The sequence below is a fragment of the Spermophilus citellus genome, assembly GCF_964194105.1.
Source record: "Spermophilus citellus genome assembly, contig: SCAFFOLD_513, whole genome shotgun sequence".
In the NCBI taxonomy this organism is placed as follows: Eukaryota; Metazoa; Chordata; class Mammalia; order Rodentia; family Sciuridae; genus Spermophilus; species Spermophilus citellus.
Window position 1 is genome coordinate 1,330 of NW_027672859.1, and position 72,089 is coordinate 73,418.

The 72,089-nt window shown below is 38.6% G+C and overlaps 1 protein-coding gene and 1 long non-coding RNA gene across 3 annotated transcripts; both read right to left on the reverse strand.

Moving 5' to 3' along the window:
- Positions 1-32,184: 32,184 nt before the first annotated feature.
- On the reverse strand, positions 32,185-45,165 carry LOC308640524. The gene is made up of 4 exons (XR_014020297.1): positions 44,890-45,165; positions 38,937-39,209; positions 38,061-38,231; positions 32,185-33,740 (listed from the first exon to the last, which is right to left on the reverse strand). It is a non-coding gene; the product is annotated as an uncharacterized lncRNA (long non-coding RNA).
- Positions 45,166-45,614: 449 nt separating this feature from the next.
- On the reverse strand, positions 45,615-57,587 carry LOC308640523 (arf-GAP with SH3 domain, ANK repeat and PH domain-containing protein 1-like; the record flags this gene model as incomplete). Of its 2 annotated transcripts, XM_081312398.1 has the most annotated exons (2): positions 45,615-45,822; positions 54,370-57,587. In XM_081312398.1, 2 exons carry the CDS (start codon positions 57,585-57,587, stop codon positions 45,750-45,752), a joined length of 3,291 nt encoding a protein of 1,096 aa, XP_081168524.1. In that variant the 3' UTR covers positions 45,615-45,749. The 2 variants fall into 2 exon arrangements, with proteins under 2 accessions (XP_081168524.1, XP_081168525.1); XM_081312399.1 differs by lacking the exon at positions 45,615-45,822 and having other exon boundaries at positions 51,649-57,587.
- Between the last annotated feature and the right edge of the window lie 14,502 nt (positions 57,588-72,089).

Here is a 72,089-nt window from a genome sequence, read left to right on the forward strand (position 1 = left end):
ATTTAGCTGAAGAGGCCAACAACACACCTTCACCACCCTGCTTTAGGAATATCAACTCTCTAGCTCCGGGTCACAATTTAGTTTGCAGGGATCTTGATTGCATTCCTTCCCATATGACATCGAAGGGGCCCACTACATTGATGACCTTATGCTGGTGGGTGATGACTCTGGACTCATTGGCAGGACAATTTCATGTCAGAGAATGGGAAATAAATCTGACAGAAATTCAGGGGCCCTGAACTAGGGTGTAGCTCATGGGTAGAGCACATGCCTAGGGTGCACAAGGCCTTGGGTTCTATCCCCAGCACCCAAAAGAAGTTCAGGGACCTTCTACCCAGTTCATTTTTTAAGGGTCCAATGATTGAGACCTTCCTTCTAAGGAGAAGCTTAAGTTGCTGTGTCTGGCCTCTCCTGCATCCAGAAAACCAGCCCAACACCTCTGGGCCTCTGGATTCTGGAGATAATATGTGCCTCATCTGCATGTGCTACTCCAACACATTTACCAATGTCACACAGAGTTGTTAATTTAGAGAGGCTCACAAAATAAGAAACAGATCTGTAACAGCCCCAGGCTGCTAGGCAAGCTGCTGTCACTTGGGTCACATGGTCTAGCAGACTCAAGGGTGCTGAAGCTTCCCATGCAGGTACGGCTGAGTTCCGAGCTTTCTGTAGGCTCCTGTGAGTGAACTGCCACGCGGGCCCTTAAGAGCCTTGAGAGGCTTCATGCCAGCAAAGGCTTCAGCTAACTGTTCTCCCTCTGAGAAACAGCTCTGGGTTTGCTCCTGGGCCTCAGTAGAATCTGAATGCTTCATCATGAGCCACATTGTTACCTTGCCACCTGAGCTGCCCGTCATGAACTGGGCGCTCTCTGACTCACCAAGTCATAAAATCGGGCTTACACAGCAGCGCTTCGTTATCCAATGGAAGTGAAATACATGAGATCAGTCCTCACAGGCCCCCGAGGCAGGGTAAGTGACAGGAGGAAGTGACCTAATGCCCACGGTTCCCATTCCTGCTGGGTGAGACTTTCTCTCATCTGCAGCTATGGTCTCGTGGGCAGTTCTCCATCATCAGTTGAATGAGAACAAGAAAATCTGGGCCTGATCTTAGAGGGTTCTGCTTAGCATGCCAGTGCCGCCTATAAGTGAGCCGCAGCCACCCAGCCCTCTCCAGGATGTCTTTGAAGGGTATCCTCCCTGTAGGGACTTCTTAAATGAGATCGCTTATTCATTTCACTTAGAAGGAAAAATGGTGGCCAGGCACAATGGCACACGCCTGTCATCCCAGCATCTCAAGAGACTGAGGGAGGAGGATTGCAAGTTCAAAGCCAGCCTCAGCAACTTAGAGAGGCCCTGAGCAACTCAGCAGGACCCTGTCTCAAAATAAAAAATACAAAAGGCTGGGGATGCGGTTCAGTGGTTAAGGGCCTCTGGGTTCAATTCCTGGTACCAAAAAAACCACAAGAAGGAAAGATGGTGAAGCATGTGCTAGTGTACCCATGCACGGGCGGAGGCTGGATGGTGAGAGACTCAGAAGGGACATGGTTGTAAAACTAGTGACAGAGAGGTCTGGAGAAGAGGTATGCGGACAGACTCTCTGAATGAGCAAAAAAAAAAAAAAATGTGAGTCATGTGGCAAGGAGAAGGTTATGCATGAGCTCAGAAAGGTGGACTTTGAGTCACCAAGTCAGCCCTAGCTGCTGTCATTGCTGACACCCAGTCTGCCAGCAGCCGAGACCAGCCCGGAGTGCCCACCCAGTACGGGTGATTCCCTGGAGTGATTTGTCACCTCGCTAGTGGCAGCCCAATAATACTGGGCTACTTCAGTCCTGAATAAACACCTAATCTGGAACAGACACCTGCTCTGGACACGGACTCGCCTTCCCCGCGTGCACGACTTCTCAGGCAATACTTTCTACACCACCATGTTCCACAGGGCCTTCTGATCACTTAGCATCAGGTGAAGGTAGCTTTGGGCCTATGTTTGTGAAATTCAGTTCTTACCACCCTGCAGCATCTGGCTCAACCAAAGAGTGGAACAGCTTTAGCCAACTCAGTTAGAGCACCTCCTGGGCAGGGCTGAGGCCAGCCTCCTGAGAAGGCTGTACTGCTGTGAGTCAGCACTAGTGCATGACACTGTTTCTCCCCTGGCCAGGACTCAAGGGTGGGCATGGGAGCACTGTTGGGTGCAGAGCAGGCTGAACTGTGTTGTCTGCAGGGCAGGCTGAACAGATGTTGGCTGCAAGATAGCCCACGCACTCAAACCCCCCTCTATCTGGTCCTTTATCACCTGTTTGTGTCAAGTCCTGCTCAAAGCTGAGCACTCAACCCCCCTTGGGCCAACAAGGCAGCTTGCAGACCCAGAGGCCCCATTAGATTTGGGCTATAAAAACTCCCTCCTGCCAGGCCCCCCTCTCTCTTGCTCATTCTCTCTTGCTCTCTCTCTCTTGCTCTTTATCTTTCTTGCGCGCGCTCTCCGTCTCTGTCTTGCTCTTGCTCTCTCCCTGTTCATCTCTTCTCTTCTTTCTCTCTCTCTCTCTCTTTCCTTCCTTCTTTTCTCTTTGTTGCACTGCTGCAATAAAGATCTTTTGGTCGCTCTGAGTGTTGTGGTCACTTTCCTTTCATTGGTGCCGAAACCCGGGAGAGGGTTAAAACCCACTTTTGGGTCCCTCTTCCTTCGGAAGTGCCACTCACCGGATGGCCTGAACCCAGGCCTGAACCCATTTTCTCGACTGCCAGAACTCCATCCACCACCGACCTTCGATTGGTGAGTTTCCTCTTCCTGGAGTCCTAAACCCAAAGGTGATGTCAGGAGGATTTGACCGTTGATTGTCCGGCAAACCTCTTTGCCCACCTGCGGGGAGGAAAACACCCCACCACAGCCTTCAAGGCCACGGTGGCCCTCAGGGACTCCTTCCTAGGGCAGATTAGACTCCTGGGTTCAAAATTATTCCCTTCCCTTCCCAGCTGGTAATTTCCCAGCATAGGCTTTGTAGGTCTCCCTCGAAGGACTGTGTAACCTCCAGGAACACATAACAGAGAACTGAACATCACACCCCACCCAGACCTTCACCATCTTGGTGGCTCTCCTAAAGTCCTAGTCCTCACACCTTCAAGACTCAGCCGCCAGAGAGACGCTTACCCTCCCCCTCCTCCCTCTTCCCCTGTCTCTTTCTTTCCCCTCTTTCCGGCCCTGTGGCCCTGCGAGTCTCCGGCCTCTCCAGGAGGGGTCCTGAAAAGAAAAGCCTTGGCCAAGGTCTCCCACTGCTCCGGCTCCGTCCAGGACGAGAGCTTCGACTAGGATTCGGTGACAACCAATCTCTGCAGCTCGAACCTGCCACTAAGGCACTCCTGATTTTTGGCTCTAGTGGGGACGCCCCTTTTGCCAATAAATCAGTTTCCTCCTTCTCTCTTATACTACAGTTGCGTCTCCTTCCTTCTCCTCTATACCAAGTTTGCGTCCCCTTCCCTCCTCCTTATACTACTTTGCAACATGGGTAATGTGTCCTCTCTGCCGGGCGACTCTCCCCTACAATGCCTCTTGGATAACCTCAAAGCTCTCTCCTTGACACCAGACATCAAACCCCCAAAATTGATCAAATATAGCACCCAGGCCTGGCCCACTTATCCCTTAGACAACCAAAGCAGATGGCCTCCCTTTTGGGTGCCTCGATCCCTCCATTCTAAGGGATCTCTACAATTACTGTGAGCATTTGAAAAAATGGGTAAAAGGCTGCTACATCAAAGCTTTCTTCTTGCTTGTGCTCTCTGCACCTCTTGCAGACCTCTGCAAATTTTTCTAGCTTGCAAACCAACACCCACAACCACTGATCCCCAATCTTCTCCTCCTCCAGACTCATCCACTACTTTTGACCCTACTGATGAATTTCCACCCTATGGCCTGGCTCAAATAGGTCCTCACCCTCAACCTTCTGCCCCAGCCCCTCCACTGTCTCCCTCACCTGAACAACCTGACTTCTCCTCTCCACTCACTAGATCAAAAACTAAACAACCGCCTTTCCTCAAACCATTGCCTCTTTTTTGAGGTAGCAGGTACTGAAGAAATCCCTTCACCCACTCACTCCTCTCTTCTTCTGTCAGCGCCCACACCAGGTCCCACCAGGTCCTCTTACCAGCTAACCCAAAGCTCAAACAAGCTGAGAGCCCTTGGACCCCTATCAGAGATCTGGTGAAAATGGCCTTTAAAGTTGCTTTGTCATCACCGAAAACAGGTTACTAAGAATTGTCCCTTACAGGCTTTTGGGATATTCACTCCCATCCTCCCCTCTGCTCTACCTGTTCTGCTGCTCAAGTTTTGCTTGCTAGGGAAAATCCTATTTTTTTACATCACTCCTTCCTCATTCTCAGATCCATAGCTGCTCTCAGCCCCGCCTTCCCGTCTTCCCCCTCCCTACCCAGGCCCACAGAAAAGGCTTAACTGATCTTCTCCAGAAATCTTCACCATGGCTGATTTTAGGACTTTCAGCAAAAGAATCTCTACAAAAAAAGTTGAATGTATGCTAGGAGCCACAAGCAAATAATATGATGCATGGCACTTTTGGTTGTTAGGTAACGCCAGCTAGCCACTGAGATGATTTGATTATGTTAAGATTTACATTCATATGGAAATTGGACTCCTGCTGTTCACGTGGGCCTGCTACCGGACTCATGTTACGGGACTCCTGGAGAGTTCTCATTGGTTGGGGAAGGATAGTAGGAGGAAATTCCGGGGGAGGTCCGCGCCCTCCGGTTCCGGTGAACAGACGCGTGGGAAAACCGCTTGCGGCTTGCCAGCGCCTACAGACGATTGGCGGCTTTTTCAAAAATAAAGTTTTGTTCCTGCTTGAGTGGCTCGTGATTCTGTGCCCAGCCAAGACTGCGGCAAATGTAGATAAACTTCCTATTTTCCTGTTGCCCTGTTTTACTTGGTCACTGGCTGGAAAAGTCAGCACTCGAAAAGCTGGACACCCCCTTACTAGTTTTTCACAAAATATGTAAAACAAGGCCTCTGGCCTTGAGCTGGGGCTTCACAGAGAAGGCTACATGTCTAAGATAAGGAAGCCCAACTGGGCTCCATGATAACAGCTGGCAGGGGTGGGGAGGGTGGGGGGAAGAGGAGAGAAAGGGAAGACAAAGCTCTCCCCCTCCCAAGTGTCCTTGAAGGGTTAACTTGCCCAGAACAGAGAGAGGAAAAAAAAAACTGCTTTTTGTGAACTTCTGCAGACTGTGGACTTCTGAGCCCCTTCCCTTACATGTTGGGTACAAAATTCTGAAACAACCTAAACTTGGGGTTCAGGGGATTAATTGATTACAACAGAAGCAGTGCCCTCTGAATCTGGCTGCAACCAAATAAGACTGTTTCCCTATCTTGGGTGCTATCTTAGGTGCCTCGCCTTGTCTGTCCCTCCAATTCTATATACCTAAACATTGTTCATGTTTTCACGAAATGGTCAACAGATGTGATTAATTGTGTGTTGCAAATAACAAGATATCTCTTGTTAAAATGGAATAATTTGCCTAAATTCAGAAATTTACAAGGATTGTTTCAAAGTGTGAATAAAAAAAGAGTTTACAGATAGGAAAGAGAAATGAGAAGGTTCTAGCTATGGATTTAATAGAAGGAAAATGTGTTTCTGGATAAGAGAGTCTATTAACTAAATAAGAGAGTTTAAGTGCTAAAGAAGGTCTGTATATACAACTATGGCTAAACAACAACTGTTATTTTGCAATATTGTAATATGTTATTTCTTTAAAAGCTAAACTTGATTAATATAAAAACATCAATAGTAATTGTGGTACTATTACTCTTCTTTGTATATTAAATGTGTTCATATTTTCCAGGTATATAAGTCATTAAGATAGAAGCTTTAGGGCTGGGGATGTGGCTCAAGCGGTAGCACGCTCGCCTGGCATGCGTGCGGCCCGGGTTCGATCCTCAGCACCACATACCAACAAAGATGTTGTGTCCGCCGAGAACTAAAAAATAAATATTAAAAATTCTCTCTCTCTCTCTCCTCTCTCACTCTCTCTTAAAAAAAAAAAAAGATAGAAGCTTTAAAAAACTATATCAAGCTGGTGTTCTCCAAAAGGTTGCATGGTTATTTTAGGCTTATAAAAATAACTTATTGAAGATTTATTCATATCATTTAATGTTCTATAACTGGACCTGTTATCAATAAGATTAATATAAAGTTCTATACACTGGGTACAATTTAAATGTAATATACTGTATTACCTAGTATTCATGTGACATCAAGCAACAACATATATGTAAACTTTATAAAATAATATTTTTTTAAAAAAAAGATCAGCTTCAATACTAGAACATCTTACCTAAGATTTATAAATCTTAGCCTTACCTGAGATAAGGCTGTTCTTCCCATCTTACTACATGTCAGAATGACTACAAAGTAGGCCAGACTTCAGCTAAAGCCCAGTACTCTTAATTTAGGGTGAAATTGGCTTTGCTGGGTGTTTATGATCAAGACTTAAAGTTAAATTAAAATGGCCAAGAAAACCAATATTTGGCTCTGGCCCTCTGAGTCAGTCTGAATCCAGGGAACAGGGAACTTCTCTAAAGAGCTTTGCAACTCTGGGCCACATAACCTCCTGATCAGGGAGATTATTGAGACCACTGGAGAATGAAAAGCCAATCAGTGCACTTGCTGTGAATAGGAGGGTCATTGGAGACAGGAGACATCCCTGATGCTTCCAAGGGAAGCCACATGGTCAAGCAAGACCTGGACCCATCCTAGCGCAAATGGCACTAGTAGAACTGAGAAGCTGCTCTCAAGTTTCCCCACGAGTGACCCCTATGGGAACTCGGCTGACTCTTAACAATAGATAGAAATAAAGTCAATTTTGACCAACTTGATCTTAAATACCTACCCAAAACAGTTAAGCCAAAACACAGTCATTCCTGGGAGTAATGAAGGACAAGAACAGTTAGAAAAGAGGAGACAGCAACTAAGCCAACAGGCTCCATGGGGAATGTTCAGTCAAGTATGGCCTTGGCTCCCCCCCTCACAGGACCCCTATTAGTCCTCTCTCTGTTTCTCCTAATAGGACCATGTCTATTAAATTGCCTACAGAAGTTCCTGCAAGATCAGATACACAAATTCACCAACAAGCTGGTCAATCAACTACTTCTTTAAGACTACCAGCCCTGGTGCCCAAGATGGAGACCTGCAACTCATGACCAACTCCTCTGGCTCCAGAGACTCTGTGCCCTTCTAAAACCCTTTCTAACCCCTTTTTCCAGTTTTCACAACCCCTCTTTCACTTCATAGGAATGAGAACTACTCTCCAGCAGGTCCACTCTGCTTATTCTGTCTGCTCTACAGTATCCCCACAAGGAAGCATCGTACCTAAACTCCCCCTGGTACCACCATGTCTTAAAAAGGCACTTGTTCCAAATGTCCAGTCCTGGACTTCCACCATGCCCACCAAACTCAAAATTTCTCGCCAACCCTCTTCTTCTTTTACTAATCATTACTCTCTCTCAAGTTTTTATCTCAAACCACAGATACTGCTTCTACATCCAAGTGACATGACACCAGGATGACACCACCCACTCCCAGTTTATGGGTCAAGGCGATTGCCCTTCCACTGGCTGCAATCAGTCTGTCACCCTTAACATTACTGGATTCAACCAAGCCACCTCCAATACTTCCTAGAGTCCCTGCTACAGGACCAGTGGCTGATACCAAGAATCTCCTCCATCCAGGACTGGTTTGATGCCATCGAGGACTTGTGGTTTCAAGGAACTTTTATGGACTTTACCCCTACCACAGTAGTTGTCTGTAGCCACTGAGTGTTATTTCTGGCTGCCCAGGTGTTCTCAGACCTGTCCCCTGAACATTCCTCCGCTTCCCCTTCTAGGTCTAACGCCGCCCACCATTAAGCACGAAGTAGCCAGAGGACTTTACGCTGTCCCCCATGTCACTTAGAAAAACAAAAAGGGAGCACTGTTGGGTGCAGAGCAGGCTGAACTGTGTTGTCTGCAGGGCAGGCTGAACAGATGCTGGCTGCAAGATAGCCCACGCACTCAAACCCCCCTCTATCTGGTCCTTTATCACCTGTTTGTGTCAAGTCCTGCTCAAAGCTGAGCACTCAACCCCCCTTGGGCCAACAAGGCAGCTTGCAGACCCAGAGGCCCCATTATGTTTGGGCTATAAAAACTCCCTCCTGCCAGGCCCCCCTCTCTCTTGCTCTCTCTCTCTTGCTCTTTATCTTTCTTGCGCGCACTCTCCGTCTCTGTCTTGCTCTTGCTCTCTCCCTGTTCATCTCTTCTCTTCTTTCTCTCTCTCTCTCTCTTTCCTTCCTTCTTTTCTCTTTGTTGCACTGCTGCAATAAAGATCTTTTGGTCGCTCCGAGTGTTGTGGTCACTTTCCTTTCAAGCACCATTAACAAAGTTTCTGCTTTTGCCCCTGCCACCTCACGTTCTGCTCCTCTCCAGGTCTCAACAGGAGCAAGTTAAACAGCCACATGGCCAACGCGGGTTCCTCAGACCTCCCAACCAACAAAAGTGGTGTGTTACTGTGCTGGTGGGTTGGGCACCACTGAGCCTAGTTATCAGGAGAGAACCAGACCTCTGCTCCACAGTGGCGGTAAGGAAGAAGGTGCCTGGAATACAGGAGGTCCTTTAGGGGTACCTCAGTATGACCACGCCCTGGGATTAAAGTCAATAGAAAAATACATCAATTTAGGCAGGATTACTAATGGTCAGACCCTTGAGGAATGAAAGTTTGAGTCACCCTCTCGAGCAAAGATCCACAGCAGCTGAGGTGCTTGCTGCAGGCAAAGAAAATACCAAATGGGTAGTAGAAGAAGGTAGTTATAGATAGCAGTATGACCCTGTGACGGCTAAAGAAACAAAGACTAATTGTTATGGGAGGTTCTTCAACATTTTGTGATGAACATGCTTGTGTGTGTGTGTGTCTTCTCCTCCCTCTCTCATCCTTTATTATGTAACGTAAGATGGATTCACTTTACATAATAGTATTTAAGTTCCAGGATCGCAAGGAGGAGGGTGAATGTCGCCAAGAATTTGGCATCCTTTTCTGGGAAAGAGGTTTGTGGCTTTCAGGTGTATGAAGGGGACTCTATCGTGGGAGGCAGAGCGTGCCCCTGCTATTCTCTCTATTTGGAGGATGAATGGGATTTAATGGAGGGCAAGTCAGCAAAGGGTGGATATTCTATGTGTCAGCTGAGTCAGGCAACGGAGCCTTGTGGTTGGGGAGACTCCAGGCTAGAGGTTGCTGTGGAGGCTTTTTTTTTTTAAAGATGCAATTAACATTTAAATCAGCATGATCCAGTTCCTTAAAATGAATCTCTCTACATATCTATGACTAAACCCTACCCCTCTCTCAGTAATTGATATAACTAGACAAAAAAAAAAAAGTCTACAAGGAAATCAGACTTAAAAATTAAACCCTCAGGCAACTTGATCGAAGCATTATTTGCAAATGCATGTAAAAGATTTACAAAGATAGGTGACCTTCTAGGCCATGAGAAATCTCAACAAATTTCTAAATTATTAGTGTTTATTTTCTGCTCGCAATGAAATTGATTTAAAATTCTATCATCCTGTGTTATTGGCTGCTAGGTTTCGGGTGTCAAATGCATTTTTATGTGGTCTTTCATGGAACATTCTCTGGGAAGTTTCTTTCTTTCTTTTTTTTTTGTCCTTTTCTTTTGGTGTATTTTAATTTTGCAGAAAGAATTTCATTGCAGCAAATTTGTACATGCAAATAACATACTTCTGTCATATCTACCCCATATGTTCCCTTCCCTCTACCCTGGTCCCCTTCCTTTTCTCTTAGAATGTCCCTGTTACTCTCATATCATCTGTGATATGAAAATGTGATACTCATCTTGCTGAGTCTGAACTGTTTCACTTTAACATGATGCCCTCAGTGTTAGTTATTTTCCTACAAATGACATGGTTCTAGTCTTCTTTATGGCTGAATAATACTCCACTGGGTACACATACCAGAATTTCTTTCTCCATTTATCTGTTGATGGACACCTACGCTGATTCTATAGCTTGGATATTGTGGATTGTGCTGGGACACACAGGGCTATGCAGATGTCTCTATAGTTTGCTGACTTTAATTCCTTTGGATAAATACCTGGTGGTGGTACAGCTGGGTCATATATTGTTTCCAGTTTTAGTTTTTTGAGGAACCTCCATGCTGATTTCCATAGCAGCTGTACTAATTTATATTCCCACCAACATCGTATAAGGGTTAATTTTCCCCACATCATCTCCGCGGGCAGTTTCTTGATGGAGGAGCTCATCCTGGGAAAGAGGAACCACTCTACAGAATCTCCAAGGTGGTCGACCACCTGGCAGTGAGCACAGGCCTGTCCCAAGAACAAAAGCACCCTTGCATCTCTTTGAAAGTAAAAAAGTAAAAAGTCTATATCCAGAAGCCTCATCACCAGTGGCCAAGTTGTGACCCAGATCATAACTACTATGGGAGGCTCAGAGAAGATGACTATGTATGTGAGCCTCAACTCCAAGGACAACCCCGATTCCTTCTCCACGTCTATTTCCAGGTAAGAGAGGCTTTACGGAGGTCCAGCTACAACATCTGCCTCCTGTCCTTCTTGGAGGACCATGGGAAAGCCAAAATATTCCTGCTTGAAGACCCTTCAGGGTCCTGGGGACATGATTTCCTAAAGGAGCTGGTATTTTAGAGTATGCCACACTCTTGCTTATAAAGCCAGAGAGATCTGCTGCTCTGTTCCAAAGGAGAATAGTGGATGGGACCAGAAATCAAACTATGCACTCCTGGAATAAAATAAATTGAGACGTCTGGGTTGAGCTACAGAGATAGGAAATCTGCCGGTGGGTTCCCGTGATTATGTGAAGCAAAACACAGGTTCTTAGAGAGAAGGGTCTGGGGTGTCTGGATTAGGAGGGGAGGGTAGTGACAGGGGAGAAGGTGGTAGAAGCCTGCTTGGATTGAAAAGGCATCCGGACAATATTACAACGTCATTTTGTACTTGACAAAGAAAGAAAGAAAATCGGCATGAACCTGAACTTAGAAATCTGCACATAGAACGTCTCTCATAGACCTATAAGAGGAGTGCCCTGTTGTATGTCCCTTACCCTAAAGAGTCGAGTGAATATACTAGAATATTCAGTAAATCTTAACAATGCAGGAGACAGCAAAACAGAAATGCACAGAAACCAGAGGAAAGAGGAAAAAGTCCATTTCCAAGCAAGAGGGGTCTCTGGGTCCACGGGCGGGATTTCTTGGAACCTCTATTCAAGTTCTGTTCCTCTTAGCATCACCCCTGGAGACTCATGTCCTCCTCCCAGACAAGGGACCCCAGGGATCTGCATCCAGAGAGAGAGAGAGAGAGAGAGAGAGAGAGAGAGAGAGAGAGATGTCCTGGAGAGACAGCTGCACTCAGCTGTCTAAGGATTTCAGCTTCCTGTCCTGGCCTTCTGCTCCCCGGGGAGAAGGACTATCTACTGGCTTTAGGGACCACAGTGCGGGAACCAGGCCTCCCACAACAGCCGTATTAAACACAGAGGAGAAGTCCTCACCAACCAATACGCACCCAGGTCTCCACCCTTGGCTCTGCCCCGGTTACGGTGTCTGGGCCCATCTGAGGCCCTCACTGTAAGAATGCACCGATGTCACCTAAGGGCCAGGACCAAGCATCAGAGGGTGTCTTCGTCATTCAGGCTGCTGTAACAAAACGCTTTCGACCATGTCAGTTATAAACCAAAGTCACTTATGTCACAGTTCTGGAGGCAGCAAACCCAAGAGCAAGGTGCAGGCAGGTTCCGTGTCTGGTGAACCGGATCCCATCCCCACGGCTGGTGCCTTTAGTTGCTGTGTCTTTGGATGGCAAGAAGGGACTCTGATTCCATTCACTGGTGATGTCAGAGCCCCCAGGACATGATCACCCCCTGAAAGGCCCACCTCTGGATGACCTTGGGGTTACGTTTCAACATGTGAATTTTGGAGGAACACAAACAAGCAGAACATAGTGGATGGTAATTTTCCATTTTTTAAAAAAATATTCATTTTTTAGTTGTAGTTGGACACGCTACCTTTATTTATTTATTTTTATGTGGTGCTGAGGATCGAACCCACGGCCTCACATGTGCGAGGCAAGCGCTGTGCCACTGAGCCACAACCCCAACCCTAATTTTCCATTTTTTCAAAACCTGCATTTTGCTTATATGTTGTGGCTTTATTTTGGGTTCTGTTTTTATGGGTTTTTTAAAATTAATGGCAGAGCTATGGGCTTAAAATATCACAATGATCTTTCTAAATCTAAACTCTTTCTAAACAGCTACCTAAATCCTAACACTTCCTAAATATCTACCTGCAACACAATTCCGGGTTCATCCCAGTACAAATCTCTCTCTCTTTCCCTTCTTTTCCATTTCTATTGCTTATGCCTGGTCAAGGGCCTCATTACTTCTGCCTGAACTTTTCCAGTTACCTTAAATTCATATACCTTATATTCTTCCTCAGAATTAACTTTCACTTTGATAGTATAACAAACTGCCCCCAAACAAGTTTTCTTTCTTTCTTTCTTTTTTGTACCAGAGATTGAACTCAGGGGCACCCAACCACTGAGCCACATCCCCAGCCTTATTTTACATTTTATTTAGAGACAGGGTCTCACTGAGTTGCTTAGCGTTGATGAGGCTGGCTTTGAACTCGTGATCCTCAGGAGGCCTCAGCCTCCTGAGCCACTGGGATTACAGGTGGGTGCCCCAGCACCTGGCACAAGTTTTATCATTTTAAATCTAATTCATACATTTCTCTTAGAGGTCCTCTTGCATCTGCCTTGTCAAGACCCTTGGTTAGCCAATTTACATTCCCCCTCTGTCCTACACCCTGCCTCCACAGACACCCCTCACAACATATGCACTTGGGGAACTTCACCTTAAATTGGCATCATCTAGCTGGGTACCGTGGCTCATGCGTGCAGTCCCAGCAGCTTGGGAGGCCTAGACAGGAGGATCATGAGTTCAAAGCCAGCCTCAGCAAAAGCGAGGTGCTAAGCAACTCAGGGAGACCCTGTCTCTAAATAAAATACAAAATAGGTCTGGGGATGTGGCTCAGTGGTCAAGTGCCCCTGAGTTCAATCCCTGTTACCCCCACCAAAAAAAAAAAAAATATATATATATATATATATATAGGCATCATCTTTGCCATGTTGCTTGGTATTACACAATTAAACATGTGGACTTTGAAGCTGGGAAGGATGGGTTGAAACCACAATTATGACATGAGCTGTGCTTACAGGAAAATGAGTGAGCCGTGGATTTGTCACACACCATCTGAGGATGATAACTCCTTAAATGATCATCGAGAAATTAAATGAGATGGCAAGTAGCAAGTCACTAGAACAATCCCAGGCATAGAGCAAATGTTCAGTAAAGAGTCAGTCGCTTTCCTGGAGTGGTGCATCTGTAAGCCAAACCACACCAGGAATTACGTGCAAGTACCAGAGGCTGGGAGAGGCAGGAAGGAGTCTCCCCTCCAGCCATTAGAGAGAGCACCTCCGCCCACACCTTGACTTCAGCCAGGCAGCTTCTCTAACAGTGAGACAGTAAATCCTGCCCTTGTAAGCCACGCAGCCTTAGCATTTATTATGTCAGCTCTAGAAAATAATATGGACTCGTGGACACAAATACCATTAACAAATTTCCCAATCCCAAAGACAATTTGTGAGAGGAGGAAATTCCCAAATTCCCAAGATTACATCATCTGAAAGCATTCTTCTTCCTTTTTTTTTTATTATTGGTTGTTCAAAACATTACAAAGCTCTTGACATATCATATTTCGTACATTTGATTCAAGTGGGTTATGAACTCCCATTTTGAAAGCATTCTTCTTAAGTTTGATAAAAATGAAAGCAAAACCCAGGGAAACCTATATGCACTTAGGAAGTATTAAAACTCAACTATATGTAACATTACATTGTATGGCACTATATTATATTAATAGATATTATATTATATATTTTTATATTACTTTTAAAATAGTTTAAAAATTCTACTGAGGAAAAGAAATTTAGATTTTAAAACTATCTCTAACATATACATTGGGTTATTCTTTCCTGGTACTTATGAGATCCCTGAAGGGATATAATTGAAATATTTTTTTAAACAATCTATGAACATCATATAAGTCTAAGTATTTCTCCAAAAGAAGGTACTTTAGAGAAAGGGCTGGGTCCAAGTCCCCAAGATCACCCCCAGGTTCAATGATTCACTAGAGAGCCTCACAACCCCACCCCCACCCCCAGCTGTTCTCGTCAAGGTTAATGTTTACTGCCAGGGGCAAAGGAAAATCAGCCTCAAGAAGGCAAATAAAGGAGTTTCAGAGAAAATGAAATGCAGGTTTCCAGAGTCTTCTCCCAGCATGGGTCCAGGACACGCATCATTCCCTGAGCGCGGCATCCGTGTGGCCATCCGAGGTAGCTCAGGAGGAACTTGGTGGCTGGGGTTGGGACTGCTGGCACAGGCAATCTCTCTGCCTACCAGCTACAAAAATCCCAGCCTATAAAACACATGATTGTAACAAACAGTTTAGGTGCAATAGGTCACCCGTTTCAGTTAGAATTGGTGATAACCGTGCAAAATCTACATTCCCAGGTGCCAGCCAAGGACCATCCTTGCCAGCAACATTTCTTTGTTTCTATCCCCTGGGGGGATACCAGGGATTGAACCCAGGGGCACTTAACCATGGAGCCACATCCTCAGCCCTTTTTATTTTTTATTTAGAGACAGGGTCTCGTTAAGTTGTTTAGGGCCTTTCTCAATTGCTAAGGCCGGCTTTGAACTTGTGATCCTCTTGCCTCAGCCTCCTGAGCTGCTGGGATGACAGGTGTGCACCACCGTGCCCAGCAGAGCAGCTTTCAAAGGAAGACATTTCAGCCTGCTGTGTGAATTCTTTGTCGGCACAGTTTATCTCCTTGCCTCTTGGCCAAATGCTAACCTGCCTTTGTAGAGAAAAACTGTTATTAGTCAGACCTCCCTGCAGCAGAATAAGACCAACCTTCAAGTGATCTCAGATACAGAATTGGAACAAACGCCATGAATTACACAGCTCTGATTTAGAAATCCCAGTAGATTTCTACTTAAGTTCCTCAAAAAAATATTTTGTTCCTCTCTATTGTCCTGGAGACCAAACCCAGGATCTCACATGTGCTAGGTAAGTGTGTACCTCAAACTGGTGAACCTCCTGAGTCGCCTACACCACCACACCCCATTTAAAAGTCTTTACCTGAGGTATCAACTCAGCCACAGAATAACCCTGGCCAGTAAATTGGAGCTGATCTGAACATCTTCCCGGGCCAAGGCCTTGTGGTGGTAGTCAGGGATTCCCAGACAAGCACAACCCCGGTGGGCACCCCCACTGCGTGCCCCAAGCCAGACAGACATTAGGAGTACAGGTTAGCAATGCCCCATGAGGACTTCCAGCTCAATCTGAAAATTTTAACTGAGTCCATGGTCCTCGCAGAGTGCAAGAAGACAGTTTCAAACTAGCTGAGACCAAGTTCACCTGCCCCAGGGAACGTGAACATCCAGAGGGATTCTGTAAGGAATATGCAGGAGCTGGAACCGCTCTGTGCTGTACAATCACCAAGACTCGCCTTGAGGCAGCTCCAGTCTGCTAAACCCTGAGGTGCCAACCCTGAGCTCTGCCCTCGGCCGGGACCGGTTTCCACAAGAATCCTGCTAAGTCAGTTTAGCAGAATCCCTGTGACCTCTGATGTTTCCTCTTGGTAATTTCCCATCCACTGATCCCCTCCCTCTCCCTCAGTCATAAATATCCGCTTGCGCTTGTATTTGGAAAGCAGCCCGCCTGTATTCTGAGGTCTCTTCCCCTCTTGCAACAGTTCCTGAACAAAACTTCCTTCACTGCTCTAACTGGGGCCCGACTCTGCTTTTGTTTGACAGTCGTCAGCTCAGATCAGTGCGATCTAGCTTCAGTCAGTCTGGGTTCAAAACATTCTCCAGGCCTGGGAGAGGCTGCCTGGGCGGCTTCTCTTCAGGAAGAGAGAATTTTTCAGGAACAGTTTTGAAAACAAAGTTCACTATTGCTTTGCCTCTTTCCTGTGCCTTCCAGATACTGGGTTGTTTGATGCTTTTTTTTTTTGCATTTTTTTTTTTGTAGTGAGGATTGAGCCCAGGGGTGCTGAGCCACATCCTCAACCCTTTTTATTTTTATTTTGAGATAAGTTCTCACTGAGTTGCTTAGGGCCTCTCTGAGTTGCTGGGGCTACTCTCAAACTTGTGATCCTCCTGCCTCAGCCTCTTGAGAGGCAGGGATTACAGGTGTGTGCCACCATACCTCCTGGCTCTAAATTTGTATTCTTTTTAATAATTATTATTTTTAATAATTAATATTTCATGCAGATATTTCATCAGGAAGGTTTGTCTGCAGGAGGACTAGAAACACTGTCACAGAAGAGCCTGTTCACACAACTTAACCAAAAAAGACACCTCATGTCCTGGAAATGGTCAGGACAAAAATACTGAATTTTAAAAAATTTCGAAATGTGCTTACACAGCCTCCCAGCCTTTCATCTTCATGATTCATCCAGTGGCTGACTGGAAAAGAGTAATCCTGTGTCAGAGATCGCCGCACATGTTATCAACTTGCTTTACTAAAGTTTGTGCACCAGGAAAAGAGGAGAAAAGCACAAAGTTGAACCGCCTGTTGTTGCCAACTGTAACTAATCCCGAAAGCCAAATAGAGGCCAGGGACAGCAGCTAGACAGACATCCCCAGAAGGAGGTCAAGAGTCCAACCTGCCGGCAATGGGCGGGAGTTCACAGTCCCCGTGACAGGACGAGCCAGCCAGCCTGAACTTGTAGTTTCATGCAGAAATCACAAGGTAGGAACGCAATTAGATTTTATGTCAGGAACACAAGCTAAGTCAGAAGCCTGCGTGCGGCTGATTCCGTTAGAGAACAAGCCCTTGCTTGTGGGCATTTACGTGTGACCCACACAGTCCTGCCAGGATCCAGATGTCTTCTGTGTTTGTCCCCCACGCGGGCATGTCCTAAATCTGCGGCGATTCCAAGTTCTGAGCTTTGAGCTTTGTTTATCGCTGCGTCCGCTTTGGGTTCGGCACAGTTTGTTCTAAATGCTGAATTAGCCGGGCTGTACAGTGTCAGGTTCCAGGACAGACGCACCTCCAGTGTGTGAACCAGGATTCCCCAGCAGAGCCAGCTGCTTTGGTTCTGCTGTGGCAAAGGCCAGTCCTGAGAGCCAGGCAGCTGCTTTCCAAGACCAGGCCACGAGCCAGGCTTCCCCAAGCCCGGTTTGCTTGCTATTCCTAGAGTCCCAATGAACGGCTGAAAACCAGGCCCAGTGGCCAGAAAATGATCAACAGCTAAGGTTCAGGCAATTGATTTACTCATTAATAACCAAAAACCGCTTCCTAAAATCTCCAAAGTGCATCTCCACATGGGGACAGCCTCTCTTTTCATGTCTGGCTCCCTCAGAGGCTCCAATAAACAAAAGTTACACCCCAAACACTCTATGGTGGGAACTTATTTTGTTTTTCATACTCAAAGACTTGAATTTTCAAATCACTCACCAGCAGCTGGAACAAGCCAAGAAGCTGAGCACCATTTGGGTTTTTTGTTTGTTTGTTTGGGGGGATTTTTTGGCAGCTTTCCTGATCAGGATGATCCCTCTGGCATTTATGAAATTGCAAACAGAATATTTTATATTAGCTTTTATCACTTACCCAGATGCAATAGCCACTAAACACAAGACCATTTCTTTAAAATTCCCTTTCCCTGCAAATATTTTAAAATTTCCTGTCTATTGCTGTTTGACTCAAGCCCCATGCCCACCCCCACCCCTGAAGCAAATAGCACTTCCAGGGTTCTCATTATGGCTGCCAAGAGGTGCCTGGAAGCAGGGTGGGTGTGGACCACCGGAAATAGACTTCTCTTTCCTTTTGCTTTTTGTTGTTATTTGTTTGCTGCAGCCCTGGAAACTGGTTTAATTTTCGGTAGACAAGAGCAACACAAACTTTTAACATTTGGGGCCTAAAGTTCATTTTTGGAAGTGTCTGGGTCCTTTCTTTTCTTCCCCAACTTGGAAAGGAAACCAAAAAAAAAAAAAAATCTAGATCTGGGCCTTTCTTCCCCCTACTAAAACTACTAAAAGGTTCAGGGTGTTATGCTCGAATTCGGGACCCCCAAAAGACCACCAGAGACCAAGATCCAAGTAAACAGCAAAGAGGTGTTTATTGCAAGCTAGCTTGGTCCTCCGCGCGCGCACACACAGCAACTGGTGACGCTGAGAGGCCCGAGCCCAGGGTTTGCAGCAGTTTTATACAGTCTTTGGAGAAGGCATGGACCCCCACATACATCATAGCATCTCTTAGCAAATCATCACACACTGCGGGAAAATCAAATAACAACTCTAAAACATGATTAGCACATTCACTGGCGGGAACAAGTTGGGTAGGGGTGATTGGTTACTACAAGAGGGGGATTCATTTGAACTGATTGGTTTAAGCCAAGAGGGGTGTTCCTGCTGAACTGCATGGTTTCCCAACATGTTATCAACCACCATAAACTACTGGGAGGGTCATCTGGCATCCCAGGTATTTTCCTGTCTCATGCTGTTTGGTGGCTGCTAGGGGGTTGCTATGGGTCCCCACCTAGCCTGACTGAGTCAGGGGACACCTGGCCCAGCAGATCTCTCCTGTTATTTGTAGATAAACAACTTAGCAGGGTGGGAATGTGCCTAGGAGTGCTCTGTGGGTCTTTCCAAGAACAAAGGTGATGTCCCTTCCTTGGACAGGCTTTGCTCTGAGGTAGAGGCTGGTTTGTCAAGGGGTGTCTTGTTTTGGTTTTGTTTGTGTGATATAAGGGATCAACCCAGGGCCTAGTGCATATTAGATAAACGCTCTACCTGAGCTACATCCCCAGCCCCCTGTGTTTTTTCTTTGGACTGTAAAATAACATGAAATTTGCCATTGTAACCTTTTTTTTTTTTCTTTCGGTACAGGGGATCGAACCCAGCTGCACTTAACCACAGAGCCACATTCCCAGCCCTTTTTTATTTTTTACTTTGAGACAGGGTCTCAAAAAAGTTTTGCACAGGGCCTCTCTGAGTTGCTGAGGCTGACCTCAAACTTGGGATCCTCCTGCCTCAACCTCCGGAGTCATTGTAACTATTTTGAAGAATGCAACTCAGAAATATGAACTGCAGGTATTTCCACTATGCTGTACAGCCATTGCCACTGTTTCCATTAAACAATAACTTTCCACTTTCCCTCTCTCCCCAGCCCCTAGTAAGCTGTTTTACTCTTCGTGTCCCTGTGAATCTGCCTATGGTACATCCACCACAGGAGTGGAACCATCTCACACTGTGACCTTGTGTGCCCGGCTCATTTCCCTTAGCAGAAACTGAGCATGATATTTTCAGGTCCACCTATGTTGGCACATGTTTCAGAACTTTGTTCCTTTTCATAGCTGAAAATATGCCATTGTGTGGCAAGCTCCTCTTGTTCATTCATCCAGGTGTTGATAGACAGCTGAGTTGTCTCCGCCTTCAGTGAATACGCTGCCCTGCCCTGAACCTCATGAGAAAGTGTCTGAGCGGCTGCTTTCAGTTCTCTTGGAGATATATATATATATATGTGGAATTTCTGGGCTGCCCTTGTGTCTCAGCGGTAGAGCGCATGCGCGGCAAGTGTGAGGCCCTGGGTTCGATCCTCAGCACCACATAAAAATAAATAAAGGTATTGTTTCCAACTACAGCTAAAAAATAAATATTAAAAAAGTGTGGAATTTCTGGGTTCCCAAGACTGTCCTCAGCTTCAATGATTGACTAGAAGGATCCACTGGACCTAGAAATTGTTATATCCACATTTACTGGGGATTTTGTCGTTGATGATGTCATTTGGGGTGGGGGGTTGAACCCAGGGCTTCCTGAAAAGTGAGCAAACATGCAGGCTCCACTGCAGAGGCACCAAGCTGCCCCCACACGCCCCCCGTGGTTACCGTTTATTGCATCAAAAGAATGCAGAGGAAAATCATCCAAGGAAAAGGCCCGTGGGAAGAAGTCCCAGGAATCCAGGCACGAGTGTCCAGCAGTTCCCTTGTTTTGAGAGGAGACAGAGGCAGATCTGGACTTGACCAAATTTCTCGTTGACCACCCTTGAGTGTCTGTTCTCTGTCCCCATTCTGCATGGCTATGTGACCTTGAACAAAGCAGGTGTTACAGCCCCAGTTTTCTCCACTGTGAAATGGTAAGTAAAGACTGTTATTGATCACAGTCCTTTGCAAGGATCTTTCTGAGGCAGTCTATGTCAGCACTGACCACAACACCTGGCGCAGAGTATGTGATCAGAAGGTGACCATGTCACCATCTATTGTATTAGTGCCAATAAATATCAAATTAGTGATCTGTGTTCCTAACAGGACCCAGTTCCTATAGCTCATAATAAAATAAGAGAATACATCAGAGCTACAGAAGGCTCACCTTCAAGGTGATGACTGTGTTGGGAGGTACACAGAACTGATGAGGACATCAACTTTTTTGTTGTTGTTAGTATTATGTTTTTAGCTGTAGATGGACACAACACCTTTATTTTATATATTTAGTTATGTATGGTGCTGAGCATCGAACCAGTGGCCTCACATGGGCTAGGCAAGCACTACAACCCCAGCCCAGGGACATCAACTTTTTAAAAATACTCTTTATCTAATGACACCCATTTCTGAAAACGTGACACCCAACAGCTTATGTGCTGCTGTCAGTTGACACACATGACTCACCCCCAAATACTTTCAAAATCTACCTTCTAGGAAACTGATTTTCTACAGTCCGTGAATGCTCTGCCCCCATAGGGCATCCCTCCCCGCAAGCGTCCAGACGCCAAAAAGATCCCCGAGGATCATCAGCCTTGGGTGCTCTGAGATGGGCCAAGAGAATGGCCACACTCCCGATCTTCAACACTCCAGAGGGAAAACACACTTGTAGACAGTGCTTCTTCTGGCCGGGGCCACGGCCTACCAGGGCCCTCCAGGACAGCTCGGGCTGAGTCACTGTCAAAAGTGGTGAGATGTCACAACGGTGATGCTTATTCTCTGCTGCCCAAAAGTGATGACAACCTTAGTGGCCCCAAACAGCCCCAATTTCTGACCTCACTGTTTTTATGGGCTAGGAGACCACACAGCTGAGCAGGCTGTAGGCTCCTTGGACAGGCTGGGGCCGTGTGAAGGAGGGACAAGGGAAGAATCTGCCCCCAGGCTCAGGGTTGTTGGCAGAGTTTCAGTTCTACAAGGGCAGAGCACCAAACCCGTGAACAGACGACACTGGAGTGGCTTTTTAAAGATCTTCCTGGGTAAGGAAGCACTGACATCTAAAGATGTGGAAATCACTTTCCAAAAAGCAAAATCAGCACAGAGAGGGCCAGTGTGTTATCTCCTGGCACGTAATCCCTCACCGCAATGGCTATTTCTACCTCTCTTTTTAGATTATTCTTCAGCTCCCCAATTGCCAGAAGTGGCCCCCCATCTTTGTAAATGGAAATGGGAAATCCCCTACAGGTGCATCTGCCCCCGCCGTCAAAAACCCCATGCTTCTCATTTTTGTAATATTTTTTTAGTTTTAATATACTTTTAGTATTAGAAAAAGCAGGAGAAAGATGCACTGATTCTAAATGGCTACTTTATTCCTGGAAAAGAAGACCAGTGGAAATAGGTGAGGTGTATAAACTATAGTAATAATGTCCTTGTCAGGATCCCATTGGCTAAGATGCAAATAATCAGCAAGCTGATTATTAACCTCTTATAAGGCTTTGTAAGCGTCAGGAGTTAATCTTCTTAAAGACAAAGAATATAGATCATTCTCCAAACATTGGAACAGAGGAGGTAGAGCCCTTCAAAGAACCTGTTGAAATGTAAGCCAATTTCTGTTTCCTAAAACCTTTTGTAAATCATTTAAAGAGATTTTATGTAAATGTCTAGAGCCTGTACTAAGATCTCTGCAAGAGTTAATAAATGATTCACAAAAAGTGAAAATGGGCTAATTTTTGAAAATTTCCTGGAGCTCTATTTAATTCAATATCTTTAAGTGTTAATTGGACTTGTTGGAAGATAGAGTCTAGGTCTTGTGCAGAGGGGTGGGCTAAAATAATGTCATACATATAATGTATAATCATGAGGTCTGGTACCTTGAAGAAAGGCACCAAGGCCTGGAATATATAATATTGACAAATAATAGAACTGGTTTTCATGCCTTATGTTAAGCCTAATATCGCCATCTCTGACATGGTACAGCTTGATTTAATATATGCAGAAAGAGTCAACTCCTCTATATGGCACTGTTGCAACATCTGTGAAAAAGAAAAATATAAGAGCTTATAGCCAAAGAGGAGACCCCTTGCTCTTTCTACATTCTTTCTCCTGTTCTTTGTCCATTTCTACTTAAATCTCAACATCTCATATCAGATACCCCTTTTCTTCTACATCTGTGTTACCCTACTCTTACTCACTATCTTTTGTTCTTGTTAGCTTTCCCCATTTTCCTTCTGATCTTCTCTAGCGATAGCTGTCTCTCCCAAACAACAGTGGGCCACTGCTGCAATCTCTTCTCCACCCGGAGTGAGCCACTAACAGCCAGCAAAATAACATAAAAGAAGTTTGAGGCTTGTTTATGTGTTTGCTACTCCTGCTGAGGAGCATTTTTCAGAGCCAGTTGGTCTCCAGACGTCAGTATTGAATATTCCTTCCAAAGGAAACCATGGATTTGTAGCTAAAAATTCTTGCCAAAAAGTTTCTAATTGCTCATAGTTTACTTTTATACCCTGGGCATTTAAAAGCTGTTGTGTAATTAGTAGATGAGCATGTTTATGTTAACCACGTAAATTACCCATTGCCCTGACCGCTTATGTTTTGAGCTTTGCGTTTCCTTATGGCCAGGGATCCCTCAAGCAAAATCACCTGATTATCCAATGTTTGAGCACCAGAATGCTGAAGGGCCTGCCCTTCCAACATCTACTGTGGGAGCTTGAGGGCATGGAGAAACCCCTCCAGAGATTGTTTCAGAGAACCACATATGCTTTATTTCACAGCAAAAATAGCTTTAAGAGTGAGTATTTGCCAATTTACATATAACAGTCATGATATGCCAGAGGTGATTCACAACAGACCATCTTATGGATGTCCAGACATCAAGAGTCTAGAAACTGACATGTAGGCTGACCTTGCACCAACAGAGCAACTTGTCAAAGGAACAAGGAAGTTGCACTTGACAGTGTTCTGACAGAAATTTGTTCCCAAACATAATATTCTATGTTAGAATTCCCCTGCTGAACAATGAGCAAGATAAGCATTCCTCCATGTAGTTCCAAGGTCAGGTCCTGCAACAAAAACTGAAACTAAAAATCTATAAAGTCTTACTTAGAACTAAGGCCTGTTTATCTGAACCTTTATGCTAGTGTTTCTTGAGTACCTGGAATTGTTTCTTGTAACAAAATCAGTAATGCATGTATATTGGTCATGGCACACACTACCTTCAAATAGTTAAAAGGAAAATATGATTTGTAAAGGGTTAAAAGTACACTAGTGAATGAAAAAAACTATACTAACCTCCTATCTTGAACATCACTATACACATATTCTGCATAATTTCAGTGCAAAGTCCTTTACTATATGCTGGAATACTTGCTCTCGACCTCTCTTGGCCTTCTACCTCTCTGTAATGATTTTTAAATGAATGTCCTACCGCTCTGTTCTGTCTAGTAAAACCTTATGCATCCCTGCCAGACCTGGAGTAGATTTTCAGACTTAACCCATTAAATTCCCAGGAACTCAATTCTATGACTATTTCAATGAAATTGATACAGGTGCATTAAAATAGGTTTGAACTTATCATTGAGAGCTTATATATTATCATGTTGCTGTTAATCAACATTATATCTATTTTAATGTACTTATAGTCTTATAACCATTACATATCACATAATTATATGTCATATACTGTATTTAGGCTTTCATACGTGTTCCACATCTGGGACGATGGGACACAGTTTCTCTTCCCATGGCTGCATCTCACACAAAGAAAAAGGGCTAACATCAGCCATTTGAGAACCTATGCATAAGACACCTCTTGGGATGCAAATAACATTCAGAAGTAGGTTCTGCACAGATCCACCTTGGCTAGAATAAAGGCATGGAACATGAGATTTCAGAGATGGCAATAGCCAGAGGTTCTGGAACATTGTGCTGGGTGAGAGGCAATGTCTGCTCAGTATCAGTGGCATCAGGAACTTCCCTAAGCAATATGCAGTATAACTTTATGGTTTCTCCCAACCGTATAGTTTCCAGCCCAGATTCTCAGACCCCTTTAGAAAATCTGTAAGCTACCTAATGCCCTTCAATAAATGTTTAAGGCCTGCAACTAAGTATTCTGGCAGATACATAAAGTACAAATTTTGCATCTTATTCCAAGATATTTTAAGACCATTAGTGGATCATGCATAACTTGGTTCTTTTAGAATACACAGGGACTTACACATTACAGTGATAGTTTAAGATATCAAAATGTAATGAAGAGTGGAGTCACAGGGCTTTTTGATGTTTTAACAACTTTAGGCAGAGTGAGCAGTCTGTTTGACCACTTCTTACCTGCCCACTAAGAATTAGGTAGTGTGTTTTCTGTATTGAATATGGGCAGGACCATGACCAATTGCATCAGTGTTAAAGAAGCTTTGTGACTTCCAAGAATAAATCAAATGACACAATAGACACACCTCTGCCTTATATCCTGAGATACCCCAAGCCATCATAAAAAAGTCTGGTTACCCAAATACCACATGCTGAAGGTAGCTGAGACCATATTGATGAGCCATATTAGGTGATCTCACTGACAGACCCAGCTGAGGAATCAGTTGTGAGACACAGTCTGATGTTTTGTGTGTTTTTTTTTTAATTGATACTTGTATTGTCTGGTCTTCCCTTGACTTTCTTGCCAAGATTTGATTATTGGAGGAAAACTAACTCTTGCCTGGTCTTGCCTTATCTGGCCTTGCCTTGCCTCTTCGTGGCATGGCTGCTGAGAAGTTAAGACTTGCTTGGCCTTGCCTAGCATGACCTTGACTTGTCCTTCCAGCCTTGTTATGGCTTGTGCATCAGGGGAAGTCAAAGCTTGCCCTAACTTGAATTGGTGGCTTGCTTCATTGACCGACCATGGTTTAGCTATGAAGGGGAAAACCAATCTTGCCTTGCATTATTATTTCTTTTTCCTTTGATATCCCTTGCTGTGATTGAGCTTCTAAGAAAAGCCAAATCTTCCCTGGTCTGGCCCAAACTTTCATGGCTTGGTCATGAGGGAAGCCAGGCTTTGCCTGGCCTGACCTTGCCTTCTGTATCAGGAAAGCCAACCCTTGTTTGCTTTTCTTCCTCACCTTACCTTTCTTCTCTTGCATTGCTATGGCTTGGCTACTGAGGGGAAAACAAGCCTGGCCTTTCTGCATTTTGCCATGCATTGCCTTGAGATGGCTGTCTTTGGGAAGCTAAATTTGTCTCATTGTTCCTGTCCTTGCCCTTAGCTTTGCTATGAAGAGGAAGCCAAGCCTTTACTTTCCTTGCTGTTTTGTCTTTTAAAGACTTGACTGTAGAGGGGAAGCTGAGTTCCCCTTGCCCCATGCTGCTTTGCTTTCACTTCACTGGGCTGTCAGAAGGAAGCCTCACCTTGCCTTCTTTTCCTTTCCAGGTCTAAGAAACCTCTGTATTCTCAAATATTAGTATTAAGGTTCTTATTCCAGATGCCAAGAAGGGGAATAACATGGATGGTGGAAGGAGACAGACATCATTATACAAAATACATGTGTGAAGATGTGAATTTGGTGTCAACATATCTTATGTATAAACAGAGATATGGCAATTTGTGTTATAAAGATGTATTAAAAATTGTAATGCAAAAAAAGAGAGCTCATGTATAATGGCATAATTTGGCATGAACATACTTTATATACAGAGTTATGAAAAATTGTTCTGTGAATGGATAAGTATGAATGTAATGAATTCCACTATTGTCATGTATGTAAGAAATAAATAAGTAGATAAATATATAAATAAAATAATACCATGTCACATTTATTCTTTTATGTTTTAATACTCAGGGAATACTCAGAAATATTCCTTTGTGTTTTTTTTCTCTCTTTTATTGAGTGATTTCCTGCTTGCTTAAGACACCCCTATATTAACTAGCTCATAAAATATACATTATTTTAGTATCCATTAAAGATAATGTACCCATTTTTATAGTCTCTTCAGCATTGTTTTGGCCATACTTACCTCTACATTATTTGCAATAAATATTTTATATATATTTTATATATATATATTTTATATATAAATGCAATAAATATTTTATATATATATATAATATATTTAGCATCGAAAACATATATATATATATAAATAATATGGCTCATCAATATTTTATATATATATATTTAAAATACTTTATATATAAATTATATATATATATATAAAAAATATTGATGAGTCATATTTGTTTTCACTGCTAAAGATTGACAACAAGGCTTTCTTTCAAATGCATAGCAAAATGTCATAATGGGGACAGATCTCATTTTGTTCTTGTTTGATTGTATGTTTCAATTATAACAGGATGATAGTGTAGTGTATATATAGCATTTTTTTTCTGGGTGCTACTAGGGACTGAACCCAAGATTGCATTACTTCTGAGCTGTACCCCGCAGCCTATTTATTTATTCTTATTTTGAAACAGGGTCTAAGTTTCTGATGTTCTTAATGAGTTGCTGAGGCTGGCTTTGATTTTGTGATCCTCCTGATTTATTTTCCCATTACTAGGTTTTCAGGCCTGCACCATTATAGCCAGTCACTATTTTTTTTTTTTTAAGAGAGAGTGAGAGAGGGGGGAGGAGAGAGAGAGAGAGAGAGAGAGAGAGAGAGAGAGAGAGAGAGAGAGAGAATTTTTAATATTTATTTTTAGTTCTCGGCGGACACAACATCTTTGTTGGTATGTGGTGCTGAGGATCGAACCCGGGCCGCACGCATGCCAGGCGAGCGCGCTACCGCCTGAGCCACATCCCCAGCCCCAAAGTCACTATTTTTTTTAACATTACATGCATGTGGCCCAGAAACCACATTAGACCAAGATAGTTAATAATAAATTAAAAAAGATATAAATTAACTAAAAGACCCCTTGAATATTTCTTTTTTTAAAGAGAGAGTGAGAGAGAGAGAGAAGGAGAGAGAGAAATTTTTTTTTATTTTAAAGAGAGAGAGAGAGAGAGAGAGAGAGAGAGAGAATTTTAATATTTATTTTTTAATTTTCGACGGACACAACATCTTTATTTGTATGTGGTGCTGAGGATCAAACCCGGGCCGAACGCATGCCAGGCGAGCAGGCTACTGCTTGAGCCACATCCCCAGCCCTTGAATATTTCTTAGTAATATATTAGAAAAGCTAATTTTAAAATTTGTTCATATGTGCACATGAAAGCTCCATGAAGAATAAATATTTCAAAGACAATATTTCTTTGTAGACACAAATTAGCTTATTCCAGGATATTCAAATATACAAATTGGTTATATGGATTAATTGAATTCAAAAACAGAAATAAAAGTGGAGAAAATTTTTAAGTAATGTCATTTAGAAATCTGAATTTTTGAAAATTTTACATAGTCACTTGAAAAATGTTGTGTGACACAAGTTGAGATATGCTTACAAAGGAGCAAGAGAGGTACATAAAGTACCTTTAAAGTGATTTGCTACATTAGCAGAAAATTGGATATTGCATGAAGACCATCAAATTAATGCCTGTAGACCAATCCACAGCATGGTCATATGTGTAAATAAAGGCACCTTTTTGACTCTTTTGTTTTATTTTATAGCTGCTAGGCATCAACCTCAGGAACTTTCATGCACACTCATAGTAGGCAATCACCCTGCCACTATTCTAGTAATAAACAGATTTGGAATGAGTCCACTCCCATTCATTTATTGTCTATTACAGATTTCAGACAATAGCAACAGAAATTTATTGCATCCCAATTCCTAACATAAATAAAATTACTATTTTCCAAATTTATCTCTTATTCATATCTCATTGTGATTTTAAGATATTGAGGATTTTTTTTACAATATATCAGGTTTTCTAAGTGAAAAATTATAAGATTAATAATAAAGAACTTTTAATCTTTCTTGTGTATATGTCATTTATCACCTTTCTTTGCTTAAATGTTTCTATTTTCTATTTAAGTATATAAACAGCATTAGCTGGCATGCGTCAGGTTCAAGATTTTAATTGAAAAAATTAAGTGTTTTGCCATCTAAAAATGGTGCTGTCTCCTGATTTGCAGAAGTGGTGCTCATTTATTTTTCACTTTAAGTCCTGTTTTAATTAGAAGTACTCACCAAGATGCACCTTTATCTGTACTCCTCATTAAAGTGTTGAATAGACATGAGAATAATCTCTTTAACTTATGGATTACTATATCTAGAATGTATTTTTTTTGTTTTATAGATTCTCTTTACAGATGTTCTAATTAGATTTTTCCACTTCCATTCATTTGTACAACTTTTATGCCATTGAGTTTATATTCATGTTTTTTGATATTAATAAAATAAAACACCAAGACTTCCATGATAAAATTCTGCAGTCCAGAACATATTGAAGCACCTTAGAATCTAATGATCTGATCCTTAAATTTACCTAGAACTCAGTTATTAACCTATACTGTCTGCTTGCCCACCTAATGGTAGCTTATAGTCCGATTTCTGATATAATTTATCCATTCATATTTGTTACTGAGTTATTTTTATTTCTTTGAAATTTCTCGAGTGAATTGCTATTAATTACCTGCCATGTTCTTTTGTGATTTTGATTAATTTATTCATTGGTATAGGAGATTGAACTCAGTCTTTCACCAAGCTCCATCCCAAACTTTTTCATATACTAATCTGACACAGAGTCTCATTGTTGCTTAGGGCCTTGCTAAATTGTTGCCACTGGCCCTGAATTTGTGCTCTGATTCAGCCTCCCAAGTAAAATCATTTGGAAAAATGTACATGCCAATCTCCTGAACTTTTTGTTTGTTAAATTCTCTTTACTGGACTGTGGTTATTATTCTTTCTCAATACTAGTATTAAAGTTTCACTTGCCTTATTTTTTCCCTTTATTTAAGGTTGAGAAGCTTGACACAGTGCCTCATGCCCTTAATCCCAGCATGGTAGAGGTGGAAGGAAGCAGAGCATCCTTAATTGGAAGCCAGCCTGGGTACTTAGTGTCTCAAAATTAAAAGTGGTCATTTAAAAAGGATGGTGTGTACAGCTCAGTGGTGGAGTACCCCTGGGTTCCATCCCCAGTACTGGGGGTCAGGGAGATTGAGAACCACAAATTTAATGATCATTTGTATTTTCAATTATATATTTGATAGATTTATCCCTAATATTTAATTTATTGTCATTTATTTTTCATTGTTTAGTATTTCTTAATACTTTTAAAACTGTAGTTTTTGACATTCTTGTTTCTTAACAGAAACACTAAGAAACCTTATTTTCTAGGCCCCACAGATTTTACAGGATAGCATGGCTCTGTGTTATGGCTTTTCTTGGGGTGCTCCTTGAACTAGTTTGCCTTTGGTTGAGAATTTTAGTTTCAAACTTCTCTCTCCTGGTGGCTGCACACAATCTTCACCAGCAAGCCCAGTTAAGTATTTAAGGGCTTTGTCACCCTTGCTGTGGATACACTCTCTCCAGACACTTAGCTTTCTAGGAAGAAAGCTGTGGAATTCTACCAAAAGTACATAAACTTTTCTTCCACCTGGTTTCTGCACGGTAGGTTCTTTGATGTTCAATGGTTTTTCCTCTTTCTCAATGTGACTAATTATCAAAATATGCCACCAGTTCTGTGTCACAGTAGACAGAAAACAGTTCCCTAAAAATCCAGAATATTGGAGCTATGTTCTCCTTTCTCTGACACCAAAAGGGGAAAACTGAGAATTGGGCAGTTTCTCCTGATCATACTGGTGTGTCAACTTGGGGGAAAAGCTGATCTGTGAGAAAGGCAGAAGTTTTCCTTTACCATTTAGTGAGGCTGTTCTTGGTTTTGCCCTCTATCTCCAGTTCTTATTAGTTTTACTACAACTATTTGGCTGGGTATTGAGGCTATTTATATACATTTATGTGTGGTTGTGGGAAAGAGAAATCATTTGTACAGCTGTTTTGGTGGAGTCTAAACTCCCTTCATCCACTTGGGAGTTCTTGTTATTAGAAGTGGAAACGTTCCATTGATATTCATCAATTGTAATTGTAAAATTGTAAAATTAAGTGCATGAAATTAAGGGTAGATGTGTTAAAAGTAAAATTCAATGGTAACTTTGGAAAAAGTAATTCTTGGAGTTATGCAAGAAGAGAAAAACACAAGAGTGAGATTCACAAATGAATGGAAGACTTGGGATGTGGCTTAGGATAGAGCATATTCTGGATTCGATTGGAATATCATCAATCAATCAAATAAAAAAATTAAAAACTGATTTTAATTTAGTGTTTGCAGACCCTCCTTTTGAAAGACATTGTATCTAAGTGGAATAATGGAGAATAATCTTTGTTCTTCTTTAACTGTATTTTTCAATCTTTACATAATGATCATATGTAAAACTTGAACATTTTAAAAATTACATATGTAACACCAAAAATGCTAAAAAAGTATTAAGTAATAAATTCATAAAAATTTAATCTACAGTCACCATGAAAATTTCTTCCTGATTTATTAAATAAACTGAGTATTAATTTTCTCATTCTTAATGATAATACAGGGCTGGGGTTGTTTCTCAGTGTAAGAGAATTTTTCTAGCATGGATGAGGCATTGTTTTTGATACTCACCACCACATATAAATAAATAAATAAAATAAAGGTCTATCAACAATTAATAATATTTTTAAAAAGATAACAGAATAAGTTTCAAGGGCATATATGCAAAGTGCTTATTAATATTGAAATGGTGAACTCAATAACAAAACCTGAGGGCAAATTCAGAAAATATTCTTATTTCATAAACTGAATTGTACAGAAAGTCTGTAGAAGAATGATGTGGTGCATATGAAGTGTGTTGTGCATACAAAAGAAAAAACATACATGCAGGTCACCACTCAAGTTTCACAGCATTAGAGGAACATTGGATCAACAAATTAAGACTAAATCCAGAATGTAGCTTGTTTTGGCAAATAAAGTGTTTCTGTTGTTGTTTCCTTTTGCCATGCTGAGATTTGTCCTCAGGCTTCATATGTGCTATACACGTACTCTACCACTGAGCCTCACCCACTTACGCTGAAAATATAGTTTTATTGGAATGCCATCAGGCATTCAATTATTATATTTGCAGATTTTAGGCTATGACCACAGAGAACTTCTGGTCCACAAAGCCTAAAGTCTTCACGATGTGCTCCTCTAAAGAAATATTTGCAAATTCCATTGGTATTAATTTTAATATCACCAAATATATTGACATATTGATGGAACAGGGATCCCTATGTGCAATCTACCAGCAGCATTCAGGTTAACTTGAGAGTCAAATATTTGAGCATTTATCCACTGGTTATGAAAATTAAAATCTAATTATAAACTGAAGAAAAATCTATAGAACTACTACTGAAACACACCATTCAAAAATCAAAATCAAAGATATCATGAATAGCCCAGAAATGCTCAGGAACCATCCCAGATTAAAAAAAAACAACATAAGAAACAAGACCACTGGACACAGTGAATAATTGATATTAAAATTTCCCAAAATTGGATTTATTTTGGTTCAAAGACAATTGTTAAAATAACTGTCAAATTTTGAATAAGATTTGTAGAGTAGATATTCACAACATAGTTTACTTATTTTGATCATTGCACCATAGTTACAGAGATAATTTCTCATTTTTAGAAAATGTGAGATTTTTTTATTTACAAATAAAAAGACATTGTGTGCATCTTGCAAATGTTTCAGAGATAAAAACTGTTATGTACCTAGATTTATCTAGAAATGAAGAATAACATTTAGGGAATGTTTCTTATGAATTCCTTTCACTGCTGTCTTAAATCTTCTATAAATCTGAGATTATCAAAATAGAACATTTCTGAAAGAAAAATACATTTTTAAAATATTAACAATAAAATAAACCATGAATCTGTATAGGTATAATAAATGAACAAATTTAGTGGTGAATGATACACATTTATATTTATATTAATATTTATAGTCTCAAACTATCTTCACACAAATAATAATTACAAAGTAAAATCCTGCAAATACCACATTAATGACCAATATTAACATCAGCAGTAATGAGGATATTATAGGTCACATGATGTGATTCAAAGTGAACATCATAGAATTGATTTCTGTGGTACTCTTGCCAAAAACATGTAATCTAGCTCCAATCCATTTTAAGCACATTCTACAAGCTTTCCCTCTGAAAAATTCAAGGTCATGAAGGTTAAGAAAAGACTAAGGAATATTTAATTCAGAAGGCATCTATAAAATAAAACAATTAAGTTCATTTCATGTCTCTGAAGAAAATATTTTTTTTATAAAGAACAATATTAGGCTACTAGAAAAACATGAAAATAATCTGAGGATTAAGTGGTCCAAGGCATTATGATAGAATGTATAAGTGTTGATTTGAGAAACAGCATTTGCTTAATGTGTGTTTTTTTTTTTTTTTTGCTTTTTTTCTTTATACAATCTTGGAAAATACTAGTGAAGTTGCAGGTTCTAATGCAAAGTACTTTTTCCCACTGAAGCATTTTAAAATGAATTGTTAACATATGCCATCTTTCATGATAGGTTTAGTATTTCCTACAAGTCAGAACATGCTAGATAACAATATAACCTTCATAATGAAACTGATACAATTAACAACTATGCTGTTACCTGTTAATATTTGAAAAATATACTCATAATAAATGAATGTTGAATTGTAGTTATCTAGCATGTTCTGACTTGTACAAAATACTAAAAATATCATAAATGATAGCATATGTAAGCAATTCAATTTAAAATGCTTCAGCAGAAAAAAGTACTTTATATTAGAACCTGTAAATTTACTATTATTTCCCAAGATTGTATAAACAAAGAGAAAAGGAAAAAAAATAAAGATAAAACACTAAGCAAATATTCTTATTAGAAAAATTATTAAGTCAGTGCCTGAAATACAAATTTAAAGATGGCAGTATAATAATTGCAATACATTAATCCATTATTGAATATAGTAACCAGCATGTAAAAATAATGTTGCCTAATTCTCTGGACCCATATTCAGTGATATAATATAAATAATCCATCATTAATGTGATATTTAGATCTACCAAATTAGTGTTGACTTGGTTGCTGAATTGAGCTTAAATGCTAACATTTAGATAGTCTGAAAACACATCTAATAAAAACTGGTTTGCACTTGCACTTCAAATTTTCTTACAGATATAAATAATTTTCATATTTTGATAATTTCATTATATATGTTACACACATCCATTTCAATAAAGTATTTACATCATACATTTCATAAATAATGTAAATATTATATTAACAGTCTGAAAAACACAATATTAGCTTTCATTTTTTTTTCTTAAAATCTCTGTATATCCTTATGAAGTTTCCAGAAGTACATCTTGTCTTGTCTTATTAGTAATTCTTAAGGCAGAAGCTCCCATGGTCAGGATTCAAATTCTGCAGCAAGTGAAGAGAAAAAGAATTATATTTTTTCTCAAACATTTTATAAGTATAAATCAGTGAAGAAGTTTAGAACTTTTCATTGTTTATAAGAAGAAAAAAAGATATGTCCACAATACAAAATCACTATGGAATGCAGTATGCCCATATTTTCATACACAGTTGTCATTATGACTGAGTATCAGAGCTTTGGGTTTTCCACCCCTTATGCATATATTTGACAACCATATGCTAGGGTATTCTGGCAAGAACTGGGATGACAACATGGAGATGATAATGGACACCTCTCAACAGTCATATACAATAGCTTCAAAAGCAGACAATCAGGCAATTTCTATACAGAGTCATTGGCATTAGGACAAGGATAAAACAGGTTACTACTGGAACACTTAGAAGGGACTTCTGTCCCAAATTTGTGTTAGTGTTTGAGGTCCTTCAATGGAAGTGATACATGAGTTAACACCTGAAGTAAAAGGAGAAATTGTGAAACAAAGGGAAGAGGTGCATGCAGACACCGAGATGAGAAAGAACACTTGTGGAATCACAGTGGTCCAGTGTCACTAGAATCTAGAGCAAAGTGCCAATAAAGCAAGTGAGATGAGATAGCCTGAGTAACCTGACAAAAATCCAGTTGTTTGGATATTTTAATTTTTGGCTAAGAAACTTCATATTTTTATTGAGGCAAATGTAAACTAATGACAGAGTCATGACAGGGTATTTTAAACGTGTGACTGTTACTAAGTCAGTCTGGGATTTTGGCCATAAACCACAGAAAATGGGTGATGCCATTTTTTTCCCACAAAAGAATGTCAGTGTATAGGCTGACAGTTTCATAGTGGGGCAGAAGTGGGAAAAAAGCAGTTTCACACTTAAGGTCTTTAATTTGTTGATATTCAGAATTGGAAAAAATACATAGCTCTTTAATTGTAATTGACTTCAGAAGTTATGACCAGCAGTTTTTAACATTTGGCTCATTATAGATGTGCACTTGATGAGTTATGTGGTAAATACTTCCAACTCTTATATAAATATCACCATGTAGAGTGTTCTTTGTATAAAACTCTTCTCTTACTAATTCCCCAAATAGGGTCTAAAATATATTACTGAACATAGTAAGTATGTTGTAGTGATAACAATAAGGTGGTGTCTAATGCCTTTACACATTTGATGTGAAAACAAATGATTTTGACTGACAGAATTCCCATTCCTGTCTTTATGTTCTATTTTTAAAGAAAATTATTTTAAACAAAATTTTTACTGGTGCATTTGACTATATATAATAGAGGAATTGATTATGACATATTCACAGATGCACATAAAATAATTTGATCACTCTTCCTCTCTAGTAGTTTTTTCCTCTCCTTCTCCCTTCACCTTTGAAGGCATTCTGCAGTGATTACGGAGACATATCTTTGAAACGTGATGAAAGAGTTTAAAAAACACTCTTCTATTCAGGCTAGCATGATATGGCAAACTAATGTTCCACAAGGAAATGTAGAACTATTACATTAAGTTTTAAATAAACTAGCTTATGCATAAGTAAAAAAGAAACATCACTTTCTCTCAGAAATACATTGGAAAAAGAGTTGCCTCCCAAATCCCCTTTGCATTGTGTCTACATTCATACACAATTTCTCATTGTTTTGTAAATGGTAAATTATCTCATTTTTTTCTGGTAAGAACCAATAAGAACAACTTCTACTTGCATCCTGCATAACAACTAACTTTCATTCTCTTTTTGTAAATAGTCATCCAATTTCATGACTCTGAAGCACTTCAAACCTGATTCTCTCATTTTTTTCAGAAAGATATTCATGTAAGCTAAGAAACTGAAAAAAACCCATAAATCAGCTATTAAATTAAATTGTAATTTATATGTTAAAATTATTTCTTTCTGTCATAACTATTTAACTTCAGCATTGTTTTATAAAGCTTAGATTTGTTCTCCTGTGATTTTTTAGGTCAAAATGCCAAATAAAAGAATAAGGTTGAGGCCACATTTAACATAGATATGCATGGCTTTACTATGTGTTAAGAAGTTCATCAAAACACCATTGAAGCAGGGTGTGATGGCACATGCCTGTAATCACAGTGGCTTAAGAGGCTGAGACAGGACAGTCTTGAGTTCAAAGCTAGTTTCAGCAACCGTGAGGCCTAAGCAACTCACTGAGACCCTGTCTCTAAATAAAACATGAATAGGTTTGGGGATGTGGCTCAGTGGTCAAGTGTCCCTGAGTACAATCCCTGGTGCAAAGAAACAAACAGCCAAAAAAAAAAAATAAATAAATAAAATAAAATAAAACCATGAAAGCTCTAAACCAAGGTGCAATGAAAGCAAGATGGTATCTTTTATTTGTTCATTTTCAAGCAGATATTTCATTATTGTAATAATACCCCTGATAAAAAAAATTGTCAAATATTATAGAAATATCTTCAAATGGGTTCAAAATAGCTGGACATTGTTTTTCTTATTAGTTCTTAAAAATATAGCTCATCATTTTTGGACTAATATTTGACTCGCTCAAATGAAGTCTTAGTATGAAGGAAATCACCTGGTTGTACTGAAGGGCTCCTGCTATACAACCTAACCCTAACCCTAACCCAACCCAAGCCAGGGAGTTGGGGACAGCACTCAGTGTGGAATAGTGAAATGAATCTGATCAAATTTTTTTGTGAATCCATATGAAAATATCGCAGTGAATTTCACCTTCATGTATATTCATAATGCATAATTCAAAAAGAAACTTAAAAACTACAAATAAGTATAAGATCAGTAGAGCAGAAGAAAGAGAACACAGGGAGGAAGAAGGGGAGATAAAGTGGAAGTACTGGTCACTGAATTAGAGCACATTATATTTCATGCTTGTTTAATTATTTCAAAATTAACCTCAATATTATTTATGTCTAAATACACTTTCAAAATTTTCATCAAATAAAAGAATAATTTAAATTTTCCATAACAGTAAGTGGAAGGATTGTTGCTCAGTGGTAGAGTACTTGCCTACACATGTGAGGCACTGGGTTCAATCCTCAGCACCACATAAAATAAAGAAAATATATAACTAAAAAAAATATTTTAAAAAGAGAGTAGGTAGAAATTCTCCATATGTGGGCACAACACTAAAAGAACCAGAACAGAGACAGTGTATGCAATTATGGGTTTGTAATTTCTCTAAAGAAGTGTACATATTTCTAGGGGGCTTCAAACTTCCAATTAAAGCAATGTTGGTGGAAGAGAGACAGAAATCAGCGATGTATGACTTTGCAAGTAACAATGCTGCCTTCTTGAAAGACGCTCCTTGGAAGATTCTTGAGGATGCCATTAGAAATATGGATATTTTAAAGATAAATATAGCAGATGATGTATACCTTAGTTTATTTGACTACCAAAGCCATTTTACTATGTTGAAGTATATTAAATCATCATGGTTTCCTTAAATACACGCAACTAGAAAATTTTAGTAAAGCTAGAAAGATTCATATTTAGTGAACCAGTTCAAGGACTTAAAGAATGTTCCTTGAAGATATTGTCAAGCATTTATTACCATCATATGTATATTCTACCTATTACCTAGATAAATTAAGCATTTGACAATGAGACAATTCAGAGCAACAGCCACTGGTTCAGAACAAGATAGGTGAGTGGGTGATCAAGATAGATTAAAGCTGCTGCCTAGAAAGTTGGCCCATGAATTTGTTACCAGGGCTTCAGGAGACTGCCCATTCATTCTGTCATTCACAGGCCCCAACACTGATCATCAGAATATTTTTAACCACTTTGCAGGTTATACTTCCCATCATCACAAGTATGACAATGTAGAGAGGAAAAACTATATAGAACATTTTGTCTCTAGATACCATGTAAGGATAATATTTAAAAATTAAAATAAAAATCAGTTAATCTGTCAGGTGTCAGAATGTGCCCAGAGTGTAGTTATAGCAACACTGGACACTTAAGGTTTCAGTTATAATCTTTCAAAAATTGTGAAACTTGTTCATGTTTCCATGTAGAAGCAGTTTTGTCACAATATAACTATGTGAATCACAAAACTTCAAAAATACTTAACTAAAAGTCTAATAGACAGGGAAGAAAGCTTAATAGTTTACCTTCAGATGTAAAATGCAAAGGTGAGTGAAAGATAAATTTCCTAGACTAATATTTCAAGAGTACATTCATTTCCTAACATTACTTCCACAAATTATAGGGTCTAGTTCGCTTTTGCATGCTACCGATCTCATCAACCTGTCTCAAAGTTATGCAGTAGACACAAATTAAGGAGACTAAGTTGCTCTCTTTCAGTCTAGGTTTTGACATACTTGTGGAATCTGGATTGTTGTCTATGGAAGTGCCTATATTCTCTCAGTTGCATTTCTTAGAATTTTCAGTTCAGATTCCAGATGGCTAATTCTGAGTTCCATCTGACTTCTTATTGAAGTAAAATTAGTCTTTCTGAACTGCTCTGTAATTTCCAGAGCTGCTTCTTGTGTCTAAAGAACATAAAAAGAATATATTTTAAAAATAATTAGAACCCAAATAATTATTATGTAGTTATTTTATTTAGTTCTGAGTCAAAAATTCAGACAGCAATTTTAAATGTGAAGAAAAAAATATTAGACTGTAAACTTCTGTCATCAGTATCAATTACATTAAATCTGAACCAATAATAATTGAGTTCTTCCTCTCCCCCTCTCCCCCCCTCATTCCCTGCCCTCCTCCTCCTCCTTTCTACTGCGAATGGAACCCAGGGCGTTGCACAGGCTAGGCTATCTACCATTGATCTGTGCTCAAAGTAATGAATCATTCTCATGTTAGCACTCAGATCATCCGACAATTTAAAGAATAATAGAATCAATTCTAAATATGAAAGTTGAAAATTTTAACTTAACAATTCAAAAGTATATTTCTGCATCACATTGTTTTCTCCTCATAGTCTTACTTATGCCCACTATTATCAAATATCCAACAGTTATCTGATGAAAATTATTACTCAGATCAAATTAGCTGAAAGGATGATGTAAATTGTGGTATTTGAAGGGGCATCAAATGTCTTCCTTCTCTTAGAAATCTACACAACATCTTTCCTCAAGAGATATAGAATACACCTATGATACGTATATCCAAAATACAGTTTACAATGAAATGAATTAAAGCAAACTGCAGATAAGTAAGATAGCCTGTAAAATCAGAAATACTTGTTTTTGCTTCTCCTCTAAATCCCATCTTGCTCGATGTTCAATGTCACATTCCCACCGTACTCCTTGGCCTCGTTCTACTCGAGTGCTCCGTGTGTGCCTTGGAAAGTTTACTACATTTTCTTCCAACTTCTTTTGATTCCTTTCTATTTTTTCAAATGTATCTTGTATACTTTTTATAAAAAACAAGTTTTCCATAAAACAGTCATAGTTTGTTCTCAAATGTAAATGCTTTGAAGATGCATTTTTCATCTTTGCAGTGAGATCATCCATCTGCATGAATAAAAGAAGTATGAAAAAACACAATACGAAAATAAGATACTGAAAATATTCGACACAAACTCAAACAACAAATTTTACATAAATTCAATTGCAACAAAACATAATCTATACCAGCATTATGAAGAGTAGATAAAGTTTCGATAATAAGGTATATTAGCTTTTCAGTTGGTAAGGATTACACATCTATAAATCCCAATTCTGGCTACATAATAAATGTTGAGGAAATCTATATAGAAGATGATTTTTCCTATACTGAATTTACTATTGGTTTAAGTGAATTTAATTTTATATTTTGTCACTGAAATATAGTTAGAATAAAAGTCTTAACAGGCCAATCTACTAACAAAAAATATTGATTGATATCAAATAGTAATTTTGTTAAAACAACTATTAGGCATTAATATTTTCCATTCATTCTAGAATAGGTGTGGATATCAGATATTACTCTCACCTTGGGAGAATTTATATCTCAAGAAGATAATCACCATGCAAACACTGTTGGTGACAGAAAAGTCAGAGAAAGTGCATGAAAAATAAAAATTCATTTTATGTGATCTCTGAATAATCATGATCAAGTGAATAAAAACAGACAAGTCAGAAAGTACAGCATGAATAAGACAGAGATATGGTACAATCGGCACAATTCATGAAGACCACAAAGAGGCAGGGTAATAAAAGCATGTCCAAATATTAACTTGTAAATAGATGCCCCCAGTCATGTAGTACTGGAGTTGTCAAGAGGTGGAAGCATTTTTTGGTTTAGCAACTGATAACTGGCTAAGTGACATGGTCATAAAACAAAATTCTACTAGACAACAGAAAGAAATAAAATAGTGATGCTTGCTACAACACAGAGGATCCCTGAAAAAAGTATTCTAAGTCAATGAAACTGGTAAAAAACAAAAGACCTACTATTGTATAAATTCACTTGTATGAAATATCCATTACAGAGTAATTTTAGAGTTAGAACTATAAGCCAACTTCCAAACAAGATTTCCAAAAAGCAAAAGTTAATATCAAGAATCAGCAAATGGTGGCTGGTAGTTCAGTGGTAGAGTGCTTGCTTAGCATGTGTGCAGCTCTTGGTTTGATCCTCAGCACCGCACATGAATAAATAAAGATAATGTGTCCATCTACAAATAAAAATATTTTTTAAAAGCATCAATATGGGGCTGGGGCTGGGGCTGTAGCTCAGTGGTAGAGTGCTTGCCTTCCATGTGTGAGACATTGTGTTTGATTCTCACCACCACATAAAAATAAAGATATTGTGGTCTATGTACAACTGTTTTTTTTTTTTAAAGATCAATAAATGGGTTGGTATCAAACTAAAAATCTTTTTCACAGCAAAGGAAACCATCACGAATTATGAACAGAGAACCTTCAAAATGTGAGAAAATCTTTGCCATGTGCACCTCAGATAGAACATTAATCACCAGGATGTACAAATAATTCAAATTTTTTAACACCAAAAGAACACCAACCAATAATCCAATCAATAAATGGGCAAAGGAACTGAAAAGGCACTTCCCAGAAGAACATATGCAAATGGTCAGAAAATATCTGAAAAAAATTCAATTAGAGAAATGCAAATGCCACACTGAGATTCCATCTCACTCGGGTCAGGATGGCAACTGAAAAGAATAAAATAATGATAGATGTTGGTGGCAGTGTGGGGAAAATGTTCACTTACACATTGCTGATGGGACTGCAAATTGATGCAATCACTCTGGAAAGCAGTATGGAGAGTCCTCAGAAATCTTGGAATGTAACCGCCATTTGACCCACTTATCCCACTCCTCGACTTACACACAAAATCCTTAAAATCATCATACTACAGTGACACAGCCACAACAATGTCTAAAGTGGCTCAAATCACAATATTGAAGCTATGAAACCTTCAATAGATGAACAGATTTAAAAAATGTGTCATGTACACAGGATGGAATATTAATAAGCTGTGAGAAAGAATGAAATTATGGCATTTGCCAGTAAATGGATGGAAATGGAGATTATCATCCTAAGTGAAATAAGCCAATCCTCCAAATCCAAAGGCTGGAAGTTCTCTTTCATAAGTGAATGCTAACACACAGTAAGGAATGTGGGTAAAAAGAATAGAAGTTCATTGAATTAAGACAAAAGGAATGGGAATGAAAATGGAAACAGAAAAGACAGTAGAATAAATCTGAAACAACTTTCCTATATTCACATGTGAATACATGACCAGTGTAACTCCACATTATGTACAAATATAAAAATGTGAAGTTATAATCTATGATGTAAATATTCAAATACAGTCTACTGTCATATATATCTAAAAAGAACAATAAAGAAACAGCGTACTACAGGGACATAGCCACATCAATGTTTATCACAGCACAATTCACAATAGCTAGACTGTGGAGCCAACCTAGATGCCCTTCAATGGATGAATGGATAAAAACATGTGGCATATATACTCAATGGAATATTACTCAGCACTAAAAATAATGAGACCATGGCATTTGCAGGGAAATGAATGGCATTAGAGCAGATTATGCTAAGTGAAGTTAACGAATCCCAAGAAAAACAAATGCCGAGTGTCTTCTCTGATATAAGGGGGGTGACTCAAAATGGGGAAGAGAGGAAGAGCATGGGAAGAAGATTACCTCTACACAGGGAAGAGGGGTGGGAGGGAAAAGGAGGGAGAAAGGGAATTGCATGGATGGTGGAAGGAGACCTTCATTTTTATACAAAATACATGTATGAAGATGTGAGAAAAAAATAATAGTGTTACCTTAGATTAGGTAGAGAGAAGTGATGGGAAGGGAGGGGAAGGCTGGGGAGATAGGAAGGATAGTAGAATAAAACGGACATTATTATTACCATGTGTATATATGTGAATGCATGACCAATGTGATTCTGCAACCTGTATACTCAGAAAAATGAGATATTTTATCCCATGTGATTCAAATGTATGATATGTCAAGGTCATTGTACTGTCATGGGTAACTAATTAAAACAAATTTAAAAATCACATAAAAATAAAATAGAGTCTTGACTAAAGTTAATAAATAAATAAATAAAAAGTACTATTGTTTACATTTGTAAATTACTAAAATAATATATTGGTAGTTTTCTAGGACTTTGGACGTGTAGGGATTAGAAAACTGACAGCTAAGAGGTTCCAGGTTTCTTTTCAAGAACATGAAAATGTTCTAAAATTGACTGTGTAAATGGTTACATACATAACTCTGTTAATGTACTAAGAGACGCTGTATTTTACATGTTATATGGGTGAATTCGATGTCAGGTGCATTACATATATCATAAAAATGCCTTTTAAGAGATGTACTGAAAAAAAACTTAGCTAACATTTTTCATTGTCTAGTTTGGATAACAGTCCAGACATAATACAAATATTTATATACTTCATAATGTATCTAAATAAATGAAAAAATAAAGAAATAGCCTAAGTTTTTCAATAATTAAACTAAAACCTAAACATATCTGTATTTTGAGAAAACCATAAAAAAATTTGTACACATTTTTAAAGTCAATTTAGTAATTACTTGCAGATTTTGAATAGATGCACAAAAATGAAGTAAAAATAACAATTTTTCCTGAAACATTATATTAAATAGTACCTCTATTTAGTTTTCCTTGTTGTACCATGGAAGTAGAGACAGCATGAAAAGCTGCTGGGTTATAGAAAAAAGTCTCAGCTTTCCTCAGACTAGATATTTTAATGAAAGATGCTGATTTTGTAAGAGAAAAATTCTAAAAGAAAATTTTAAGTGTAAGAAATAAGTGCAGTATAAAGATCCCCAAATATAATAAAATCAATTATAATGAAAATATAAAGAAAGCTGTTCATTGAAATTAGTATCCCAGAATAACTTTTATTACTTAAGCAGGTGTTGATTTACAGATGACATGTTCAATTTTCTACATACATGACTTGTCATTTGTCTTAGTTTCTTCATTAAATCCTGTCTTTATATTTTAAATTTATGTGAAAATGTGCTAAATCTTCTAGAGAAGCCTCTGATACATGTTGTAGTTTCAGGGTACCAGCTGGCTGTTTTTCAAGATGTCTCGCAACTACCTGATATTTCTGTTAATGATTTTGTTACTCAGCTCACTTTAAAAATTTATTATTATTATTGTTATTGTTATCATTATTACTATTGTTATTATTATTATTATTATATAATGATGTTTACTCTGAAAAATTATCACTACATACAACAGTAAGCTGCTGTTTATTTCTGAATTCCCTTAAGAAAATAGAAGATTGTGTACTCCTGCTTAGTCACTATCACATTCCTTACACAACAGGGTGAGCCCTGTATCTCTACATACTGCCCTTGATAAAGTTGCAATGTTTAACAAACTACTGAAATCTCAATCAAAAATGGTTACACAGGTCTCATTGGTAGTGGTGAATTCTACAGAGGTTATTATCCCTCTCTTATTAGAGACTCAAGTTAATACTCCACATCCTCACATCTTTAAAGCTTTGCTAAAATAATTCCAATATACTTTCACAAAGAATAAAGGAGATGCTAGGTAACCTGGTCTCCACCTCACTGGTCTTCACACCACTCCTGCTTTACATAAACCCTGCCACCCTCATTAGTCTAGACACGGGGGTTCAGTGCCAAATTAATGAATTTTAGATGGCTACAATTATCTTTGTCACCATATAATAGGAATTAGGCTATGAAATGAAGAAAACTATTAGCAAGTTATCATGAATATATGCATCAAATTACAGATGAAATCAACTGTGGTTTTGCTGCAATTCATCACATTAGTCCCAATTTATGATAATGACAAATAGATGCTTTTAAAGAGGTGGACAAGACATGAATGAAAACAAAAAAAAAAATATCAGGACAGTTTTTTTTCAGATTTATGATAAACTTAAATGACTAAAAATAAATTTACCAACTAGAAATATACAAAACTATACTGAAGAAAGTCTATTACAAAATACAGCATCTACATTTCAGTTCAACTGTAAAATCTGGAATGAACTGTAAAAGTAACTAATTTATTTGAAACTAGGTATGAGCATTTCCATTATGTGTTTCATTGTGATCTTCAAGTATAGCAACAAGAAGACATTAAAATTGTTATTCAGTAATGGGATGTAGCTCATTGGTAGAACATGTGTTTAGCATGTGCAAACTTTGGGTTGAATTAATAGCACCAAAATTAGACATTGTTTCAGCATTATTGAGACCATATTACTAATGTCAGCATATAAACCTACAAAAAAATCTTAACCTCTTAAATTTTTATAAGAAACAATTTCTTAAATTGAAGGGTCAGGCCCAAGTTTTAAAAATTTCCTCCTTTTTAAATACTAAAATCCATTTTAACTAAGTCTTTTGTGTTTAGTTGACACATGAGTACCTATAGTTATTTTAAAATATGTACACAGTGTGTAAGAATCAGAGCAGGGAAATTGGAATACTCAGCACTTCAAACACAGATTGGTTGTGCTGCAAATGAGGTCTAAGTTATTTTTGCTGGACAACAGGTTGTAGTTCTGTGTTGATACAGAAACACATTCATAATATCTACATTTTTATATTCATCAAGATTCAACATTTAGCCATAAGCAGGTATCACTTTGAGTATTCCTTTGAAGACTCTTTATAAAGATATCTTGCTTGATACTTACTTCTTCTGCTTTCTCCTCTCCATATTGATCCAGTTGTTCTTTTAAATGATTAGTTTCATTGATTAATTCCAAATATTTGTTTTCCAGCATGAGACGATATCTGTCATTCCGAGCTTGAAGTTTTTTTATAACATCATAAAATTGGGTTTGGACATTAATAATTCCATCTATTTTATTTTCACCTTTGTTCTGATAGTCATGCAATTGGTCTTCATGCAATGTAGTTTCTCTTTGTAGTTCAGATACCTTCTCTTTAGAAGCTTCCTGCTTTCTGAGGTATTCATTCCTTTTTCTTTCTACATTTTGATACCTGTGTTCCGTCTCCTTCGGTTGGCACTGTCTTTGTTTTAGGTGTCTGTTTACTTGATCTGTAGCCAAAGTCATTACTCTTGTCTGATGCAGCTCGTTTTCTAGGTCACTTGTTTTTACCTCAAACTTTGGAACCTGTTGGGAAGGAATCTCACTACTACCGTTTAGGTTAGATACATCAATATTCTTTTTTTCCTGTGAACTAAAGTCTTTATCTCTGCCTCTCTGGAAAGCAAGTTTTACATTTCTTTTTGGTGTTGGACTTTCACCTTGATGGGGTGGAGCAGGACCAGATCTGGCAGAGTGAGATTTGACATCTGTTTCTGGTCTTTCTGTGCTTTGTTTTTCACTCTCAGGTGTGAAATTTTGCAATGTATTCTCAACTTTCCAAATACCCAACTGTCCATTGTCCTGAAATATTTCCATAAGTGTTTCCTCATTCAATTTTTGTGTCCATGGAAGGCTGGTATTCTTTTCTCTTAAAATTTCAGTATTCTCAAAGCACTTCTTTTCCTGGTTCTGATATTTTACTGTGTCCATTCCCAGTCTCTTCATAGAGACCTCATCCTTCTTCTTGTGATATTTATGCAATAGCTTGTTCTCTGTCCCATCACTAGGAGAAACCTAAATAAAACCAAGGATACATTTAGCTAGCACTCAATAAAATGATGTTTCATAATTTTCACTGAAATTAAAGAAAAATCTGTTTATTTATATGGTGAAAGGGTTTCAATAAATAGATACCCACAGAAGAAAAATTAGATGTAAACTTCTGAGCTTATCAAAATATAAATTCCCAAGAGTTCACAAGTTAATTCAAAAAGATGGATCTATGGGAGTAAAAGAAAATTATAACTTAAAGAATGTAGGAACTGCCAGGTTCAGGGGCTCATGCTTGTAATACCAGTGTCTCAGGATACTGAGGCAGGAGAATCACAGGTTCAATGCCAGTCTTCAGAAATTCAGTGACACCCTGACTCATTCATACATAAATAAATAAATAAATAAATGGCTGGGATGCATCTCAGTGGTTGAGCACCCTGGTTCAATTCCTGGTTATAAAAAAAGAAAAAAATTAAAGATTGAAAAAATCTGCATTATACCAGAATGAAAGAATAGATTAAGTGATTAGTTAGTTTGCCAATGTAAAAAAAATAACTTTGCAGAAGAGAAGCAACAGAGAAAACCCCACACATATAGTTATCTAATACTAGACAAACACACTATAAAACATGCATTGGGGAAAGGATAGGTTCCTCAGCCAATTGTGCTGGGAAAACTGAAAACCCATATGTCGTAGGAGAAATTTAACCCCTATTTCTCAAAAACAACGTGGATCAAGGACCTAGATAATAGATAAAAGACCCTATTACAAGACTATACAGGCCCAGCGCTCCATCTTGTCAGTGTAGGAACTGAATTCCTCAAAAAGACACTTAAAGCACAAGAAGTAAAATAAAGAATCAATAAATGGGGTGGTATCTTTACAGCAAAGGAAACCATCAAGAATGTGAGTAGACAGCATATAGAATGGGAGAAAATCTTTGTCACTGACATGTCAGATAGAGCATTAATCTCCAGAATATATAAACAACTCAAAAAATAACTCACAAACAAAAAATAACCCAATCAATAAATGAACAAAAAACTGAGCAAGCACTTCAAAGAAAAATATGTACAAACAGTTAACAAGTATATGAAAAAAATGTTCAACATCTTTAGCGATTAGAAAAATGAAAATTAAAACTACACTGAGATATAAAGAATGCAAGTAACAATAAATGTTGGTGAGAATGTGGGGAAAAGATTGACTCATACATTGCACCAAGCAATTTTTCAGGAAAGCAGTATATAGATTTCTCACAAAACCTGGAATGGAACGACCATTTGACCCAGTTATTCTGCTCCTCAGTGTATACTCCAATGACACTATAGTGACACAGCCACATAAATATTTATAGCAGCTCTTCACAAAAGTTAAGCTGTGGAACCAACCTAGGTGCCTTTCAACACATGGAAGGATAAAGACAATGTGTCATATATACACAATGGATTCAGCCATGAAGAATGAAATTATGGCATTTGCTGGCAAATGAATGGAACTGGACACTGTCATGCCAAGTGAAATAATCCAGCCCTCCAAATCCAAAGTCTGAATATTCTCCTTAACATGTAGTTGGTAACACACATAAGGGTGGAGGATAAAAGAATAGAAGTTTGTTGGTTAGACAAAAGTGAATAAAGGGTTGAGAGGGGAGGGGAATATAGTAGAATGAATCTGACATTACATTCCTATGTTCACATATGAATACATGACCAGAAAAACTCTACATAGAAGAAGTTATATGCTATGTATGTGTAATACACCAAAAGAACTCTATTGTAATGTATACCTAAAAACAATAAATAAAAATTAGAATTCACTACTTCTATGTTGATCCACTTTTAGGATCGTATGATCTACCCTTTAAACAGTTAAAAATTCCAAATATTTTATTATGTACCTATCTGTTGGGATGGCTTCAGTGGCAAATAAAAGAACACTTAACTTTAAGAAGAATAAGTTTGCAATCTGACACCTCATGTATTCAACCAGACCATAGTAAGAGCCTTAGCTCTACATCTACTGAGACATAACAAAAGTTCTCCAAGGTCTTTTCCTAAAAATATTCCTAGCATATTCTGTTTTCTAACATTTTGTAGCTGTGAATGAGAATTGCATCTATACATAAAATTATAAATGTAGGAACAGCATTAAACACATGATCTATATCAATGAACAATGTATCACAATTCTGAAAAGGAGCACAAGGCTAAAAACATAGGCAAATTGCACGATTTTTCTCGAAGTCTTTTGTCTCTGCTTCTAGTGCTCATCCACAAAGCCAGTTACTTCTGTCCTATGAATGGATAAACACCAAAGAAGGCCTGTGTTTCAAAATACAAATGACAAATAAGGCAAAATGTGTAAGGCTCTACTCAGAAAATCCTGAGATTTCTACTCAGTAACATTTGTTTCATCTCAGTGAACATTGAAACATGAGTCAATATAAAATAAAGGAAATAAACAGATCTTATGTATTAGGAACAAATACTTACCAGTAATTTATTTCTAAGAACGTACTATGGTATGCCATTTTTTCCAAAGGTGTTTTGTACTGAAGTAGGAGATTACTTGAAGCAAAGTGTTTGTTTCTCTTCTTAAAAGTGAGAAAATGATTTACAAAACCAGAGTATTTGCTGGCCCCACTTTTCCTCCTTACTTAACAGTGGGAGTAGTAATGCACATTAATACAACAAGAGAGCAAAGTCACTTCCCCAAACTAGAAGATCTACTATTAGAAGCAAGGGTTTTGAGATCATAGAAAAATCAACTATTCCTCTGGAAAATATTAAAAGTCTTTTCTCTTTATAAGGCTACTCTGAAAGTCATGGATGGGACTGCTGCGGAGAAATACAGTTGAATTAAGAACATTACTTAATTCAATGGGACAAAAACTGCACCCCTCACCTCCAAAATATGTACATTATGGTTATAAATATATGGATTTAAAACCCTCTATACTTTCCCATAATTAATAGATTTACTGTTTAACTATGTTACACACACTCACTCTCTCTCTCTCTCAATCATTTGAAAACAGAAGAAAATAATTCAGGAAACATTTCCTTTCTGCACGTCTATCTCTTTTTGTTTCCAAAAATGTGTTACTGAAATTTCATATTGTAAATTCTGGCATTATGGTCTCATGGAAATCGTCTGTAGGTTTCATTTTGTTCTGCTAAAATCTACAAATTTATTTCAGCAAGGTTTTGGCTGTATATCAGCAGGTGACAGAAGTCTAAAAGATTAATTTAAGAGTGGGACCTTCAAGATTAAAAAATAATTCCAAAAGGTAGATTTATTCTTCATGAGTAAATGTCTTACATTTCACCTGCACAAATGACAGATAAATTTGGGTGAGTGAAAACATTTCTTGGGGTGGGGATGTGGCTCAAGTGGTAGTGCGCTCGCCTGGCATGCGTGCAGCCCAGGTTCGATCCTCAGCACCACATACAGACAAAGATGTTGTGTCCGCCAAAAACTAAAAAATAAATATTAAAACTCTCTCTATCTTTACAAAAATTTAAAAATTAAAAAAAAATTTCTTAAATGCAGACAGAAATGTAATTGTGAAACACTTTAAAAAAATGATTTAAATAGGTGCATAGATATTTAGTTTGTATTTTAACATAAAACACCTAAATTTGTATTTATGTCAGTGATTAAACTAAACTTCTTCATTCAGAAAACAAATGCTGAACAACTACCAGATGCTAAGTTTTGCTGTAACTAGTTTTGTCATAAATATCATCATTTAATTTTAGAGTCAGATAACATTGTGTTTTTTTTTTCTGGTTTGTCAGATCTTTTTTTAATTTTTTTTATTGCCAAATAACGAACATTGTGTTTTAAATCAAAATAATAGTTCACACCCCACATACCCATGCTTTGGGAAACAGCAGACTGCATATAAATGGAGGTCCTAGAAGTCTGTGTTTCCTGGCATTGTGGGAGATGTCTGAAGTGTGTGGAAGTACACACACATGATGACTGCATGTTGGTGAAATTGCCAAACAGCACATTCCTCAGACCACATTGCCATCATTAAGTGAAACATGGCCACATACTATAAGTTAAAGGGATTTTATAAATAATTCAAATGAAATACAGTAAAAATTTGAAACTTTACTGAACGTTCATTTACCTGATTAAAATGATTTCTTGCAGTCTCCAATTCTGTATCTATTGTACAAACAGAGATTTCAGCTTGCTTTCTCACTTGATCCTCTTTGTTAAATTCTGTTTCTTTTTCTTTTAATGGGTTCTTATTTTTTTCATGTAACATATCATCATTTTTTCTATTCACTTCATCTTCTTTTAAGGTATATCTGAAGTTAATACAGATGCCTTTTAATTGATTTTTGCCAAAACCCAAACATGTCTTTTTATGTTCTGGCTCTTTGTATGCTGATTTAGTATCTTAATAAAAATTTTATGTTCTCTGAAGCTTTTCTAGTTTAACATTTTAAATTTCTCCTTTAATCTTGTGTAAAACATACATAACTGAAAGTCAATAATAAAAGACTGTTTTGTTATTTGATAAGTTTCTGTTACTAGCAAATCTTTTAGATACCACAGAAAAGTAAATTAGAAATGATTTGGTAAATTGACAAGTTTAAGGTAATTTTTTTTGCACAATCATAGGTCCTCCCCAGTTAAAAAGATAATTTCATGTCAAATAAGTTTTAAAGACATTGTTTATATACAAACTTATGAATTCAGTAGTAACATCATTTATCTTCATAAAATATGTCAGGTATACCTATAACTGGCTTACAGTGTAACAGCATATTCAGACATTCTTTTTTCAATATGTGTCTTTTGGGGCTGGGGCTGTAGCACAGTGGTAGAGTGTTTGCCTAGCATGAGTAAGGTGCTGGGTTCGATCCTTAGCACCACATATAAATAAAATAAAGATATAAAAAATATGTATCTTTTGTACTACTATAACCCCGAACTGGGATAAATAATCTAATACCTGTTATTATACTTTTTATGTTTCTTTTATGGTAACACTCTCAACTTACCTTTTTGATCATTATGTATTTTACAAAAAACTCAAAATCCATTTTTGAACAAGATGGGACCTAATATTTAATCCAATAATGAAGAGTAATGTTCTTCAACAGATGAAGGGATAAAAAAAATATGTGTGTGTGCACACACACAATGGAATATAAGACATAACAAAAATAAATTTATGTCAACATATAGTCTACTGTCATGTATACCTAAAAACATAAAAAGTATATGTCCTTTCAATATAGAAATATGAACAAATTTATGAATGAGAATGAATTTGAATAAAAAATAATCTATTTTCATTTCATTTTTTAATGAATGTTAATGTTAGAAGTGTAGCCTAGTGTCTAGCTCAGCACTAGCACATCACACTAGTAACACAAAACCCTGAGTTTGATCCCCAAAATCAGCCTAAAAACTATAAATGTATAACATGTTTCAGGGCAGTGAAAAATGCCTCACTGGTGGAATACAAACTTTCTTGAGAGAAATTTAAAAATCCTGTAATCTTTTTAAAGTTTCCCAACTTTAACCAAATAACTCTATATTGAAATTTTTTTCAAAAGTAAACAGAAATATAGAAAGTTATTTTTTTTTCTTTTCTTCTCATCCCCAACTTTGGTACCAGGAATTGAATGCCCAGAAGCTAAATCCCTTAGCTACATCCCAAGGTCTTTTTCATTTTTTTTGTTGTTGTTGGAGACAGGGTCTCATTAATTTGCTTAGGACATTGCTGCTATGTTAATGAGAATTATTTTGAACTTTTTTTTTTTTTGGGGGGGGGTCAACTGAGAATGTTTATTTAAAAGCAATTTTAAATATTAAAAAAGTAGAAATTAACACATACAGTACTGAAAAATGGTCACATTAAATACATGTGAAACGAAAAGTGTACTGATGTTTGATGGTAACATCCAGATGAGGATTCGGAAATTAACGAGTGGCACTATGGGATTCCTATACAACACGTTGAAGATCTAGGCAATACAAAAATAAATAGCAATTGCTGTTCAACAGTCAAACAGACACACACTACTTGCAGAACATTACTTTCTCCTCCGGGGAAAAAAAAGAACTAATTTGCTATTTTTTTTTGGGGGGGGGAAGGTCCCATTCCTTCAAAATACTATATCATGTACAAAATGGCAGATCATGGCTCTTCACCGAGTTTAAGAATGAGATCAGATTTAAACTCAACAAGATTGCCAATGGTTTTTCTATCTAGTTTTCCTATGTCCCACAGTAAGCTGGATTAGAGAGAACTCAAATTCCTCATGGAAAACAAAACAAAACCAGAGAGGAGGAGGAGGAAAAAAAAAAGGTCTGAAAAATGCATCTGTGAGAGTTTCTACAATAGGGGAAACAGAATAGACATCGCCTCCACATAACTCTAGAGACGGAGCTTGTGTGTGTATTTAAAATAACTAGTTTATTTTCAGATGAGTTGCAAATAGTCTGGCCACAATGAAGAACGGCTCTTTACTGCAACTTCAAATTGTGAATGAATGAGCTGGGACTCAGGGCAGCCTCAGATGCTGACTTCCTGTCCTGATACCAGTGTGGCTTAAATGCTGAGGCTGCTGGCACGGCCAGTCACATATCAGCACGTGGCCTGGTGCCTCCCTCACATTCTGGGTTAGGTGCGGGAATGCACGTGTGCCCTGATGCTGAGGAAGCAATTGCTTAAAATCAGTTTCCAATAGTAGCTGATAAAATATTTCTCAGGTATGCCATGCAAGGTTTATTCTTCAGGTGGCTACTCAAAGTTTTCATAGTAACCACTTAAGCAGAACTAAATATTTACTGAGCACTGTGACTATGAAAGAGGGTTTTTCCTATGGATTTGGTTGGGAATTGTGCTTCTGTGAAATTAACATTTCTCATTCACGGCTAAGATTATCTGCTTAAAAATATTAAGTCTTCTGTGCTGTTGCCAAAATAGCAGTTTAAGCAAATGGAACATCAGAATGACACGAGCCTTAGAATCAAGGACAGTTCCATTGGTTGTGGAACATGACTGCTGTATTCTTGTCCAAAATTCAGACTGATGCCAAAGATCAAAACACAATGTTCTTAGTGGTCTGATAAGCATGGCTGGGATGAAAACAAAATGAGAGAGAGAGAAAGAGCACAAGTGACAGAGAAACAGAGACAAGATTCCTTGCAGGGAGAGCTTTTTCACAGTGCAATTCATAGCAGCTTCCAAAACTTGGTTATGAATTGACTTGAAAGGGAACTGTCTAGTGGCTGGCGCTTCAGATGGGAACACTGATGTATGAAGAAGAGCAGAAGAGCTTGGTTTCAGCACCTGGATCCTACTCTGGAAACACTGTGTGAAGGGCTGACTTTTAATTTCTCCATTTTGAATAGTCTTTTAAAAGTTAATTTATCCAAGAACAAAACTAAGAAAATAATTTAAAACCAACACTTTAGATGCTTCAACACAATTGAGGGATGCTGATTCATAATACATTATGTAAATTCATACTCTTTGAGAGAGTTGAATGACTGACTACAAACAGATATAGTTGCAACCTTATAATTTCTGCTTTAATGGCAATCAAGTTTAAAAAATGTACAGTTCAACTTATTCATACTATTTATTCCTTTATAAAAGGCAAGATTTCAGGTATAAGCTTCTAGATGCATGCATAATGTAGAGGCTAATATTTTCTGGCAGTCCTTGGTTCCTGAAAGTTAAACTTCATCAGACATATTTTAAACTTTGTCAAAATAGGCATGAAGGATATGTTATTTTTGCATAATGAGGTAATATCTCAAGGGTGGGCACTCATCATCATAAGACAGTATAAATCCACTTGTCTCAACTTGCATGAGGCTGTGTGCATTGTAAAATGCCACAAAGAGTTTTGGGTCAGTGAACATTTGCTGAAGGAGTAACATATTTAACTGAGCACTTGTCTGTAATAAATACCAAAGTAGGTTTTTGTAGCTGTAAACTGTGTACACAGATAACTACAGGCTGGTCTGTCATGGAGCTAACTAGAAGTTTCACCTGGAGAACAGAACCCACCTCTTTGCTAATGCTGCATTTTCAGTAACAAGATTGAGAATACTGCACTGGAAGGAGCAGAGTCGACTCTAGGCCCTTCAATGGCTGCTGAACAGAAATCACTCTACTTTCAAAGCCAGCAATTCCTACACTCCTGGTTTTTTGTTGTAGTTGGTTTATTTTTTATTTTTATTTTTTATTTTTGCTTGCTTGTAAAACAGCACAGATAGAGAGAGATGTAAGTGCTAGGTGCCAGGGACGGCTTTGGCAAACCAGCAAGGCGCACCGGGCCCCGAGGCTACCCTCATACTGGCAAAGGCAGAAGACCACAGGATATTTACAATACATACTCTGTTCCCCTCCCGAGGTGGCCCTCGAGGAGTTTCCTATTCTGTAACAGCAGCTATACACACACTGTGCACAGGGTGGCATGGAAGCAGAAGTCTGGCATGGAGGATGGAGACAACCATAAGGTTCTGCTTTCTGCTAGTCGGACAGGATGTGAACAAAGGACACTGGAAAGACCCCCTACCTTTCAGGCTGTCCTTCGATGTGCCCAATCCACCACTCCTGATCCTCTTCCCCTGTGACAATAATCACTTCTCCCTCGATGAAGGTGAGCTCGTCGTCGTTGTCTGCCTGGCAGTCGTAAATGGTCTTCACGCGTCTCACTTTATTCTTCCCCGTGTTGATCTTTCTGGGTAGTGGTACAGGCGTCTCGGGCAGAGTGGGCGTGAGGTCACTGGAGTCCTCAGATGCCTGCTTCGGGACAGCGTCTCTGGACTGCATGTTTGGGGAGAGATCCCCGGGGTGTGACTTCTGTGTGACCTCGGAGGGCTGCTGAGACTTGGGCGAGATGTCACTCGTCTGAGACTTTGCCAGCAGGTCGCCCAGCTGGGGCTTGGGGGGCAGGTCCTTCATGTGCGGTTTGGGAGGTAAGTCTGAGAGCTGGGGCTTGGGGGCCAGTTCTGTGGGCTTTGGGGGCAGGTCTCCAGGTGGTGGCTTTTGTGGCAATTCTGCCAACTGTGAAGATTTCTGAAAAATCTCAGGCGGGATGTTGGCTTTGTCTAGGGAGAGATGATGGCTCGTTTCTGTTTTCCTTAGTGCCACTTTCTGAGGTAGTTTAGGAAGAACTCTTGGGCCAAGGGCAGTCTTTGCAGAACTGGTGCTGGATTGTTGAGACAGCCCCTCAAACTTGTTCGCGGTCTTACTTGAAGATGACGGACCCACATCGTTACCCCAAGGAATTGCGCCTTTGTTTGGGGGCCCGTGAGGTAGTGGGCTGGGAGGGTCGGACAGGGTTCTCTTGTGTCCGGGTGGTGGGGGAGGAGGCCTCTTCTTGGAAAGGGTGGAGCTGCCACTAGAGGTCTGGGTGCTTAGAGGGAGTGTTGAAGGTGGGCCAGTTGGACCTTTCCCGGCATTCCTAGGAGGCAGAGGTGGAGCCTCTGCAGTTGGTGACGTGGGCGAGTCTGTGCTCGTGGAGGCATAAATCTGGTTGGTAAAGGCCCCGTAGGAGAGCCGCTGCTTGTCCCGTGGGGTGCTGAAACCTGGCAGTGACAGCTTGTCCTGTGGGGAGATGCTGGAGGAGTGGCAGAAGCTCTGGGGTCTGGGCGAGCGCTCTTTCTTGATGGGGCTCGGTTTGTCATCCAGATCATCATCGCTTTCATCGATCTCCTCCTGTCGAAGGTTCCATTCGTACTCTACGTGGACGTGGGGATTGAACTTTCCAGATTTAGCCTGGGAAAGCAGATCTTCGCACTGGGAAGCTTTGAGTCTCTTTGCTATGTCCAAGGCAGTTTCTCCAGCTTGGTTAACGATGTCCACGGTGGGCTTGCTCCTCAGCAGCAGCTTCAGGCACTCGGGCTTGCCGTACATGCTGCAATAGTGCAGAACCGTATTTCCCAGGGACGTCTGCTTATCCAGGTTCCCACAGTTTTGTACAAGGAAGTCAACTAAATGGAGAGATGTCTGGTCTGCAGTTCGGACGGCAAGATGAAGGGCGGTCTCCCCGAGCTCCTGTCCAGGTTCCAGCAGTGGTTCCATGAGCTCCACCCCCTCTGCATAGACTTGAATGAGTGCAAGTAGATCCCTGGATTTGATGGCCTCCAGCAACTCACTCAGCTTAGCTGACGAGGAGGAGCAGGTCTTCCTTGAGAACCTGTGGTCGACGTACTTCGCAGTGATGTACTCTTTTCGTACAGTCATATCACTTGAAGGGGTAGGTTTTGGTGAGGGGCTGGGTAAATTTGCTTCCATAATATCATTAAAACTATTGTTTCCTACATTCTTGGCCAGCAAGAGTTCAGAAGTTCCTAATTTGTCTAATTCCAAAGATTGAATTCGAGAAATATGAACCCCCATTTCCCTATGGATGCCGGAACATTCTATACAGGTCAAAATACCCAAGTTGGTTGAAAGCCAGGTGGGTTCTGACGAGCCACAGTCACAGCACACGTCATTCCCGGGGAGCCGCTGGACCTCTTCAATGATGGCTTTCGTCAGATCTTCCAAGCTGTTCTCCCCTGTGCTCTGCTCGCCCCGGAAGGCCATGGTCAGGGCCTCCTCTTTGCTGTTGGTCAGCACCGATATCCACGCCACATAATCCTGCTCATCTTCTGCCTGAAAATGATACGTCCTATTATGTGAAATCAGGTCAAAAGACTTCTTGTCCTCGGCATTCGGTTTCACCTGGCAGGTAAGAAGGTTCAACTTGGCTGGCTGCCTATTGGAAGTTGCGTGTGAGATGGTCAGAATTCCATTCTTGACGGTGCACTTCCTCCTTTGCCACACTTTCCGGATCCCGTCACTCTTCTTCAGCAGGTAACCCTTCTTCTCACTGCCGTATTCCTTATTGCCCTGGAGCTGATGCATGCTGTACCCTCCTTGCCGGCTCTGGGAATCTTCTTTCTGATCAAGCTGAAGAGAGGATTTTATTAAATCTCGAAGTGCAGTGAGCTGTTTCTTTTCTTCATCCTGGGTCTGTTTTATATTATATAAATCAGCAGCCAGTTTTTCAATGTACTGTTTCAATTTATCAGCTGTTTTCAAGCCATCTTGGAAGAAATTGCACTGTGCGTGATAATACTTTATAAGGTTCTGCAGCAGATCCACACCCTTTTTGGTCTTGATTTCATTGACTTTAATGAGATACTCACACATTTGGAGCTGAAACAGGCGCCTTTCCTTCTCCATTTCTTCGGCAATCTCAGCTCCTGTTATCTCGGTGCGGATCATCCCGTGCTGTTTTGCATGCTCTCTTTTTTCCTTTTCAATTTTTGTAAACTTTGTCTCATAATCTTTCCAGGCTTTGTCAAATGGCTTCTTGAGATCTCCTTTGACTCCCTTTAGGTCTCCTTTTAACAAGGAATCCAAGGTGAAGATCACATTGTGGCTCAGACCCTGGAGCAGATTTTCCAGCAGTGTGGACAGTTCCTTTGTAAGAGTAGAAAACTTGACAAAAGCGGTGCCAAGATCGGGGTTGTCTCGACTTAAAAAATTACTCCCAAACTTATCAAGAACTTGTGCATAGTTTTCTTCATTTTGTACATGGTCTTGACCAGAATTATATATTGCTTTTACAGATTTCTTCACTTTCTGCAAGGCTGTTCTATCTTGGTCTAGAGCCTCCTCCAGCAGCGTGACGGTGTTCCTGCAGTTGTGCAGCCGCGTGGTGAAGCTGGACGTGGTGGGCGAGTTGTAATCCTCGGTGGTCTCGGCGATGAACTCGGACACGGAGATCTGGTCCGGCATCCTGCCGGGGGGGGGGATGAGACACAAGCGGGGGCGGGGGGTGAGTCACGGTGCAGGCTCCCGGGGCTCATGAACGCCCCGCGCGCAGCCCTGCGCCCGGCCTGGCGCGCTCCCACCCTATTTTGAACTTTTGATCCTCCTATCTTTGTCTCCTAAGCTGCTGGAATTATAGGCACATGCCATGGTACCTGAGTAGGAAATGATTTTTTTATAAATGATATTTCTTGAAATATTAATTGTAATAAAAAGTTAAAAATATAAACAAATAACAATCCCAAATTATGCTGGTTAAATAAATAGATTACTAGCAGATGGAGTTCCACAGAGACATTAAAATTGTTATGGGAAAAATATGAACTTAGTTTTTAGAAGTAATCACATTTAATAATATGCTATCATATTTGTAAGAATTTATAATTTATTCACGTTTTCTCCTTTGCAAAGTGCTAACAGATGAGGCAGTAGTTACAAAAAAAATTTCCTTCTTATTTTACTGGATTAAAGGAAAAGATTCCACTCCTTCTTTTGATCTAGGATATAATACCTCAAATTTTGGAGTTGTTGTTTCACTTCTATATTTTCTTGCTTAAACTCTGATACCCTCTTTTTTAGCTCATGAATCTCATTTTCCAGTTGTGCATTTTTTTCAAAATGTAGTGAACACTGTGTGCAGTGACGTTTTTTGCTTTTTATTATTCTTTGAAGTGATAGAACTGCTTTCTGGATTTTCGATAGGCTAACAGAATCTGTCAGAAAAAAGAAGATAGAAATAAAATATGTGACTAATTTAAATATATGAATGCTGTATATTTCACATGCATTATTTATACACTAAAACAATGAGTGCATAAAACACGTGACACAATATGCTGAACTCTGAAGATATAGCAAATGAGATTAGACCCCTATTGTTCTTTAGCTTAAAATCTAATGGAGAAGACAGACACAAAAAAAGATCATTATAATTTTAGACAGATGATATTAGAAAAGAGGTTTGTGATCTAATACATATATCTGATCTTTAGAAAAGATTCCCTGAGGAAAATAAAAATACACTGAGAAATGAACAGAAAGCAGGTAGAATGTGAAGAACATTATTCTTTCCAACATAAAAATTCAAGTTTTTCAACTCCCCTGTGCTCTATACTTGTCTTGTACAGAAACTAAGAGGGACACTCCCACTATAACCTGCTGCTGGACTTTGGTCTTGAGAGAGACAACTCTTTATCTTTCTTGCTTTTTCTTTATTCCCTGTTTACTAGGTTCATTTCTCCCAGTATTAGAATACATCAGCACTCATGTTATAAATCAATATTCTATCCAAAGAACTGTGTAGAATATGTTGTTCTTACCATGGACATGTCCATCTTCTTTCTCTTTTGCTTTATGATGTTTCTCTCCAGATGAGTGAGAAACACGCATCTGTGGATGATCCTCAGAATATACCTGTAAAATAAAGGACCCCAATGAGCTGCATGAAGACTTCACTATCACTCTTTTAGACATCACCCAAATTTTGGTCTTGAAAGCAGCTAACTAACATGTAGATAACTACAGACTGAGCAGTCATACTTTCCATAGGGTGTCTTAGCATTGTGCTCCAGATGAAGCTGAACACTTATCTTCCAATGGCTCCTGATTTGGTAAAAGCAGGGTGGATGTCATAGAAAAGGCATTCCTTGACAACGTGCTAACAAAGGTGTACACACCCCAAAGGATGGGAGGAATGATATTCATTGTAACTCATCCGACTTTGCATTCACCATCAAATGTGAGAAGGCTTTCAAGTCTTATTTTAAAGAATTTTGAGGAGTATGTTTCATATTAAATAGGATTACACTTTTTAAACAATGAACTAACAAAGTTTTTGTTTGAAAATATGAGACTTAGGTGTTCAGTTGGGGATCTGACACTGAGATATGGCCCCTGCCCAGGATACACCCCAAAGGGAAAGCTGTAAACCCAAGGACCTACATATGCCAGCCAAATAAAATAAATCTAGATGTGTGCTAAATCTCACACCAGGAATGTTGGCAATGTGAGAAAAAAGATGAGATAGCATCTCTAAATTCCATCATTCCCCCATTAATGCACACAAATACATTTCTTTAATATACTAAGACATTTTGATAAAATTATTCAACATATTGACTGAATTTTCTGCAAGGATGAGAAACAAAATGAAAAGGTCACCACAGAAAAATTGTTTAATACATGTAAGAAGACAGAAATTTCATCAACATACTGTATACACAACCAGAGATATAAAAAATTGTGCTATATATGTGTAGTAAGAATTATAATGCATTCTGCTGTCATTTATTTTTTAAAAAATCAATAAAAATAAACAAAAAATAACAAATAAACATTAACCAGGATGTAAAGTTAATATATTTCAACTTGTAGCAAATAACTACTGATTTTCACTAGAATTTTGAGCCTGTGACAACATCACCCTTTCACATGAATGCAGTCAGTGACCATTACCATTCATAACCCAGGTGGTTATTCGTCAGTCTCAAATTTAGTCTCAACTTTTTATTTTTCAAAATGTTTATGCAAGTGGAAGCACAAGCAACATTTAGAATTGTTTTGCCTCCATTACATAGTAAATTTAGCTATAAGTTGACAGGACTACTAATGCTATTTTCAGATTCTAACCAGTTCAGAGTGGTTTTAGATGTAATTAGTAATATATAATGCCTGGATTCCAAAAGACTATTTAAAAGGTATTTTCATTTGGCCTCCTTTACTTTCCTCAAGAAAGAAAAACAAGAAGAAACAGGAAGAAATGCTTTATATGTTGACATACCTGAGACTGGGTACATTGAGCGTCATCAAAACTTTTGTCCTCTTCTTCTGAAGTCATGTCAAAATGGGTCTCTGCTGATAAATGAATACATTTACTCACATTCCTTAGAACTGCATTAGAAAGCGTGAACATCAATCCAAATAGAAAAGGATAATTGTAACACCAAAACAACTTAATATTCCCAAATATGATTTCCAATTAAGTTTAATATTTGGTGAATAATTACTGGTTTCAACTTTCCACAGTTTTTCTTTTTTCTTTCTCTTTCTTTGTGTATACACCTTGGGAGTAGACCCACAAACTTATGCATTCTTGTCAAATACTCTACCATTTAGTTCTATCCCATGGCCACTTTAATTGGCAACTGGAGTCCTCTGAGTGGACTGAATACAGCCATCCTTCAAGGCTTGGACTTCCAAGTAGTTGTGAATGAAGATGTACCCATTTGCACCCAACAAACATTGAGTTCTCAGGGAGTATTTTTTCTTGATCCAAATCCTCAACACACATCTTATAGACATGACAGGATACAAGGTTCAGTGCAAACCATATTGCCAAGATTTGTCTACTCAAGATCAATGAAATTTGCTAAGAAACAAGCTTGAAAATACACATGGAAAGAAGGGCTGGTTCTGGGAAAATGTTAGTATAGAGTAAGCTGCATTCTAAGCTGCACTATTGCATGGAGACCAAAGAGTTGGTGAAGAGCTTCTCAGCAAAGTGAGTGAAAGAGGGATTTTATTCAAATCCCTAAAATTTCTGAACACTGAAAAAGTCCAGAGATTCAGTAATCTGTGTACCATAAACAAAAAAAGCCTACAACCTGCATGCAGATCTGCCTCAGACAAAGGGGGAGAGAGAAGAGGAAGTTGCATTCTAAGTTGTACCATGATGTGCCCTGCTAAGGAGAAACCTGAGATCAAAAATATTGCTTAAACTGATCTGACCAAAAGGTGCACTATGCACTAGTGCTTAAAAAGCATGCTCTTCTCTCAATGGGTGATGGGACTGCTGAAGCCATAGCCATCCTCGGAAAGACTGCAACAGTAATTTCTTTGATTCAGTTCCTCTAAACCACACACACACACACACACACACACACACACACACACACACACGCACATGAGGATCCTGGAAGTGCCTATTCAAGGGACCTAGGTTGTGCCTGATGGAAGGAAGAAAAAACTGGTGCAGGCTAGACTATACCCATGTGACTCCGGTGAGAAGGGCAAAGGGGAACCTATGTGTCTGGAAGCTAATGTGACCAGCTGAAGTGTCAGAGAAAATGAACTAAGAAGGCAGAGAAAATGTGCCCCCAGGGATGGTGTTTTTTCTGGCTACTCACCCCTCAAAAAGACAGGTGAGAGGTGAGTAGCCAGAGAGCAGGAGATGGTGAGAGCATGAAATTCTGTAGGCCCACACAGAAAAGAGTATGAAATAGGTCAGGATTTGTCTCAGAATAAAGGGATAGGTGAGGCCTAATGCCAGAGGACAGTTGAGGCAGAGGAAAGGTATAAAGATACAGAATGAGGCTTGGCTCATGTCAGGAAATATTTCTAAGAAACTTCAGAAGGTTGACCTTTCACATTCTAAAGAGATGCTTATGGTGACATTTGCATGGTAGCTAGTTCACTCCAAAGGCTGGAAATAGGGAGAATGTAATAGTATGATATGCAGGGGAAAAAATTCAGAATTGAGGGGATATTCCCAGAAACACAGAGGAGAGATCATTTTCTGTGACTACTGGTGACATTGTGAGGAAAATCCTCCCACCTCTTTGGGAAAATCACCTTACATGTGAGAACACTGGTAGCATTTCAAGTGTTTTAACATTGTGTTCCCTGGAGTGTTGTAATGTAAAACTTACCCAATTTGACTGTCTTTTCTTTCACCTTGCCTAATCCTTTCTGTGGAAGCGCCTCTTTTATTGTGATGGGATCGGTGCGCTTGGAAAGAAGATAGTACATAAAGAGTGTAGTTTTCATTGACTACAAAGTTAATAATTTAGAATAAATATAGAAATTTAATTACCTTTCTGAAATCAGATGAATCCCTAGAGGCTGAAAAACAAAAGGGGTATATAATCAAGCAAAGTTGAAGAGGACAAAACAACTCATACATTACAGATGCCTCCACATACATCTGAGGTCCATGGTTCAGCTGTGCTAAAAATTATGCTATCTCCTGGGTTTCTGTGCTGGCTGGTTTGGCTGACAACAATCATGTGACTAAAGGAATTTTGTGAATAGGTTTTGTGAAACATGCTGTTCATTTCACAAACCTGAGATTATTTGTCCAATGACCATAAATAAAACAGACAAGGAAACATATACCAATGCAAAGATACAGATTGATGGAGAATCCAACAATCCTCTAGTGGAGAAGCAAAGAAGGTCCCTAAGAGATTCAATGGCAAAGATGACGTCAAAACAAAAACAAGCCATAGAACCTATCTTACTGAAATACTATTGAAAAGATTTAATCTTTATAAATTTAAGTATGTAGATATTTATTGCATTTGTCCTTTCATTTTTGTTTAGTAAGGCCAAAGCTGTGTTCAGATCCCAGGGAAATGTTAGGTTCATTTCTCAACAAAGATATCTGAAGGAGTCAGTTGAAATACATATTTTGACACTGAAAGCTATGACATCTATTATTTGTTTCTTATATTCAGGTGGGATGCTGGTTCCTCTTGTGCATCCTCTATTCCTGTATTCTCTGGTTTAAACAGATTAGATTTTCATGATCCCCTTGTGTGAGAACAGATAGTTTCTACATCTAACAAATAAGGGTTAATTGGTTTAAACTTTTGAGACATAAAAATTTAAAGGGAAAGTTGAAATGGAAGAGCACAGCTTTATCTGATAACAATAATATATTATCACACACACAAACACACGAATATTTGACAAAGATTTTGGGTATTCAAAGAGTAAACTGTATAAAGAGTTCTGTTTGCAAATGAGTTTGGTTTGGTGTGACTTGCCAGTGTTTTAAGTGTATTCACAAAAGGCCAGGCCTATCAAAAAATTATAATTAGCTTTTGAAGGATGAGGATATAGCTTAGTAATGAAGTGAATTTCTAGAATGCCCATGATCAAAATTTTATTTTCAGGCAAATAGGAAAGAAATACAGAAAGTAATTATGTAAGGAAAAAAGACAGAGAGGGAGGTAAGGGAGTAGAAAGAAAAGAAGGAAGGAAGGAAGGAAGGAAGGAAAAAAGGAAGGAAGGAAGAAAGGAAGGAAAGAAGAGAAAGAGTAGAGCTGTCATTAAAAATCACGAATGATTCTGAAATGTAATTTTGCTCCTCAGAATGACTCAATTTAAACCACAGCAAGCAGTATGTCTGATAGGTATGGAGAAAAGATGGTCATGGCTGGAATCTTTCCCCAACTTACAAGCCCCTCATGATTCAAATGATGGACAAGTTACAGTCTCTCACATATTGTGGAAAGATAGATATACTGATAGCCCCTGAATTGCATGCTCTCAGTTTCCCCTTCATTCCCTCCAAGATTACCCAGCTAACTTATTTTGTTTCTTCCACATTTCTCCTTCCCAGGAACTTTTCAAAAGCAACATCTTGATCTCTGGTCTTGATTCTTTATATTTTCCATTTTGTCTATGAATTATCCCCACTCTTTCTTTTTCTTTTCTTTTTTTTTTAGTTGTAGATGGACACAATGTATGTATGTATGTATGTATGTATGTATGTATGTATTTATTTGTGTTGCTGAGGATAAACCCAGTGCCTCAGGCATGCAAGGCAAGCACTCTACCACTGAGCTACAACCCAAGTCCACCACTCTTTCTTAATTCCCAATTTAAAGATTAGACCTAAGAAATATAAATTCTATACTTTGAGTTCTTATCACTTGCCAAGAGACAAGATCAGAATAAAAACTAGATGTATGAAATAACTTTATTACATTTGATGTTCCAGTGGCTCTGCATTTAGTTTTGCTAAAAGGAAATCCTCTCCTGACGTCTTTACATGGTGGCCGGCAGATAGTGATCATTGGAATCTCACCTTACGTGGAAGAAAACATAGATGTGCAGGCCAGGTAAGTCAGAGTATGCATTTTGAATAGGGATCCCCACATATGATCTATTAGAGTCTGAGAGTCTGGGTCTGCACTTAGTCTGCTTCTCATTTCCCTGCCTTCAAATGCCTTACAATAATAGAGCCAGTTTTCCACCCAATGATGTTCCCAAACCTGAACGATGAGAAGAAGTCCTTTCTCCTTCATTTACTCACTGTATTCTCTCTGCTTTTCTCAGTGTCTATTCTCCCTTCTCCTTTCCAAATTGTCCAAAGAATATTTTAGAAACCTATGAATTTAGGTATCAGTCCATAACAATTTGCACATTTTTCCACTTCCCATACTTCTGTGTCTGCCATCTGTGCTTCATCCCAGGTAGTGGAAGAATGTCTATGATATAGGTATTTTTATTTTTTATTTGTTTTAATTACAATATTGTTTTATATAAATTTATGACCAGACACATGGATTTATGAACATTTCACTTAAAAAGAAAAAAAAAACTTCCTTTCTTCATGATCAGTTCTTCACATGTCAATTCCTTTCTAATGACAACTCAGAAATGAGTGGTGAGAAAAAATATTCACACCTTGAGTCATTTGCACAACTGGAAACTCCCATTTTCCTTCCACATCTTGAACAGGTGGTCTTTTTATTCTGGTACATGACTGAAATTTATCAGCCTTCATGGCTTCTTTTTCCTTCATTTACTCGCTGCACTCACTCTCTCTGCCTTTCCCAATGTGTATTCACCCTTATCCTTTCTACTTTACATTTTCCAACTCCCCTATGATCTATGCATGTCTTGTATAGAAACTAAGAGGGACACTCCCACTATAACCTGCTGCTGGACTTTGGTCTTAAGAGAGACAACTCATTATCTTTCTCACTTTTTCATTATTACCTGTTTACTAGGTTCATTTTTCCAAGTATTAGAATAAATCAGCACTCATGTTAGAAATCAATATTCTGTCCAAAGAACTGTGTAGAGTATGTAGTTCTTACCATGGACATGTTCATCTGCTTTCTCTTTTGCTATATAATGTTTCTCTCCAGATGAGTGAGAAATGCACATCTGTGGACCACCCTCAGAAAATACCTGCAAAATAAAGGACCCCAATGAGCTACATGAAAACTTCACTATCACTCTTTTAGACATCACCCAAATTTTGGACTTGAAAGCAGCTAACTAAAATGTAGATAAGTACAGTCATATTTTCCACAGGGCAACCTAGAATTTGTGCTTCAGATGAAGCTGAACGCTTATCTTCCAATGGCTCCTGATTTGGTAAAAGCAGGATGGATATCATAGAAAAGGTATTCCCTGAAAATTTAATAACATAAATGCATGTATTCTAAGAGTGTAAACAACCATATATCACAACCCCACAAGATGAGAATGCATTAAATACTTAATTAAACATTCTTGAGAAATATAATTCATATTATGTTGAAATACATGTTTTAAATAGCAGACTTATGAGACTCAGTGTGATAAGAGATTTGGAATTATGTGATGTTGAGCAGGAATAAGACTTTATTGGACTTGCCTCATTTTGGTCATCACAGTCTCACAGGATCTAAAGAGCTTATAGTAAGTGTTTCACTGAGAGATAATCCAGTTTAATAAAATGACAAAGTAGGGTGAAGAAATGTTTCTATGGTACTGTTAGAAAGCAACACACAGGATCTGGGTAGAATAAACAACATGTTCCTCTGAGAGAGAACTAAAAAGTACACCAATGAAGAAAAATGACAGCACAAAAATGTACAGCACTTCCTGACTATTTTTCAGAGCTTGAGTCATATTGGCTCCTGTGTGCATTCTGGATAAAAAAAAGAGCAGCTATGGAAAAAAGAAAACCTGGAGAGGCACCGTAGAGAGCCTCAGACCAAATGAAACCTAGAATTTTGGCTTTTAGAATAGTAAATGAATTCAAGGATTTCACCAGCCATCCATGGGCTGGGTGTGTGAGCTATGCACATTTGAGTATATGAGAAAAACTGGTCTGAAATTACTGTCTGATTAGGATCTGCATGTATGTGTGTCTTTTCACTCACTCTGCCTATGACACCCACAGAGCACCTGAGATGGGTGTGATTTTCCATGTTTATATGTAACTAAAACTGAGCCACTGGGAAGGACCATCTTTTAACATAAATGTACTCAATGACCATCACCACTATATCTGTTCATTAATTAAAACGGTTATTAGCAAAACCACTAATTTTAACTTCTTCATCATTTTCAGGGGTTAAAAAAACAGAAACCCAAATAATATTCAGAAAAAAAATCTGCCCGAATCACAAGGATAATATTTATCTACGTGTTATCCTGAATTTTAATGCTATTTTCAGATTCATAACCAGTTAAATTCTATTAGGTTTCAATATTAAATTATCATCTTTAGATTTCAAACCACTGTTATGAAAGGTAATCAAATTTGCCCATATTGACTTTCTTAAAACAAGGAATACAGTAAGAAATCAGAAGTTTTAAAAAATATATCTGAGTGAACACACCTGTGGCTGCTTATTTTTGGTGTCATCAAGACCTTCCTCCTCTTCTTCAGATGATGAGAACCAAAGTGGTTCAGCTGAAAAATGTATGTAGATTTACGTAAACAACTTAGAACATTTAGAGAGAATGATGGTCTGCCAAAAATAAAAAGTAATAATAAGCTTGAATTTTAGGTGCTATTATCTCTTTAACTGTTTATTGGTGGGGTATACTTGTGTGTACTCAGTGATTTAACCCTAGAACATTGCAACATTGGCAAGAGCTCTGCCAGAGTTGTATATTTGTTTATTTTTGGAAACTGGGTCTCTCTAAAGTGTTTGTTTTGGCCTGAGACTGCCATGCTCTTGTCTCAGTCTCCCAATAGCTGTGTTTAGAGGTGATCCACTGTACCCAGCAGAGAATTTTTTTTCAGGGAATGTTTTTAGTGGTATAAAACTTCAACAGTCTACCTGAGGAGACACTATGTAGCACCAGGTTTAAGAAACCAGAATATCTCAAGATGAATGAAAATTTGCCAGAATTAAATTTTAAAAGCACTAAGGAAATGTGGGGATACACACAATTTGGTATTCTCTTCCCCATAACAGTAACTTTTAAAAACAACTATTCATCAGTAGTCATTTCCACAGTGACTTAGACTCTACTGTTATCAATGAACATCTTGCATATGCAATATTTTTCTACATTACTCTAAAAAAATGTGTTCTTCTGTAAGACTTAGTCTGTTCAGTCCTGCATGATTATCAATCTCCTTGTCATAAACTGCTTTTTACCCCCTTGAGGTGTCTCAGCATTTCAGCCACTGCTCAACTGGATACCTACCAGTTGACTTGTAAATTACTCCTTCCCCTGTCTAGCCCTTTGGCTCCTGAACTTGAGAAGACCTCTTTTATATCACCTTAGCATCAACAGTTTATTTGAACCGAGAATTATTATGTTCCCTATGAGAATAGAGTAAAAAGGTGCCAAGAATAATGGCTTTCCTAGAGCTAGGATTCAGCAGAGACTAAAGGAATGAGGTTACCAGTAAGAGGCAGAAAATGGGGAAAGCTTAAAAGGCTGTAGCTAGACACAGAGTGAAGCATTAAATGGGTCAGTATTTGTCTGAAAATATAGGGATTGGTGAGGAGCCATCAAGATGACAGTAAAATTAAGGGAAAGGATAGAGTGTTAGGCTGAACGCATGAAAGATTTCTGGGTAATTTTAAAAGCTGGCCTTTTATCTTCTAGAGAGGTTCATAGTCACATTTGCGTTGTAGCTAGATGGCTCCAAATGCTGAAGATAGGATGAGTGTGGAGAGCATGTGCATGAGCAGAAATGAATAAGAAGGTGGCAGGAGTGCCAAATAGAGGGAAGCAGGCCAGAATGGAAAAAATGTTCCATGAAAAATAGAGGATATATCATAATCTTTCCAAGGAATTTTTATCAGGCCATCATCAATGTGCATCTGCTTATTTTTTCTTTTTCTTTCTTTTTTTTTTTTTTTTGGTTGTTGTTGTCTATAGTCTTTTCTCATTCTTCATTTCCGAATTCTTCTCTCCCCTTTCTTATGTCCCAACTTTCCTCTAATTTCAGCAGGTCTGGAACTAATAACTCAGCTCCTCTAGGACCACTCCAACATACCCTGTGGTTGCAACTTGATAAGACACACTGTTTCAACTCCCATACTATTTATTATTTTCATTTCTTCCACTATTAAATCATACTAGTGCTCATGTTTTAAACATGCATCATATCCAATGATTTTATAATGAGTGGTTCTTACCTTCTGTATGTCCATTTATACCATCTTTTTCTCTTTGATGTGCATCACCAAATGAATGACCAACACTATTCTGAGGAAGAATCCGAGAGATAGTTGTCCGGTAAAATTAAACAACTAATGAATTATATGAAGACTGCCTAATCAGTATTCTAAGGAGACACCTAATTTTCCAGATTTGAAATAAATTAGATTTAAAAACTAGAGAAGTATACATTAAAAATTGAAATATTTTATATCACAGTGTTATATATACTCTGCAAATCAGCCAAATATTATATTCATTTGTCTACTAACTCTATAAAACCAGGATAGAAGGACAATAGAGAACTATCAACACGAGGGCTAGGGTTGTGGATCATATATATATGAGATAATGGTGTTCATTATAACTTATACAGAAATGCATATATTTAGACAAATCTTACTGCCCAGTACATTTTCTAACCCTTCCGATATCTCTCCACTAATCTACCAAAAGCAGTTGTACGAGGACAGTTTATACTAAGGGCTACCTCTATTTGAAAATCTAAGATATTTCAATTTAAAAACCTCATAATGCATCCCAAGGTCTAAGAAAAACCTCAGTAAATGAATTCTAAAACCAATACAAGAAAAGAATTAATTAAAGTCAGAGCCAAAATTATAAAATAGATAATTTTTTTAAAAAACATAGTAATAATGAAACAAATAGTTTGTTTTTAAAATGGTAAATAAAATTGATAAACCCTTGGCCAAGGGAACTAAAAGAAAAAAGAAGATACAGATGAATAAAGCTAGAAACAAAAAGTGAAATATTAAAACAGATACCACTGAAATCCAGAAGATCTCTAGAGACTATTAGAAAACTTATATTTCAATGAACGGGAAAAAATTTAGACTATTTTAAAGAATAAAATCGAAAGATAAATAAATCTAAGTGATATTAATGAAATATGTCATAAAATGTTGAATCAAATAGATAGAGAAAACCATAGCTCAATAACAAGCAATTAGGTTGAAGCAATAATAAAAAGCCTTATGGACCAGAGGTTCAGAGGTGAATAAATGGCTAAATTTTATCAGATATTTAAAGAAGAACTGATATTAATCCCCCATTACAGTTAAGAGCAAAGGAAAGATGCTTCCAAAGCAATTCTGAAAAGTATTACCCTGACTGGAAAAGTGAAGATTGGACAGAACAAGAAAAAAATAGATATCAATATCCTTGAGGAACATAGTATAAAAATTCTCATAAAATCTTTGCAAACCACATTCAACAACACATTACAAAATAACATACATATCAGGCATAGTGGTGTAGGTCTATACTCTCAGAAAAGCATCAGGTTGTTTGAGGAACACTGTAATTTCAAAGCCAGCCTGGGAAATTTAGTGAGACCTGTTATCAAAGTGAACAATAAAAGGTGCTGGAGATGTGGTTCCTTTGTGCCATGCTCCTGGTTTGAGACTCTAGTCACATACAAAAAAAAAATCCATAAAAGCTGATTTTGATCCAGGATGATTCAATACATGCAAATCAATAAAACTAATACATCACATATAGAATCAAGAGCAAAATTACATGATCTTTTAAGAAGCGGCAGGAAAAGCCTTTGACAAATTCAATGGCCCTCATGACAAAGCCCTGAGAGATTAGAAATAGGACAATTTTATTAAAATAAAGACCAAGTATACCAAATCCAAAGCCAATAGTAAAATGAAGAAGAACATTTTCTCTAAAATCAGGAAATACACAAGGATGTTCATTGCTGCCAATCTCACTAATCACAGTACTTAAAATTTTAGAAAAAGAGAAAGAAATAAAAGGGATTCAAATAGGAAAGTTAAAATGTTAAATTATTTCTATATGCAAATGATTTAGTCCTATTCTTAGAAGAACATAAATAATATATTATGAAAATTCTACTTTGATGAATGAATTCATCAGAGTAACAGGATACAAAATAAACATATAAAAATCAACTGTTTGTCTATATACCATAGCAAACCTAGAGAGAATAAAGCAAGAGTAATAGCTCATTCAAATAACTTTAAAAATAGCTAGGAATAACCCTAAACAAGAAAGTGAATGACCTCTTCAAGAAAAATTACACATTGAAGAAAAAAAAATAAGAAAACAATAGGAAGAAAAAAGATCTGCTATGTTCATAGAGAAGCAGAATTAATATTGTGAAAATGGGCATAGTACCATTAATGAATTATAGATTCCATGTATTCCCATTCAAATTCAAATGATATTGTTTGCAGGAATGGGGGGAAATAACTACTTCTAAATTTGTATGGAAGAAAAACAAACAAAAAAAATACTTAGACAAAGTGATACTGATCATAAGAGAAACAATGGATAAACCACAATGCCCAATTTCAAAATAAACAGAGCCATAGTAATAAAAACCATGGTCCCGGTGTAAAGAAAGACCCATAGACCAATGGATAGAAAAAAAGTCAGAGAGCAAACCCAGGGGTACAGTCATGTGATACTAGGCAAAGACACCAAAAACATATTTTGGAGAAAAGACAAACAACATTTTAGAAATAGTGTTGGAAAAACTAGATCTCCGTATGTAAAAGAAGAAACCTAGATGCCTATTTTCTAACACTGTACAAGAGTCTATTCAGAAAGGACTAAAGACTTATGTACCAGACTAGAAGGTTTACAAATACTAGAAGAAAATATATGGAAAACACTTCAGTATGTAGGCAATAACTTCCTGAATAGAGCCCCCTACAGCTCAGAAAATAAGAGCAACAATGGATAAGAGAGGGTGCATCAAACTGAAAAATTCCTGCATAGTAAGTGAAACACAAAACAGTAAGAAGTGGTAGCCTCCAGAAATGGAGAAAAGCGTTGCCAGCTATTCTTCTGACAGAGGATTAATATCCTAAAAATATTAATGCAAATATCTTAACACCAGAAAAACAAAAACCTTTTCAATAAATGAGCAAATGCACAGCTAGTTCTCAAAATAAGAGATACAAATGGCTAATACTTCAAGGGAAAAAAAAACATAACATCTTTATCAATCGGGAATATGCAAATCAAAACAACATCAAGCTCCCATTTTCCACCATTGAAAAAAGCAATCATCAAGAAGGCAAATAATACTGGGAAGATGAGGAGAAAAACCTCTCACATGTGAATGGCAGGAACATAAATTACTATATCACTATGGAAATTCATATGAAGGCTACTCAAAAACTGAACATAGAACTACTTTATTATTCAAATATACTACTCAGTACTTACCAGAAAATATTAAAGTCAGCTTATTTTAGAGATATACATATGCCCATCTTGCCATGACACTATTAATAATAGGCAAGTTATAGAATCAGGCTAGATGCTAGTTAATAAAAG